The sequence below is a fragment of the Sceloporus occidentalis genome, unplaced genomic scaffold (genome assembly GCF_023333645.1).
Source record: "Sceloporus occidentalis isolate IW3139 unplaced genomic scaffold, rSceOcc1.0.p SCAF_49, whole genome shotgun sequence".
Lineage (NCBI taxonomy): Eukaryota > Metazoa > Chordata > Lepidosauria > Squamata > Phrynosomatidae > Sceloporus > Sceloporus occidentalis.
The window spans coordinates 1,908,709-1,980,797 of record NW_028317029.1 but is presented as its reverse complement, the minus strand read 5'-3'; the positions used below and the strand labels follow the sequence as shown (position 1 = coordinate 1,980,797).

The window sequence follows — 72,089 nt, the reverse complement described above, 5'->3', positions numbered from 1 at the left end:
TTTTTTTTAAAGACAACTAGGACGGTTTGAGTCAACGGAACAGGAAAGTTACAATAATCATACAAATTCTGAGACCAGGAACCTATGGTTTGCGGTCTCGATTAGTATACATGCAAAATGGGTTTGAACACAAGCATACTTCCTATATTCATATGCAAACGTGGTTAATAGTGATTAATCAATAGGTAACTGCTATAGAAACACAAAGCTTCTTAAGAGTTGCTCTTATTGCTAAGCAATTAAACATCCAAAGGCAATAAAAATGATAGACACGCAAATGTTAATTGCACTCTCCAGTATGAAAAGGAAATTCATGTTTTGTCTAAGTGGAACAGCATCTTTAAGTGTAGGAGAGTACATACACGCTAATATAGCTAGAATGGGCCTTCAAATGAAAGGTTTGCTACCCACTAAAGAGGTCATGAATAGTGTCTGTAATAAGAAACCACTTACTAGGTGGGTGCTGTGTTTCACTGTTTTGTATGTCTGAAGCTGAAAGAAGCTAGAATGAAAACACAATAATACATTAGTAATGCCACATGACAAGAAGCAATGTACAGGGGGGGTGTTGAAACATGTATTTTCTTTCTTATTATACCTGATCAAGAAGATGTGGATATTTTTCCTGAATTTCCTGAACAAAACGTTGGCCTTTTATTTGCAGCAAGTATTCACATCTAAATGAAATAAATAAATAATTATGAACACACAAATACTATTTATGTTATAGCTTCCTCTTACACTATGTGCAGCACTTTCAAAAATATTGTAAAACATACAACACTTCACACAAAAAAAAGATGACATCTCCACTATTTGTTTAGATCTTGGTCTCTTACTTTTTTATGCAATTTATTCAATAAACTAATAAAATTGATGATGATACATGATCCGATGACAAACGCAGATTTCCAATGAGTCAAATTCGATTATCCGAGAAAGTTGGATGCTACGGTCTATTCTTTTAAGAACGAGAGATTTGTTTCAGCTCCCTCAATTCACTACTTATTATGAAAGGCCAACAACGGTAGCTTTCTTCGGCAGAAGGGCTGACCTAGCCATGTATAAAACGTATAAATGAAAGGATGAAGATCTTCATTGAACCGTTTACCATCTTCCTGCAGCAGAAGTACACTGGTGTTGGCCCTTCATAACGCATAGCGAGGTGAGATAGTTGAAAGCACAAATCTACTGGAAACTCTCCCTTAAATGAATAGACACAATCATTTAAATAACAGAAGGAAAGATATAAGACACCAATGTTTCAGAGTACAAATGGCATGTTCCTTCTACCGGCTCCTGTTATCTAACTTTGCACCAGGACTGATCTATAGTAACACCCGGTGAGATACAATGAAGATCCCTTGTATACCTTGGAAACCATTTGGCATGCTCAACCCATGGGTCATCTCCAGACTCCCAGCATCTGAGCCCACCATCGCAGCAAAAGCACTTGACATCATCATTTCGACCTAGAAGAAAAGACCACGATATATGGATAAATATATTGACTGATGCAGTATTAGGAAGTGAACTAAAATTAAAAACGGAAAAGAGCATCTCACCAACATAATAAAATCCAGATTCAGCTAGTTTCTTGGGAGGCACTGGAATTCTGGAAGGCCAACTAATAAAGGTTTTGAGACGAGAGGAGCACGTCTGCATGCTGACATTTGAAACACTGTAAGTCGAGGAGGCCTTTGCACTGTTCTTCACAAACTGGCACTCGGGAAAATGCTTGCGATGCTCGGACATGGCATTATCGTTTGGTTCCCAGTTGTTTAGCTTCCCATGACACGAAAAACAAGCAACTTTATCCCCAGGGCCCACAAAGTAAAATCCAGCTTTGGCAAGATCGTATGGTTTCAGATATGTCAGTGGCCAACTGCTGAAGGTGCGGAGCCTCTCTTCTTCTGTTAGCATGCCAGAGTTGACTACTGTATGTTTTAAGTGAGTCAGATCTACCACTGCTCGCGATGTAACTGGATCTTGAGGAATACTTGTGTAGGTCTTGGTAATAACCTCAACATCTCCAAAGCCGGAACAAGTAGCATATCCTTGACTACCCATGGAAGTTGGAGGGGAAAAGGCCGAGTTTAAGGAAGGCCCAAGATTTACTGAAGGTACATTCTGGATGAAACTACAACTTGGATACAGTCTTTTGTGCTTTTCAACTGGGTCGTCCCCCCTTTTCCAATTATCGAGCATGAGGGGACATTTAAAGCATTTTACTTTGTCGCCTGTGCCAGTGTAATAGAAACCTGCTTTAGCAAGGCTGCGTTCAGACACTGGCACGTTAACGGGAAAGGCGGCAAATGTGGATATGCGGTAAAGTTCACATGAAAGTTCATATTCTAAGTGGCCCACGTTTGGGCTTGCTTTAACCAGGTTTGCCAGATACGGACTCCTGTTCAAAACTTCCATAATAGTAGATACAGAAAAATAAATGGAGGGGAAGTGTTTCTCTGGAGTTAGTTATATGCACCCTAATAGAAGTGGCCCCAACTGGCAACTAGAAGAAAAAAAATAAAAATCAATGAAGAGTAGATGTTTTAATAACAGGTTTGTAGTAACATTCCCACCTCTTGTGCACAGAATGCCACTGATCCATACCCATTTATGTTTGAATTCTTGATGAAAAATGTAACATTATAACATTACGCGCCACTGATCTCCATTCTTTTGCCAAGGGTCAGTACTTCTTTTATTCAATGGCTTCACATGCAAAACTTATAAGACATTTTTTTTTAATGAAACAAGTTTTCCCAGATAATAAGCCATTGTTTCATTTTGGACCGTGTCAGTAACACACTGAAGCCCACCACTTTACGGGTTGGTATTATTAGCAGCAGCCATTATACGTCACCTCAACTACCTGATACAAAAGTGCGCCAGCTCTTTGGTACTGCAACAATTGGAACAGTAGCCAATGCCATCTTTTAGATGCCTAATACCGTGCAGGCCCCTTTTGGCCGCCTAAAAATCCCTGACCTGTCAAGGTATGGACTCCACTAGATCTCTGAAGGCATGCTGTGGTATCTGCATGGACACCCTGACTGGTCTGCGCCTACGCAGCCCCATACGCAACAAACTGCGATGCACTGTGTGTTCCGACACCTTTCTATCAGAACCAGCATTCACTTTTTCGGCAATTTGAGCTACAGTATCTCGGCTGTTGGATTCGACCACACGGGCCAGCCTTTGCCTAAAACATGCATCAATGAGGCTTGGCCGCCCATGGCCCTGTCGCCGGTTCACCGCTTGTCCTTCCTTGGACCACTTCTGATAGATACTGACCACCGCAGACCGGGAACATCCCACAAGAGCTGCAGTTTTGGAAATGCTCTGACCTAATCGTCTCGCCATCACAATTTGGCCCTTCTCAAAGTCACTCAGATCCTTACGCTTGCCCATTTTCCCTGTTTCTAACACATCAACTGTGAGGATGAAATGTTCACTCGCTGCCTAATATACCCCACCCGTGCCACGATAAAAAGATTATTTACGTCGCCTGTCAGTGGTCATTGTGATATGGCTGATTGGTGTATAGGGTGCATTTAAGTAACTCCCAGAGAAACACTCCCCCTCCAGTTGCTAGTTTAGCATGCCATGATAACGATTTCTCTACACAGAATGAAAAAACCCCTATTGTACCGGCTGCAGAAACATTGCCTCAAAAAGTGTCCGAATCTGAAAAACAATAGAAAACAAAATGTATGTTAGATCTCCATGTACCGAAGTAATTTGTAACATAATTTTATAGCACACACTACTTCAATTTAATCCAACCAACATAACACAGCAAAGCATTTCAAACATCATTTGTGATTTGGCAATCCTGGTCATTAATGGACACTCCAGCCATCAGATGCAGTCACGTATGATAGCCGAGCCGTTCTGTTCCCATATGCATTCACCCCTTTGTCCGACCACATCTCTATCCACATGATGTACTTGTAGCCAATCAGCTCCGGCTATTCAGACCCCCATGCAAATGTGTGGAAAAAGCACTCCCACTGACTTCATTGGGAGAGTTTTCCTGCCACTAATTGGCTGTTTTAAGCAGCCAATCTGTGACAAGAATTGCTGGACCACAGAGGAGGAGGGCAGCTGCAAACCTGCAGCTGCTACCTCAGGTAAGAACGTATTTTTTTGAAGAATGCATATTTAAATACAGTGTAATAGGGATACTCACAGTGTAATAGGGATACTCACTCACAGTGTAATAGGTAATAGGGATACTCACTCACAGTGTAATAGGGATACTCACTCACAGTGTAATAGGGATACTCACTCACAGTGTAATAGGGATACTCACTCACAGTGTAATAGGGTTACTCACAGTGTAATAGGGTTACAGTATCCCTATAATAGGGTGTGTAATAGGGTTACTCACAGAGTAATAGGGATACTCACAGAGTATTGTAATAGGTATTCTTCTAAAGTAGGGGTGTCGGGGATATTATGCTACAGTCTCTGCGTTCCGTGTATACAGAAACTCAACTACTAAGGCATCGATATGCTAAAGAGGTTTGTTATTACAGCCCGCCACATCCCTGATAAACCTGCACAGCTAGCGCCGCTGCCCCAGGCTGGAATACACCCCCTGGGCAAAAAACGCATATCGTTCCTCGTCACGCTGCAACCCACAGTTTTGGTAATAATCTGCTCTATCTTGTGTTTTCTGTCTCTCTTTCATAACAGGCTCGGCTTCTAATAAATATCACCACGCCCTGAACTCTTTTAATCTACGTGAACATCGGCCGACCAAGCCTTCACCGAAACAGCTGACGCATCACAGCTTGTTTACTTTTAAACACTCCTTTCTTAGAGGAAGCGAAGGCAGGGAGTTCCAGTGTTAGTCACAAGATGTATGAGAGAGAGAAGAGAGAATGACTGAAAGAGAGAGCAATATATATCTATTATGTAATGGCGGGATATAATATAATTGGCATAAACTTGTTCATTGCACATAATTACAAACAATATTTGAATGCCGTTCCACTTCGCGCATGAAACGCCTGATCGGGTAACACATTAAGCCACATGCTTTAAGCATGCATGCACCAATCAGTGTCACGATAGCAGAATCACGTAAAATACTGCAAAAAAAAAAGGGCTATAGGAAACATAGAAATACTATTTAATAAATAACATGCGAGAACTATGCCACCGATCAGCTTCACTTACATCCTAACAAGTCCTCAGCCAATCCCAAGCCAGTATTTATTTACAAAATGTACATCTTAGTACAGAAGTAAAGAAGCATTAACAAAAATACAACATGTACAAATATACATTCTGACAGCAGATAACAACTATTCAGTCCTTCTAGTCTGTCCGTATACCCGGATGGAGAGACACAGAATGAATAAATGTTTAAGTGATTTCACTGTACTAGCCTCTATCACCTGTGCTGGGAGGCTGTTCCACGTATCTACTACCCTACTAGTAAACAAAACATCCTTACATTACATCTAAGCCTTTTGACCCTCTACATTTAGAATATGACCCCGTGTGCCAACACGTGTTTCAATGCCTTATCAAGCTATTTTCTAACTCGTTAGTATACACAATAAATATAACAAATAAAAAAAAAAATCCAGACATACCATAAACTGCCATAAAGGGGAAACAGGACTGGCGTTCGACACCAAGAACGTGTGTGTGTATATATAGACCGACAAAATGCACCGCCCCTTTTCAGTCGTACATGACGTTTCTTTTACAGAATTATCATTGCGCCAAAACGAAGACAACCGTATTAACGTAAAATATTACACAGATGTGTAAACGTATAGACGGGTGATATGTTATTTCCCTGCGAGTCCCAGCCTCACCGCTCCTTACTCTGAGAAGGAATATGTCGCGGGGTATATAACTGGTCCTAAACCCTCCTACCTCCGAGGGAGAAGCGGGGAATTTACGTAGGGAGTTATAATAAATAAATAAATGAATAAATAAATAAAAAGCACCGTAATCTTACATCAGAAAAATACAGGGCGTTAACAGCAAACAGAAACTTACCTACCCGGCCGCCATTTCCTTTCTGTCTTCGAAATCTTGTAACCTACACTGTTATTGGAACAGTCCATTGCACGCTTTTGGGGGGGGATTTTTTTTTTTTTTTTTTTAATGCTGTAAAATCTTGATTTAAACTTTTTTTTATTTATTTTCATTTGTTTATTTATTTTTTTAATCTTCACTTGGGTGCCTGGTGAATGACAGCTGATTGTGGTCCGGAAGTTATTTGTTTATTGCTCTCCGGAAAGTCCCCGTTGGACGGATATATTACCACAGAAAAAAAAGCCCCTGCATTACACACACGAAGGTCACAGACTGCAATGTGCGGGGAAACTCCCTGGCCGTACACAAAGAGCCGGGTCTCGTTATCATTTGTTGTAGCCATAACTTCAATTTAGCAGAAATATATATATACATATACATATATATATATACCCAGTAACTTATTAATGTGAAACTCGTGATGGAAAGTCCGAATAACTACATTTCATTTTGAGTGGTTCATCGAAGTGAACCGATTTAATAAAATTAGGAGTAAAGGGGTGCAGACTAAAGGAAACCAAGTGCTGGGGGCAGTGAAGATTAACCCTGTATTTAGTTCTAAAAGTATTATTTTGTTAGTGTACTGTTCTCATACTTGTGGCGTCGATCATACTTGCGATGTCTATCACTAGATAGTGATGTCTGTCAGTGAGCTGCTCCAGTCGGTTCTTTGAGTCAGGGAACTGATGAGCTAAGGACTCAAGAACTGTTGTAACCCGATCTGTAAAACGCAGATCACTCGCTCTAGGATCATAATACTGGTGCCTTTAATGATTCAAGACTTACCAAAAGTTATGGTGGGGTAAAGGTGATGGGAAAACCCCTCCCCTTATAGCAGAAGGATTATGAAGCACTAATCTACATCCCTCTGAAATCTTGTGGTGATTTCATTTGCTTTCAGGAAGCAGGAAATGGATTTTTACATCATATAGGCTGGCTTCCCTTTATCTCCAATATTTAAGCATTTTTTTATTTGTGTGACACTGCGTGTGCAGGACTCTCGGCGATGAAGTGAAAAGGCTCTTCTGGAAAACGCCATGTCTTGCTTTGCCCCTGTGGAGGCCGTTCAAGTGGGAAAAGTGGGACAGCTCCATCCCTGACAATTGGACTATGCCCTGGTTCTACTCGGACGTGGGCACATTTATAAGAGAGCACTAACCGGAGGGCGTTCAGCCGTGTCTGGAATTGTAATTGTACGCTGCTTTTACTGTTTTGTTTAGTTTTCCGTTTACTGAAGTTGTACTGTATGTGTATTGCCCTGAGCTGGGTTGCAGCACATTTTATAATTTTTCTGTAAACAGTGGCTTACCGATTTAATACAAATTTAAATTAAAACAAAACCAAAACTGAACATTTTTATAAGATGTTTTGAAAATGTATCGTTTTTCTCTTAGAAAAGTCCCTTTTGACCTTACGTTAACGAGGTGCGTCATCTGCTTATCAGGATTAAATGCAGTACCATTTGCTGACGGATCAAAGAAGTTGATGGCAGGGGATAAAGTAATTATATTGCTGATAAATGCCACGGCATTATTGAGTTAATTTTGAGTGCGTTAGCGATAATGCCCCTTGGCCAAATAGGCATATTGAACGCAGGGCCCTGATAGATTATTCATTTTTGAGTTAATTTTTAGTGAGTGAAGGTTTAAAAATTACCACCACAAACTTTAGCAAAAGCTGGTGGTAGAATCTTGTGCATGGAAAGGGTTCAAATACCAGCATTTGAAATACCCTTGGGTGTTTAGGTTTCAAAAATATATGGTTTACTGGAGTAAATTGAATTAGCCAGATTCAAAGATGGCCCACTTACAGGGGAGGGCTGGCAGCCTAAGGCCTGGGGGGCAAGTCAAGTGAAGTGGCTCCGCTCCCTCGCACTCACCTTTCACCCCTCACGCTGCTCCCATCAGTATGCGGCCATCAGACTGCTGGAAAACTTATCTAAACGGCCGCTGGGTGCTGATGCCACCGGCCGGAGCTACTTTAATCCTTTTTTTTTTATTTATTTAATATGCCGGATTGGCTTGCCATATTAAAAATAAAGTATTAAAGTAGCTCCGGCCGGCAGCATCAGCACCCAGCGGCCGTTTAGATTCGATTTCCAACAACCTGATGGCCGCATAGTGATGGGAGCAGCGTGAGGGGTGAAAGGTGAGTGTGAGGGGGCGGAGCTTTTTTTTTTTTATTTAATACCCGATCCGGCTTGCCATATTAAATTTTAAAAAAAAAGTATTAAAGTAGCGCCGGCCGGCGGCATCAGCACCTGTGACTGGGCCAGGCTAGCTGGCTCATATGTCATATGAAGTTTAGCCGGGTCATGGAGCACTTTTGTGTCCGGTTCCGTATACCGTGACCCGGTAATATTTTATAAGACGTTTTATTGTGTATTCGGCCCAGAGACTGATGTGGCTTCAGCTCCAGCCTTCAAAGAGACGATCCGATAATCTGGCTCTTAATCAGCCAACACAGCCCTGTCTGCCCAGTCGGCACCCGCACTACAGGGGGGATAACACAGGTGGGGGAACCCATTGTATTCTGTAATCCCCTCACTTGATACATGCCCTGTATACTGATGGGATTTGTGATGGGGTGTGGCTGATGGGATTGGGGGTTGGGTTCGGTACACATTGCATTGAGATTGTATATAAATTCTGTGTGTTTGTAATAAAGAGAGTTCTTCTTGGTTTACTACGAATGGTGGTCTGGATGATCCATGGATAGCTGAGTGCTATCCGTATGAGGGACTGACTGGTGATTCCTCAGCCCTCAAACAGGGGAACCCAGCCTTGGGTACGGTGACCCTGTAACAGCACCCAGCAGCCTTTTAGATTATATTTCGGGCGGCCTGGGGGGCAATTGCAACTTGAAGGTTGCAACTTGAATAATGCGCACTTCACAATTGTTACCTCCCAAACAACCCGACAAACCCATGCATGCGGATTATCACTGTTCTCTGGAGATGTTGCTGAGCACATATTGGGATGTTGTGTGACAGTGACATTTACCAAAAGCTGTAAATTCACACCTGATGTACAATTTGTGTGATAAAAAAAACACAACATACTAAACACAATAGATACTACCACAAAGTTTGACAAAGGGTGGTAGAAGAATTAGTGCATTGAATGGGTTAAAATGCCAGCATTTAAATACCTTGGGATGTCTAGCTTTCAAAAATATATGGTTTGATGGGGTAAATTCCATTGGCCGGCTTCAAAGATGTCCCAAGTAGCACATGGGGCAGAATGGCAAAACATAGCAAAACACTATTTGTATAGTACTTATTGCCCTATAACTTGCAAAAAAAACCCCATAAAAACATTGGGTATTTCTAAACTCAAGACAAACAGTAGAATCTATTTCGCAGGCTTTTTCATTAGCTTTTGTAGATGAGTAAAAGCTTTTTGAAATAAAAGTGAGAAAAGGTACTTTTTTTCAATTTGTAATTATATTTTATGTTTTTTTTCATAGGAAATTAGATGATATGATCAAGAAATGGTATCTGAAGAAAACCCTTCTTGTCCTAAAACCTCAATATATAACAAACTCAAAAAAACAGCCTGGGCCTTATCGGGTTAAGGCATACTGAATTAGTGAGTCAGAATTTTCCATTGCAGTATGTAGGAATTTTACGTTTATGTCATGCTGCTGTCTGGAATGTGAAAGGGGTAGTGATTATTTTAGGTGGAGAGAGCCCTGCTCCCAAGCTTACATCTCAAGGGACCATATGTACACTAATGCATATGATAGCTGGGAGTTCATAAATTTCAATTGTTTCTGTTTTTGCAATTTTGCAATTTTTCCAGTTATGCAAACAGACACTGACTGCACTCTTAATAGTGAGAAATCCACATGTATTTAACATTCCCCCTAAACAATTCAGATATCCATATCAGGACACCCGTATTGGATTGTGTGGTTAGATGAGAAAGTGGGCAGAGCAGTAGGCTGGAGTGGGTCGGGCCATACATGTGGCCACCTCCCATCTTGTCTAATGAGCTACCTCATAGTGCTCAACTGCAGACAGTTGTGAGGTGACCACCTTGGAACTACAGGCAGAAGCATGGTGTAGATATGGCTGGATGAGAGGGGATGTTGGCAGGCTTGGAGGACCCAAAGAGCTACCTCTTCAACAGCACAGACTGCCATTGATTTTCTAGATTCCTGGGCTGGTCAAGGATGATCAGAGGATCTCCCCAGCTGGCCCTTCATCCCCACTGTCAAAAGTAGGAAACATTCATGGCACATTGGATCGGAGAAAAATGTATATTTTCATTTTCAAAGTTGCTATACCGGATTTTTTTGTTTCCTTATATAATTCCCTTATTGTTCATGATAAAGCACTTCCTTAACATAATTTTGAAAATTACGGTATATTTCTAGTTTTGCACTAGTGATACAGAATAATTTATCTGTTCCTCCCTGTCATGTCATTCAATTACCGTATTTGCTCGACCCCCCAAAATCTGAATATTAATTTAGGAAAAAAAGAAAAAGCCTGAATATAAGACTACACTATAGGAAAATGTAAACTATTTTTTTCATATTTAATAAAAGCTATGAATAAAAACTCTGCCTCCCTGATATGCCTTTTAACCCCCTAAATGCCACTCTGCCTCCAGAAATGCCTTATAACTCTGGCATATAGGGGTTTAAAGGCATATCATGGGAAAGAGTGGCATATAGGGGGGTATAAGGCATTTCTGGAGGCACAGTGGCATATAGGGGGTTAAAAGGCATTTATGGAGGCAGAGTGGCATACAGGGGATTAAAAAGCATATCATGGGGCTCTCTGCCTCCAGAAAAGTCTTATGCCCCCCCTTATAACACTCCACCCCGACTTACCAGTGCTTCTGACTCCATGGTGTCTGGTGGGGGTAGCGGGTGGAGGCTGGGGTTAGTTCCGCCGGAACTTCTATGAGCACCGGAAGGTCATGTGACGCCGGTGGTGCGTCATAGAAGCTACAGCGGAAGTACAAGCAGTAGCGAGGGTTGTCTGCGTTCATCAAGCAGACCTCATTTGAGGTCTGATTAGAAGACGACCTCGATTAGAAGACGAGGGGTATTTTTCAGAGCATTTATGTGTTTACGGTTAACACATTTCCTGTCTTATTACATGTCTTTTACACCAATTTAAGTTTTAAATATGTTGCCAGATCTGGCCATGAATTTGTATTAGTACGTCAAAGGGTTTTTATGGTTAACATTACATTTTTATAGATTATACATAAAAAGGTAGAACGTTGGAGGGATATGATAGGAAGGATATGATACATTTTAGTCTAGCATGTATAAGACCAATGTACTTTCTTTAATAGTTTGATTAAGAAACCCTATGTCAAAGGGAAGTCATAATTTTCACTGGAATGGACAGATCTCAGATACTCTGGTCCTGTAGCGTAAAATAGCCTGAAGGGGTTAACACAAGCTGTCATTTTAATACATTAAAGCAATGAGTTTAGTACATTGTAGGGTATTTGGAAGACATCCAAACATTGCTGGCTAACAGCCTCTTGCTATCTGCTTTTGTCTAGATAAATCTTTATAGCTTATCCTTTATGGTCTATTTGGGGAGATACCCACTAATGCTGTGGAACTGAAATTTTTCATGTTGAAAGTATCTGATTCATTTTGAAAGTAAGGGAGATTACTGGCACCTTTTAAAGTGAAGTACTGGTGATTTTCATGAGTTTTGAAATTATTTTTGTCTGTTTGAACTGACAAAAGAGGTAAAACATTTATAATAACCCCTTAAGGACAGGGCTGTGTTTTTTTTAATTTTGTACCCTTCGTGACTGAGGCTGTGTTAAAAAAATTTCTGTGCTTGTGTTTAGCTGTAATTTTCTTTTTTCTCATTTAGCTTACCCACACAAATTATATATTTTTTTTCAGGACAAGAATGGCTGTCTTTAGATACCATTTTGATCATATCATATCATTTTCTATAAAAAAAAATATGGTGAATTTTTTTTTTAAAGATCTTTTACTCATCTACAATAGTTAATGAAAAAAACCTTCCTTATAGATTCTAATATTTGTGCTAAATTTAGAAATACCCAATCTTTTTAATCTGCTTTTTTGCAAGTTATAGGGCAATAAGTAGGATTTTGCTATTTTACATTTTTTTTTTCAAATCTAGTGATCCTGTCCCCATGTCCTATTCCGGAAATCTTCAAAGCTGGCCAATTCAATTAACCCTCATCAAACCATATATGTCCTCATTCTTCACAAGAGTATAATCACTCCCTTATGTTACCAGTCCTGTTGGATCCCTTTCTCTTGGCCTGGGCCTGACCTGATCTTAGCCGTAATTCTCTGGAACTCTTTGGCGGCTAGGATCTGTAGGAGTGCCCGCAGACTTTAACACTAGTATCTTGGACGTCCATGGCCCCACCAGAAGACTCTTTTCTATATCTGGAGTACTGAGGTACAAGCGAGGGGTGATTGGTTGGATTGCGGAATGTCCAGAAGGGAACTTACAAACTGCTCCCTTTAATGGTCCCGGCCACGGATCACATTGCTTTTAGGACCAAACTATCTAGGGACCACAAGCTATCTATCAACCCGAAAAGAGTGACTTGGGTTATGCGGATATTACTGCGCTTGGTGGTCGGATTGTTGTACCAGGCTGTCTTTACAGGGTATTGTTTGATGTGATTATGCTCCTTATCTGATAAAGCGGTGTATATAAGATTGCGTGTTTCTTCAATAAAGTGTTCTTGTTTTTCACCTCAGCATTGTTTGATGGGTTGGGCTGCTAGGATTACTTATTGTCCTTTTCAGGGCAGTATCAGGGCTGTACAGCACGGCTCCATTAGATTGCTGTCACACTTTGTCTCGCCAGCACTAGTCTCGTCTAGCACCGAAGGGGTAATCTTGGACATGGGGAAGCACGGATTTAACGGTGTATCCAGTGGGGGTACAGTAAGTCCCCTCACACTGGTATTTTAACACTTTCCATGCACTAATTCTACTACCAACCTTTGTTTGTGGTAGTAACCCCCCCCACACAAACATTTTAATTCAGGAATCAATTTACAGCTCCTGGTATAAGTCACTTCTAAACAACACCTCAATATGTGTTCAGCAACATCAACCGAGTACAGTGATACCACCCATGCATGGGTTTGTCAGGTTATTTGGGAGATAAAAGGCCACATTTAACAAGTGCACATTTTTCAACTTTTTGACATCTGGTTATCCTATCCGATGTCCTGTTTAGGACATCTTTGAACCCAGCCAATTCAATTTACAGCATCAAAGCATATGCTTTTGAAAACGACGCCCCAGGGCATTTCAAATGGTGGTACTTTAACCCTTTCCATGCACCAATTCTACCACCAGCTTTCAAAATTATTGGTAGTCATTTTGTGTGTGTTTTCTTTTAACACACATTGTTGCATAGTACGTAAGGTTGCAAAAAGACCTAAGTCCATCAAGTTCAGCCCTTCTACGTAACCTTCCTACTCTTGATCCAAAAAAGGCAAAAAACCCTAATTTGAATTCTGCCATCAGGGGAAAAAATCCTTCTTGACTCCAAAAGGCAATCGGATTTCTCCTTGGATCAAGAAGCTTTAAAATATTAATTCTATTTATAGCTCTGTACTTGAGTTATGCATTTATAGCTTATTGTATATGTCACAGGTAAACAACACCCCAATATATGTTTAGCAACATCTGAGTACAGTGATACTCCCCATGCATGGGTTTGTTGGGTTGTTTGGAGGGTAAAAGGCCACAAATTAAAAAATTTTCATGTGGCCATCTACCCCCATGTGTTATTTGGGACATCTTTGAAGCCAGCCAATTCAATTTACCCCATCAAACCATATATGTTTGAAAATAACATACCCCAGGATATTTTAACTCTTTGCATGCACTAATTTTACCGGCAGCCTTTGTCAAGATGTGCTTTGTTTAAATGCTGTGCAGCACAGTAAAAGTTAGGGATCCATATATTAAGTGGATTTAGAAGCAAGAAAATGATTTGCATATACCTACCCAGAATCCCCTACAGGGTTTCTGCGGGAAAAACAAGTCTGTAAGTCAATGTTTGGCAATGCATCCTTATTTGCTTTTTGTTTCAATACACAAATGAGTGTGGGAAAAAACCTTTAAGGTTTCATGTTTGATAAAGAGGATGTAAATTGGGTACTTTTGCCCTGTATATTGCTAAGCCTTTGTCTTTATGAAGCTTGATGAAGCTCTTCATAGTTTGAAATGTTGCTCTTTCATGGTGGCAAATGGAAGAGTGACATTGGACACAATCCGTGATGATGTTTTGGCTTGAGACTATATTTAACAACAGTCTTCACAACTGCTCAGATAGATATAATGACAGTAAAAGCAAAGTGGCGCACATCTAAGTGGAGAATATAGAGTGTACTTCCCACTAGGGCTGCAACTAACGATTATTTTCATAATCGATTAGTTGGCCGATTATTTTTTCGATTAATCGGATAAAAAAACCAATATGCAAATTCTTTGTTTATTTAAAATAAAAACTTATAATTTACATTAAGATGTGTAATTAACACTGACATAATAATTAAAGGAACCCAAACACTATTTCTCAAACTAAATTTTAATACCAAAAAAGTTTTACTAGTAAATATTAATTCATGTAAACTATTTTTTTCATATTTAATAAAAACTGTGAGAAAAATGCCTCTTGTTTATGTTTTCTTTTATTTGCCAACCTGCCCCCCAGTTATGCACATCTCACACCCAGCTTGCAACTCTGCCCCAGAAATGCCTTATACCTCCTATATGCCACTGTGCCCCCCTGATATGCCTTATAGCCCCCTAAATGCAACTGACATGCCACTCTGCCCCCTAATATGCCACTGTGCCGCGATATGCCTTATAGCCCCCTATATGCCAGTGTGCCCCTTGATATGCCTTATAACCCCCTAATATGCCACTGTGCCCCGATATGCCTTATACCCCCTATATGCTACTGTGCCCCGATATGCCTTATACCCCCCTATATGCCTTATAGCCCCCTATATGCCACTGATATGCCACTCTGTCCCCTGATATGCCTTATACCCCCCTATATGTCACTGATATGCCTTTTACCCTCAATATGCCACTGTGCCCCGATATGCCTTATACCCCCCCTATATGCCACCATGCCCCCCTGATTTAAGAAAAACCGACAGCGCTAAAATAGGTCTAAAAATATATGCTTTAATAAATATAGACAAAAAAGAATAGATAATACATAATACAATATAAATATATATAAATATATGGACAATACAAACAATAAATCATATATTACAGCAATAAAAAAATTAAAAACAAATTAAAAAATGCACATAATTAATAGATGGAAGGTCACGTGACGCCGGGTTCAGTAATAGAAGCCCCAGCAGAAGTGGAGGGGAGAAGCGGAGGGTGTCTGCGCGTTTTGCACAGACCCCCCGCCCCCCCCCTGGGTGGCAGAGAGGATCCAGGTCTCCTGCAGCTCTGCAGGGGATCTGGATTCTAGTTTTATAATCCGATCTCTATTTGAGGTCGGATTATAGAAGGAGGGGAGTTTTTCAGAGCATTTGCTCTGAAAAAACTCATTTTATAAATCGATAAAAATCGATTCAACTAATCGATAATGAAAATAGACTTATAATCGATTATTATCGATTTTATCGATTCGTTGTTGCAGCCCTACTTCCCACTAATAAGAGGTAGTTCACAAACGCTTTTGTTTTCTGGGCTATTCTTTGCTCCAAAGGCAATTACTTAGGAAATCCCTCCTCAACGGGAGCCTGTCCAAGAAATAATGATCTCGGCCGAAGGTGGTAGGTATAGGAAGACAGACAGCAATATGTTATAATAAAACGCTATTATAAAAAGCAGGAAGAAGGCATCGGATTGGTACACATACTTTGTTGCAACATATTTGGTTAAAGTACATGCTGATCTTAGGGTTTCCAGTATTGCACCATAAAAAAACATGATGACTTCAGTCTACAATTAAATGGTGTAACAACATTCAGCATCCAACCTGTCTCATTATTTAGATGTTCTTCAACAACCTTTTGTTGTTACTCAACCTTCATATATAAAATATACTACTGACATTTCTTCTTTAGAATCTATATCCCGGGAACCCACAGCAGATGTCCGTTCCTTATATACATGTATCAATCATGAACATGGCATTAAAGCTCGCTGTCGATTTAATCTGGCATAACATCCTAAACAAATTGATTTTATGTGTGAAGCTGCAAATTTTATTTTAACACACACATTTTTATTTTGATCAACAATTCTATCTCCAGATATGTGGCACTGTCATGGGGACCAAGTTCGCCCCCCAGTTATGCTAACTTATTTATAGGGGCCTGGGAGTCTGATGTTCTGGATCCCAGTTTAGTCCTCTGGCGACGCTACATAGATGATGTGATTTTTTTTGGAAGGGTTTGGAGATGAAATTGGAAAACTTTAAATCATCTTAATTCTAATGACAGAAATATAGTTTGATGTTCCAGTCTCACGTTGATACTATACACTTTTTAGATGTAAAAACCAAAGCATACTTTAAGGATGTAGACAGCAGTAGTTACCGTATTTGCTCGATTATAAGACGACCCTGATTATAAGACGACCCCCCAAAATCAAAATATTAATTTAGGAAAAAAACAAAAAGCCTGAATATAAGACTACCCTATAGGAAAAAAGTTTTACTAGTAAATATAAATTCATGTAAACTAATTTTCATATTTAATAAAAGCTATGATTGAGAAAAATATATATTTTTTTATTTCCTTTTATTTGCCAACCTTCCCCCCCCCAGTTATGCACATCTGCCCCCAGGCTTGCCACTCTGCCCCCGAAATACCTTATACCCCCCTATTTGCCACTCTGCCCCATGATGTGCCTTTTAACCCTCTATATGCCACTCTGCCTCCAGAAATTTTTTATACCCTCCTATATGCCACTGTGCCCCATGATATGCCTTTTAACCCCCTATATGCCCCTCTGCCCCATGATATGCCTCATACCCCTATATGCCACTCTGGCATATAGGGGGTTAAAAGGCATATCATGGGGCTGAGTGGCATATAGGGGGTTAAAATGCATTTCTGGAGGTATATATATATATATAACTGCTAACAGCAATCACACTCCTATCAAGCCAAGGCAGCCAGTACATGCTGGAACCTGGGGATGATAATAGTGTGATTACAGCCTCCCTATGCCATGCTACCACCACCATCCCCCTTACACATCCATGCTATCACACACACACTCATTCACAAACATTTAAATACTCATTCATTCCATTAATCACACATACTTACCCAAAAACCCTCCCCCACCCCCTTACCTGAACTGCAGATCTCCCACTCGCAGACTTCTGCAGGGGCCCCGCCCCCAGAGGAAGGAGGGGGGAGGTAGAGTTATGTGAGGACGCTGCTAGCTTCCTGTTCTCCTGCTGCTAATAGAAGAGACGCTGCTCGTGACCAAAGCCCTGTAAGCAGGCTGGCCCCAGCAGAATGAGGTCTGATTAGAAGACGACCTCGATTATAAGACTAGGGGTATTTTTCAGAGCATTTGCTCTGGAAAAAACCTCGTCTTATAATCGAGCAAATACGGTACATCGATCGTCACAGCTGTCATCTTCCACGTTGGTTGGATAACATCCCTAAAGGACTGTATGAGTCTAGTAATAGAAAGTGAAAGAGTTACCCTTTAAGACCTGGTGCTTGTTGTTCTTTAATAACGGTATATATTTGTGTGGTAATATTCTGCACTGGTCTCCTGAGGACCAATGCCGTACTGAACCCAAAACATTGGGTGGCTGTAATACATTTTCCCCCACGTGCCCCTACAGAGTAGTATAATTATAGCCCTCTGTATCCTCTTAGGGTTTATGTACTGGCACACCTGCCACCATATATTTCAGTTTCTTAGGTAAAAGAATTTGATTCTTATTAATTATTATGCATTTATTTAAATGTTTCTTTTTTTAAAGGCACGTTGGTTAATTCTAATATTCTGTTCTGGCATATCTTATTCTAAGGGATCTTCACAACTCACAAAAAAGACATTTTTCTCTTTAGAATATTATACCCTACTAAGACCTCAATACCCCTGATTCAACATATGCATTTTAAGGATGGCAAATCCCCTTGATTCACTGAATTTAAATTACCTACAGAGTGTGTTTTTTTTGGAGTATGTTGTACATTAGATCCAAAGGTGCTGTAATACTCTTTGAACATTTCGTTCCTTTCATTATCTATGATATTAATGGATATATTTTTATTAAAGGATAACTGGGAAGTTCAAAAAATACAATTGTATGTGTTGATGCTCTTGATCATGATACCGTTACGTGTTTGGTTCAAACACTAAAGATCCTTGATTATTTTGTAGACGGGATGGTGTATATTGGTGGCTCTTTCATTTTGTCATGAATCCTGGGAAGCATTCTATTTCAGGTTGAAGTACTCGATTGGTTACAGTAAAAAACAAAATCTTATGGCGCCCATCCACCAAAGACATATTATGGTCATGCTCATAATTGGTACACACAACTTGACTATTTCTTGCTTAGCAGTGGCTACTTGCATCTTTATAGAATTTGGTCAAACTATATAGACTGATCATGCTCTGGTGTATATTACCATTCAAAGGTGAGTGGCTAATCCTAAAACTTGGTTTTGGTGACTAAACAGAAGCTCACTTAAAGATCTGGTCTTCTTCGGGGATACAATGAAGCTCATAAAAATATTTTGGTGAAAATGACTCATCTGGGATTTAGAAGGCCCACAAAACCATCCTCAGGGATCATTTTATTCATGTAGGGAAGTTTATTAAAATACATTCCCTTCTCTTAGAAGCAGCCACTGTAGAAACGAACTGTCTGGGGATAAAGCCCACCTGGCTGTAATCTCCTTGGTGTTCCCAACACCCCTTTTTCTGGGAATAGATTACAAGAGAGGAATTTATGTTATGTATGAAAGATATGGTACATGGTTACGCTGCCTCCCCCATGTTGAGATTTGTATTGCTGGTTGCTACAGCTTCAAAGATGATGGGAAGCTCTTCTCCTACCCCCCACCAAGTGAAAATTTAGACAGCATACTTTAGACAACACATGAGACATATACAGAAAGCTTCTCATTTGCAATTAACCAGTCACTGTCTGAAGGAAAATGGAAATCGCTGATTGAAACAGATTGAAGCTTCACTCTGAGTAAAACAAAAAAAAAGTATTTGCTCGATTATAAGACAAGGTTTTTTCCCGAGCAAATGCTCTGAAAAATGCCCCTCGTCTTATAATCGGGGTCGTCTTATAATCAGACCTCAAATAGGTCTGACTATGAGACCTGGATCCTCCTGTGTTATGCCCCCCCCCAACTTAACGGTGCTTCCGCGAGTCCCCGGTGCTTAGTCCGGGCAGCGTGTAGAGTGGCATATAGGGGTGTAAGGCAATTCTGGAGGCAGAGTGGCACATAGGGGGTCAGAAGGCATTTCATGGGGCACAGTGGCATATAGAGGGTTAAAAGGCGTATCATGGGGCACAGTGGCATTTAGAGGGTTAAAAGGCATATCATGGGGCACAGTGGCATATAGGGGGTATAAGGCATTTCTGGGGCAGAGTGGCAAGCCTGGGGGCAGATGTGCATAACTGGGGGGGCAGGTTGAAAAAAAAGGAAATAAAAACAAAATATTTTTCTCAATCATAGCTTTTATTAACAAACAATTGTTCACAAAGTTTACATGAATTAACATTTACTGGTAAAACTTTTTTCCTATAGGGTCGTCTTATATTCAGGCTTTTTCTTTTTTTTCATAAATTAATATTCAGATTTTTTATAATCAGGGTCGTCTTATAATTGAGCAAATACGGTAATCCATAAAAAAAGAGGTTTCCTGTCAAATTCCATGTTCCATACTTAAATCCCTGCATGAACTGCACTGTTGAGGGTAGGTAAAAGTTAGCTCATTCCGATATTGAGATGTGGGCCCAACTGAGATGAAGTGGATGTGCCAGGCAATTGTATGCTCTTCTCGTATGCTCTCACTACAGGGTCAAGGTGAGCACTGTGGCTGGGGCATTGTGCTGAAGGGAGGCTGACAGCGATGCGAATTACTCCACTCTGTCCTCGCCGGGATTGATAAATCCAGTAGGGAGGGTTACCAGCTGGTTACCACCTCCAAAGTAAGTTTCTTTTACTTCCCTGGTGTATTTACAAGCATAGTTCTCAATGTAGTCTAAGTGAACCACTCATTATTTAGGGTCAGGGTCTCTCTCAATCCCCTCAGTCTTTCACACTAATGCTTGATGTTATAAATGTAACTGGAGAAGTGTGAGATGTAGTCCTGTGTAAATTTCACCAGCTTTTCTATTAAGGTAAATCTGTTCTTAATTAATACATTCCTCACTTCCTTGTTTTTCCATTTTTGGATTCCTTTGGTACAGATTTAGTGACCCACTCTTCTTATCCTATGCATGCAGGACATGTCGTTGCCACTACACACACTGGCCCGTACACTGCCCCCAGGAGATAATGTTTCTATGGCCCCAAGCTGGCGCAGCTTCAAGGCAAACTTTTCAAGCATATGTTTCTCTGTCTGTGACTCTTAACTGGCCAATCCAAAATGGTGTGAATGGGGAGCAGGTGTGTTAAATTTGGTGTTATCGCTCTCACACTTTCTCATACTGGTCAACATGGCACCTCATGGCAAAGAACTCTGAGGATCTGAAGAAAAAGAATTGCTGCTCTACATAAAGATGGCCTAGGCTATAAGATTACCAAAACCCTGAAATTGAGCTGCAGCACGGTGGGCAAGACCATACAGCGGTTTCACAGGACAGGTTCCACTCAGAACAGGCCTCACCACGCGTTAAGTGGACTTTCTTTTCTGTCAGCTGGTATGTTCTTTTTTGTATTATTTTTTTCTCCTTTTTTTTTAATATTTTTTAACATTTTAATATTGGAACAAGAATCAAAATAAAGAAATTATTATTAGTCACACTGTTTGATTACATCATTCTCATGGGGTGCCAGCGTTTCACCCTTTGATTTCCTTTACGGTTGAGGTTGTTTATGCACATCGCGCAGACACTCACCGGCTGCCCCTACTAGACACCAAGGAGTCTGGAGCATGGGGGATAAGTCTGGGGGGCATATCAAGGGCACTGTGGTATATAGGGGGGGGCAGAGTGGCATATCAGGGGGTTATAATGTATATCAGGGGGGCACAGTGGCATATTTGGGGGCACAGAGGGGCATATCTGGGGGTATAAGGCAAATCTGGAGGCAGAGTGGTATATAGGGTTTATAAGGCATATCACGGGGGCACAGTGGTATATAAGGGGTATGAGGCATATTCAGGGGGGCAGAGTGGCATATTTGGGGGGCCAAGTGGCATATCTGGGGTATAAGTCATATCAGATGGTACTATGGCATATGGGGGTTATAAGGCATATCAGAGGGCACTATGGCATATAGGGTGTATAAGGCATATCGGGGTATAAGGCATATTAGGGTATATAAGGCATATCTGGGGAGGACGGAGTGACATTTGTGAGGGTATAAGGCATACTGGGGTATACGGCATATCAGGGGCACAGTGGCATATCAGGGGGTATAAGGCATATAGGGTATATAAGGGATATGTGGGGAGGGCGGAGTGGCATATCTGGGGGTATGTGGCATATCTGGAGAGGGCAGAGTGGCATATCTGGGGGTATGTGGCAAGCCTGGGCTCAAATGTGCATAACTGGGGGAGCAGGATGGGAAATTAAAAAAGAAATGCATTTTTCTAAAAGTTTTTTATTCTTCTGATTTTAAATTATTTTAAATAAATGAAAAAGTTACATTTATTTTTTTATCCGATTAATCGAAAAAATTATTGGCCAACTAATCGATTATGAAAATAATCATTAGTTGTAGCCCTAGATTAATTATTCCTGGTTTATGTTTTCTTCTCCCACTTATTTATTTAACCCCTTAACGACAAAGCCCGTGCATGTACGGGCTCAAAATGCATTGTCTTTAAGGGGTTAAAAATGTTTTATCACCTTTTTTGTTAACCTGGCAATTTTCTCCTCCAGTTTTGCCGCATCTAATAACGTACTTTGCTTTTTTTTTAAGCATAGCTGTTACGTACCTGGCTGCCGGTTCCTCCGGGCAAGCGGATCTTCAGCCGCTGCGGAGAGGAGGGAGACCGCCGGCTTCACCGCAGCGGCATCAGCCGCCACGGAGGAGGGGGAGACCCCCCACCTTGCCGCAGCAGCCTCTACCGCCGCGGAGAAGGGGGAGACCCCCCGCCTTACCACAACAGCCACAGCCGCGGATGAGAGGAAGACCTCCCTCCTCCGCAAGACAGCTTCTGCCGCCGCGAGGACGGGGAAGACCCCGCAGCTCCACACGGCGGCCGCCGTCTACTGGAACCCGGTCCGGACCTGCCGCGTGTACTCGTTCTGCATGCCACCTAGTGGCGCCAGCCGGTACTACCGGTCTTTTTAAGAATTTGAGACCTCGCCAATCCCAAGATGGCCGCGGACCGGAAGTGACGTAACGGCTTTTTGAAATTATGGCGGGAGAACACTTTGATGTCTGGACTTCCTCTTCCTATTTAAGAGCCTCAGTAACCTTCCAGCTTTGCCTTCTGATGGTTGTACCTATCTTGCATAGTGTCTTCTCAGTACGCGTTCCTGTTGATTTCCCGTTACCGACCCGGCTTGTTCCTGTTACCGATTTCCTGGCGTTTGACTCTGGCTTTCCTCACGACGATTCTGACCTCTGGCTTCCTGACCTCGGCTTACCCTGCAACGATCCTGACTTCTGGCTTCCTGACCTTGGCTTGCTCATTGGCTATTCTATACTGGACTCTGGTGTTCTGTCTATTGGACTTGCACACGCTGTTCTACCTGATTACAGGTTCTACCATACGCTGTGCGTGACAATAGCTTTATATTTGCTTCCACCTTCCTCACTTTGAATCTATTGATACTTCCTAAAGGTTGCTTCTTCTTAAATATATATATATATATATGTGTGCCACATCTGCAGAGTGCCACATTGCTTTCCTTTTTCTTTTAGTCTTACTAATAAAAGCACTGTTCTGCTGCCTTTAGCAGAATACCTCCTAAATAAATCAATTTTTTTCTTGAATCCCATCTAAAGAATAAAAAGTGGGTATGAGTGTTTCTATAAGAGCCAGGAACTGAACTTATTGTCAGTAATAAAAATCTATCATTTAATGTAATTTTAAAAAAAAACAACTTGTAACCTGTAAGGTATATGCAAATCTTTATGTATTATAAAAAAGTTACCAAAGTAAATGATCCCAATTATTTTGATCATTGTACCAAAGTCTCAGTAACCAATGCAGTAAGTGCAGGGATCTTATTCCATAAACTGGAGGCATTTGTACACATTACTACCAAACTGTTATTTCTCAACCTATGTGGCACAAGTTATGGTAACCCATAAAGGTAACTGAAACTTTATTAAAATATGAATAAGAATTGTAGGTTTCATTTCTTCAATTACCCAATGATAAAGTGAAACTCTGTGAGTAAGCGACCAAGGAAAAAAGAATGTCTACTTAAAGCTAAGAGTTTTGGTCATAAATGTTTAACAAGACCAAATATAGTTTTGTGGTTTAGATTACGGTCAGGGATGGGAAAGCACTTGGCTTTTTAGTCTTTTTTGGAAACGTTTGACATTTCAAATAAACTAAGAAAAGAACGAAAGGGAAAGTTGGAGGCAGAACAAATTTATCTGAGTGGGTATTGTAACAATACTCGTCACTAGTCTTCTTTCTATTTCATGTTCCGTTTTAATTTATTTTTCTCTGCATGTTAACATTCGGTGAGTTTTTTATATTTGAAGACTGCTGTCAAGCTCTGAGATTATTTCCTATGGTTTGTTTGAAGCCGATGCTATGGCTGCTTGTGGCAAACAATTCCTAGATTCTTTGCGGTAGATAAACATACGGTGGATACCGTATCCAGCGCCTTACATATCAACATTAACATATAGACCAACAGGGCGTTAAGTCAATATGTCATCAACCAACACACTACAAAAGGACATTGGAGGCAATTTTTCTGACTTTGTTTTTGTTGATTCTTTGTATAATAATGGCTACTACTTTCAAACAAAAGTTGTATTTTCTGCACAGTTACTGTATATATATATATATATATATATATATATATATATATATGTATATATGGTATTGGCCCGATTATAGGCCGCACCTGATTATAGGCCACACCCTTATAGTTTGGTGCCATTTTAAAGAAAAACTTATTTTTAAAGAAAAAATACACGTTAGTGGAATGGTAAAACAGTATTTTATCGAATGAACAGAAATACATGCATTTTAACATTTTTGGTATCTATTGTGCAGTTAGTCAGCATATGTTATATATAAACAGAAATTTGGAAAACCAATAAGACATTTTAAGATCCCCCTCCCTGAATTCATAATGCACCTTACTTATAGATATGCCCCTCTGCCCCCAGATATACCACTGTGCTCCCCAGATATGCTTTATACTCCACAGATATGCCACTCTGCCCTCCTCAGACTTACCAATGCATTCCCAGACCGCCTGGTGTCTAGCGGGGGGGAGCAGGTTGACGTCTGCGTAACTGGCTGGTACTTCCGCTGGGGCTTCTACGGTGGAGCAGCGGAAGGTCATGTCACGGCGTCCCTCCATTATAGAAGCCCCGGCGGAAGTGCCGGCAGCAGCGAGGGTTGCCTGTGTGGATTGCGCAGACATCCATAGTCTGCCAGAGAGGACGATCCAGGTCCTCTTTAAAGACATATAGTGGGGGAAAAAAGTGCAGCCTATAATCGGGCCAATACGGTATGTGTGCATTTTGACAGTCTATGCATACTGTCTTTGACGTAAAGGGTATAGAATGATGTAGCACATTTTTAACCCAGGTAGACTATTTAGTATTGTTTTAACTAGAAAAAACTGTGCAAACGTCCTCAATGAACCATGACCAGGCCTATAATGAGTGTGTGTGCGTCAAAGTACAGGGTTTTAAATAATTGTGTGTGGGATGACAGTGTAAAAGTTAAACTATGTACAGTAAATGTCAGTGTACAATGTACGACCTTATCAGTGTATGCTCTTTGTGTGAGTGAGGGGAGTGCACGGTGCTCCATTGAGTGCATATAAGTTTGTGTGCAACTCTAGACTGTGGGGAGTTAAAATTAATGTGTCAGTGTACAGTGTTAAGCTGTGTGTGTGGGTCAGTGTGCAGTTTTTGAGTGTGTGTTTTTGAGGTGTGTCAATGTACAGAGTTAAACTGTGTTGTGTGCTAGTGTATGGTGTAAGAGTGAGTGTAAGTGCACAGTGTTGAGTGTCAGTTTAGGTTAGAGTGAGTGTGTGTGTGCCTTCCAGTATACATTATAGTAGTATACATTATAGTATTGTTTTTATTTTAACATAACATAATGACATTTGGTATGTGATATTATATATTGTAAGTTGATCATTTCTTTTTGGAATTGATTACCTATTCATGAATTCTTTTGTCTTTACTACTGTTTCTCATGAGGAATTGATTGTTTTTTATTATTATTATGATTATTATTGATTCTATCTTTTTTTAATAAATTAATCATGGTTATTTATTGGAATTATATATGAACTTGTTTTCTTAAAGAGCTAGAGCATTTAACCCCTTAATGACAAAGCCCGTACATGTCGCAATGCATTGTTTTTGATGGGTTTAAGGACAACCCATTTTTATTGGGTATTATAAGGAAATATTATTATTAGTGTCATTGATTACCAGTTTTTAATTTCCATCATGTCATCTACTAATGAGGAATAACAGTAATCACTTCTTTAAGTGAGCACTGACACTTTAAACGCGGGGTTATTTAAATAACATTGGGACACACCTCATACCCTGAGCAAGCCTGATAGGCCAATTGCATTGGATGGGCGGAGCAACACAGGAGTTGATAGTCAGGACTCGTAGCTGTGTAATATTTATTTATTATACTTACACATATAGTTAATACTTAAAGATCATTTCTTTATTTATTGATAAATGCCTAGCGATAGGGGTGCTGAAGAAATCCTGCACCCAGACCAGGGATAGGCAAAGTGTCCGTACAAGTAAACTCGTGTTTGTGAAGGTCCATAGAACATCATTAAATTGTCCACCACAGACCCCAGTAAATGTCCACCACGGGCAATGTTGGTGCCGATGTCTGGACCAGATGCCACTGACCCTTGGCTTACTGGAGCTGACTGGCAGTAAGTATATCACGCGGCAGGGTGTTCTGTGAAACAATTTATATTACTGGGTCTCCTGAAGACATGATTAACAGTAAACTAAAAAAAAACCATTGCATTTAAATGGGCTGACACTGTATAAAGCTTAACCTTGTAGCGCCCCCTGGTGACATTTTGTGATTAATGTAATACATTATATTTTTAAAAACCTGTCCCATATTTTTAACCTATCTACATCAACCTTCTGGCAGAAGTAAAGATTAATACAATAAGCGATTTATTTAATAGGTTGAAGAATGCATATTAAAGTACTTGGGTGGGTTTCTATTTCTATAACTAGAATATTGTGGTCTGATAACTTATCTAATGACCAATCTTTTTTTAATTATGATGTCATTTGTTCCACTTGCACACTGATCAATATTAAAATCTTATTACAGTATACAGCACAGATAATTTATTCTTTGTGCTGTCACAGCATGGCGTAACTGCAAAGGCATGCACAGATCCCTGATCTCCAGGTCATCAAACATCATTGGGATGAATTGGAAATCTAGTTTAATCGCAAAAAAAAAATCTAACCTCACTCATGCTTCTGGTGGGGAGCCTTCTAAGAGGAGTGCAGGCTGCTACAGCATCAAATAGGGTACCGACACCATAGTAAGGGATATTACAATACCCCCCCGAAAGACCAGTATGATTAACCTGCTTGCATGCCTTATCGACCCCCACCATTGAATTAGCACCGACCCAGGACAATGTGGCAACTATCTCAGACAAAACTACCGCTAAGCTCAGATATTTGGCCTGTAACCACAATAAATCCACCTTCATGGCCAGTATATATATATATATATATATGGGAACCTGGCATACGTCATTACCTCCAAGGTACACTACCAACCTTAGACGCCACCACGTCTCAGTAGTGCCACCTATCCAAATGGAGTGAGCCCTGAGCCATAGGCTAACCTTTCGCAAAAAGAAGAATTTATATCTTGACAATGCTGCCTGATCTTCATGAGAGACTAAACCTCGGAGAGACTAAAACTCGGGCAGACTTCACTGCCAAGTAGTTCTCGCAAAATGGAATACCTCCCCCTCCAAATGCATCTTGGATTGCCGTATTTGTATTAACACAAGATCCTCCGCAACCTGTACATAATTCAGCAAAACCCCTAACTGCGTGTCCTTGATCGTGCTGACCAGTTCTCTTTTACGAAAAACCGCTAAAAAAAGGGCACAACAAAAGCAGCTCAGAACAACTGAAATTTAACAGAGGACACATCGATGGATGCAAGACCCCCACTAACGTAACAACAGTGACAATGAAACGATATACCCCACAACCGCACCCCTCATTAATAACCCCATTATGCCTGCCTCACCAGCAGCACTTTTAGCATCCTTCATACTCAATAGATTACACCGCAACATCCGTTGGTTAACTCCTACCACCTTCACCCCGATAGAGTAGACATTAACAACGTACCACAGCAACAACTCCACATAGCCGGCACCAAGACTGCCTCAGCAGCTATTTAACGGCATACCTCCCAGCCAAAGCACTTCTGGGCAAGGAACTTCGGCCTGGTCCACTTGATGAGCCAACCCGTAAAAAGGATCCCATTGCTGACAAGAAAGCATATCTGCCACCCTGTTATTGACACCTGGCACATGTGCTGCGCTAAAACAAACATTCATCAGCAGACACGGCAAAAACGAAGTGCATACGCAACAAAATGACTGGGGAGGACCGCTCTTAAACAGTCGCACGGAAACCTCTTTTGTTGGAAACCCAAATCTCCACCTCTGCAACAAACCTGTACACCGTCTACCATTAACATATGCGCCAAAATGAACCCACTACATCGGCCCACAATTCTATGTCCCTATTAGTAACTGAAAGCTCAATCAAAAACTACCTGCCATTGTACTTCTGGAGAAACATCGTCCATACCTGAAGATCGGCCCTCATCTCCCTTGTTATTCCAACAAAATGGTGGAGGGGCGTGTATGCCAGCCGTATGCCACATTCGCCTGAGGAATACCTGTCCCAGGCATCACCCTGCACACAGACTTAAACTCCCCCACCAGCAATTGAGGCTGTTTTAGACTTGAAACTAAGTACCGTATTTGCTCGATTATAAGACGAGGTTTTTTCCGAGCAAATGCTCTGAAAAATACCCCTCGTCTTATAATCGAGGTCGTCTTCTAATCAGACCTCAAAATGTCCACTGGGGCCATGCTGCTTACCGGGCTTTGGTCGAGCAGCAGGAGAACAGGAAGCTAGCAGAGTGTCACATAACTCTGCCTCCCCCTCCTTCCTCTGGGGGCGGGGCCAGCAGAGAAGTTGCTCGCACAGCCTGGCCCCTGCAGAAGTCTTCAAGTGAGAGATCTGCAGTTCAGGTAAGGGGGTGGGGGAGGTTTTTTGTGATTAATGTGTGAAGTATGTGTGATTAATGGAATGAATGAGTATTTAAATGTTTGTGAATGAGTGTGTGTTAGTATGGATGTGTAAGGGGGGGTGGTGGTAGCATGGCATAGGGAGGCTGTACTCAGACTCCTATCATCCCCAGGTTCCAGCATGTACTGGCTGCCTTGGCTTGATAGGAGTATGATTGCTGTTAGCAGTTATATATATATACCTCCAGAAATGCCTTTTAACCCCCTATATGCCACTCTGCCCCATGATATGCCTTTTAACCCCCTATATGCCAGATTAAAAGGCATATCATGGGGCAGAGTGGCATATAGGAGGGTATAAGACATTTCTGGAGGCAGAGTGGCATATAGAGGGTTAAAAGGCACATCATTGGGCAGAATGGCAAATAGGGGGTATAAGGCATTTCTGGGGGCAGAGTGGCAACCCTGGGGGCAGATGTGCATAACTGGGGGGGGGGCAGGTTGGCAAATAAAAGGAAATAAAAAAATATATATTTTTCTCAATCATAGCTTTTATTAAATATGAAAATATTGTTTACATGAATTCATATTTACTAGTAAAACTTTTTTTCTTTAGGGTCGTCTTATATTCAGGCTTTTTGTTTTTTTCCTAAATTAATATTTAGATTTTGGGGGGATTTCGGGGGGTCGTCTTATAATCAGGGTCGTCTTATAATCGAGTAAATACGGTAAATATGTAACTTTGTCCATAGGAAAGTGACAAACCATGGCCTCCATGTCTATTTCAATCCCCAGACGTACACAGACCAACCTTTTTATCAGGGGTTAAGGGGACCACAAAATCCCAGAAAACCTGCCTCACCGCCACCAAAATTGCTGCAAATTGACCCGCACAAAAGAACTCCCATTTCTCTGATACGGCTTTATCCATTTCTTATCAATAAAATACTGAAAAAGAGAAATTATATTGCTTCAGTTACGAGGGCAGGTCTATATGTTAAATTAATATGATGCAATGAAGTGAACTTTTTTTTATTATAGAAATAATATTTTAGGCATAATAATATATTTCCATATACTGTATATAATATGTAACCATGATATACAGTCCATACTATGCCTTTGAAGCCAGTTATTAGATCCAGAACGGCTGTTAAGTTACAGATATTAAAGTGGGATGTAACAAAAAAAACAACTGTTAGCGTGATGTCAGATTTGACACATATGTGGTAGGAGGTGAGAGTCACGGAAATCTATACGTTCTGTATCGGAACTTTTCATGACCCCTGTTAAGTGCGTGTTAACGGTGTCATCACTACAAACAATCACAGACCACCGTCCTGCGAGCAAATGATGCTAGTTAAATGCGGACGGGGCAGCTAACAGTGGCTGGTTTTGTCTGCTGTTAACGGTACCTGTGTTTATTTAGTCTGGACTCCCGTCACCAAAATTTGTATGGTCTGCAAAAATCTCACAATTCACGCACAGTTCTTCCTCAAATAAACAGGAGGCAGATGGGACAGAGGGGGGGGTACGGAGACCTTGATGTGGAAAAAAACTCAGCGTGTGGGAAAGTTTTTATAAAACTGATAAATCAAAACTGATGTCACAGATGCAAAAAATAGACAAAAATGTGCAAAACTGCATTTAGGACGATTTATAAAAATGATTTCCAGAATATGATAGACTCACCAAAAACATAGATCTCACATGAAAACACGTACAAACAAGCCTTATCAAGAGGCGCATCTCATACATACATGTCTATACATAGATACAAAAATCAGACGGCCCGGCAGTTTAAGGCCAGCGGGCACCCGATGGAATGGGTCCGGCCGACGTCTGGACACACACTTTATTTTAATGCTCACTTTTATGCACATTCGCCGGGTGTGCCAGACGGCCAGCCTGGGCCTGGATACCGAGGGAGTCTTACTGTACGGCCGGACGTGACACAACTATATAAGCTGAATCAGCCAAATTAAACGGTTTAGTAAACTCAATAAATCTATGAACTCACATTAAATAATATTTTTATTAGAAACTCCTCAGCATCTATAGTCAGATACTCTGTACCATCCTCTATAAGTGATAACGGCATGTGGCACCTTTATTGGCATTAGCGATGGAGAATGGCCTCCTTGCACATGATTTCAGGGAACTTCTTTCAGAAAACATGAAACCATATGAATATAAAGCCGTTAGTGTAGGACTCCATGGGGCTCCTGGCAGGGTTCCAGTATAGGTCTCCCATTTCTCAAGAACGCGTCCATTTGCCGGTCATTCCAAGACAGGCGTCTTTCCAGGTGGTGTGGTTAAGAAGCGTGAGTTCTGTGCTGCAGGTAGCAAACATCTCTCAAACACATAGGCTGACAGATAAACTTCATTTATACATATATACATGTATACAATATACATAGAACTGGTGAGAGAGGTCTTCGCTGGTGGAGGCACCTCCTGGTCCTTTGCTCTATCCAACATGATAGCCCGGTTTGGTGAGATTCTCTGATCTACCAACCAGCAAAACTGATTTTCACCTTCTTAATTTTACATTAAATCTGGCAAGGGTTTAAATTTAAGCACAGCAAAACCAACCGTACAACCCATATAAAGAGTAACGTGCTCCTCAGCATACATCAGACCTAGCAATGTCCCAAAACTGAGACTTGCAAGTTAGCTGTCATGTTCCACCCATACAGCAGTATCTCTATTTCTGTCTGGAAGTTTTACTTTTACCGATAGGGGGGTAGATAAATGGAACAGTCTACCAGCAGAACTGGTAATTTAAACATGCACATACTAGGCATAAAGCTATCATTGATGCAAGACGAGACCAAGGACTGATTAAGGTCTGTGTCTCTCCATCAGGAAAAAATGGGCCGACCAGACGGGCCAAGTGGTCCTTATCTGCCGTCAAATAATATGGTTCTACGTCTGTGAGCCCCAACTACTTCACTGCAAATCAGGGAAAGAGAAGTGGAAATATATTAAATATATCCAGTCGTATGTTTAATAAACGACCTCTGTCTTCAAATTACTATTTACCCAAACTTTAGACCGGCAGCGATGCAACTTTCAACAGTCGGGAAGGTGTTGGGACAGGTAGCCGGAGTGTTTGGAACCATTGTATTTCAAGTCAGGAAAATCCCCGTCATATTTTCCAGTCAAGTTTAGCTGGAAGCCGACTCCAAGCCCCCATCCCATCCACTACCTCCTGTTTTCATGCACTTGAGGAATGTTTAAGCTTCACTTGAAGTGATAAAAGCAAATCTGTCCAACTATTCTCCAAAAAAAAAAAAAGCCTTTTTATTCGCGTTGAGTCTGCTATTTACTATGAGCTAACATTTTACTGAACCTCTAAGTATTATTCGATGACCTGATAAACATATAAAGTCATCTATCAGTGACGTTCACTGGACTTAAATCAGACAGGAAAATAAATCATCATCAAATAAAATCCCAAGATGAATTCAGATAAATGAAATATATATTTATGCAGCGGTGTAACCAACGTGATGATGCCATTAGGTTCCGTGATGACATCACTTTTGATTGACAATAAATTGATTTATTCACAAAAGGGTGTCTTGCGGGGCCGGCGGGGGACACCTCCGCAATACGCGTATACAACTTCCGGTGCCGGCACATCCGCTGAGTCCCGGCACCGGAAGTTGTATACGCGTATTGCGTAGATGTCCCCCCCTGGCCCCCAAGACACCCGGGAGTCTGCTCTGGTAAGTCGGGGGGGCAGAGTGGCAGCATATCTCGGGGGGAGGAGGAGGACGACAGTGGCAGCATATCTCAGGGGGGAGGACAGTGGCAGCATATCTTGGGGGGGGACAGTGGCAGCATATCTCGGGGGGAGGAGGAGGAGGACAGTGGCAGCATATCTTGGGGGGGGACAGTGGCAGCATATCTCGGGGGGGACAGAGTGGCAGCATATCTCGGGTGGGGGAGACTGGCAGCATATCACGGGGGGGGGGAGACAGAGTGGCAGCATGTCTATTAAAAAAAAAAATTCTTTAAAAAAGCACCAAACTTTCAGGGTGCGGCCTATATACGGGGGCGGCCTATATCCAAGCCAATACGGTATATAGGTTGAACTTGATGGACTTTGGTCTTTTTTCAACCTTATGAACTATGTTACTATGTTACATTATAAAGGTCCAACTCATGGGAGCTTCTACCCCATGAAGAGTTTGCTTGGCCCTGTATAATGTATGTTTCAATCAGGGAGATTTCTCCTCGCCTGCTGCATTATGCCCTTTTTGTTGGAGAAACCTGCAAGTATTTCTTAATGAATAATGAAGTGAGGAAGTTACAATGGGGAAGTTACTTTGTTAGGATTAATTATGGGTCTTTATAGTTAATTAGGGGTGGTTTTTTATCTTTCTTGTGGATCAAAAGTATGAATGACAGGTAGAAGGCATGAACTTGATGGACTCGGGTCTTTTTTTCAAGCTAAATTACTACTACTAAGAATGGATTGTTCATCCCAGTTGGGTTGGTCCCAGTTTCTCAGAAACAAGCCGAGTTGGAGAAAGCGAAAACTGTCAGATGAGATATTCACCTAATCCCTTACCAAACCATACATGTAATATAAATAAGGTTTGCGTAATAATTTTCTTAAGAGAAAAGAAAACCGCCACTTTGAGCTTGCTGTTTTACTCATACTGTGTAGGACACTGTGTTTTATGCCCCGGGTGAAATGGAAATTACATTAATGGGGCAATACACAAGTAGGGCAGTTCTCATACCCTGCTGTGTGCATGTTTCCAGTAAGTCTCGCTACTGCAAGACATTGAAATTTGGAGACAGGACTGTAACCTCTATTAGGCAGATCGTAAGGTAAGGGCTGCACTTCAGCTGTTTAGCTGCACCTTTCTGCTTCCATCCGCTTCCAGGGGCAGATGTGTGGCCCTGCTTGAAAGCCCCAGGTACCAGCTGCCCAAGCGGCACTTCTACGGCACTTATGTCAGCCTCCAATCAGGTGTCCGATAAATGACTCTGGGCACATGCTCAGGAACTGGTATTATGTATACAGTCTCTCAGTGCTCCCCGACAGCCGAATTCAACCCCCAATCTGCCCGCACCCCACCCATCATATCATCACCAGGCCTCTCAGACAGGTTTGGGTGCTCAGCAAAATGCAGGCGATGAGTCTTTTGGTCTCCTTAGTTTGGTGTTTCCCAAAAGTTTGGTGTTTCTCAGTAGGCAAACTTCGACAAATTATAAAATAGATGGCACGTTTAAGTAAGCGTAGGAATTAATCGTAGGAGATAATGTGTGGAGATGAAGAAGGAATAAAAGTGGAGGAAAGAAAAGAATTAGACTTTACCACTCTCTGGACCGGTTATTTTGGACACCCATCTTGGCTCAAACAGAAAGTATCTGGAAGAAATGTTTGATGGGTGTGAAAACGACTCAACTCTAGACAGCAGCCTGATGGGAAAAACAGAACTAAAATGTATTTACCATATGAGGCTCGATTGAAGTCTGTTTAGTTGTTATAATAAAGCAAAACAGTGAGAACGCAGAGAGGGGGGAGAGGGATTAGACCGTCTGTACACTTTTCTCCAGGTCACTCAAGGTCAAGGCTCTGTGCCCATTAGGTTTTCTCATACCCTTCAACATTCAGCTCATATCAGTCTGAGGCCAAAATAATCCCGCACGAAGCGCTGATACAGAACGTTCCGTTTTGCATAAAGCCCTGTGTTTTGTCTTCCCTCCTTAACATTTATTTTTGCTTCCAATATTTTTCCCCTTTTTTTTTTTTCGATTTAGAAGAAAACTGACCTTTTTTTTTTTTATTCTTCTCTACCAAAGGAAAATCTGGGAAACTCATCTGTGCTGTGAGCTCATAAAGCCGCTCGCGTGTCTGCGAGTCTTTACGATGGAAATTCAAGAGAAACCCAAAGGCACACATAAGACATTTGGTACGGTTTGCAGAAAAAAAAAAATAGAAACGTACTTGTTATAACTGGTATACCAAAAAGTGTTAAATAAACAGTAGGTAGCTAGGGGGATCTGGATTAGAATGTGCGACTCCAATGCGTATCTGTGTTTTGTAGGATACAGGCGGATTTTAGTTAATTACATATTAGGAGATATTATGTCTGGGTGAGTCAAATTTAGCATTCCATTATAAGCCTGATATAAACAGAGAAAGGGATCATTTAGTGCGGATACACAGAAATTATACATTTGTGTTTTCAGAAGCTCTTTAGAGTGGGAAATAATTCATCTAAAAAATGGGACTTAATAACCATTGACAACATCTCTCTCTCTTTCTTTCTTTCTTTCTCATAATCTTATTTTCTTACATAAATTTACGGCCGCCTTTTGTCTTGTGTTGTCCCAGAATACCACCAAGGAAGAAGATTTTTATGATAACTATTTTTGAAGTGATGGATAACCTGACCATCAATATCACCAAGACTCCTGTTTGTAGAACACGTTACATGTATTACCACAAAAAAAGAATCGCAGCTTTCTTTATACCGTACGACAATAGAGCTTTGGCTAATTTAGTTGTATGGATTTAAAGAGGATGCTACCCAAAGCCTGATCTTGGACAGCAAGCCCAGCTGTCCTAGCATCACCTTCGCGTTGTGAGCCTCCTCTCCTACAGTGGTATATAAATGGAACAGCCTCCCAGTTGAAGTGATAGAGGCTAATACAGTGAGGGAATTTAACCATGCAGACAAGACAAAGGACTAATTAAGGTCATCACGGAGAAATCGGTAGACTTCATGGACTGGATGGTTCTTATCTGCTGTCAAACTCTATGTTTCTTTGTTATAGTGATGGTGCCGTTTTAATACTCCCCTACTCGATCTCTACGCTCTTCCCTTGGGTTAAGGCGTCTCTCCTCACTCATCTCCTCTTTCTTTTCACGCTTATTCACTCGGGCTGCCCCAAACCTCTTGAACTCACTGCCACCGAAACTCCAGCTTTCACCCTCCCTGAATCTTTGCAGCTTGAACTTTTCGCCACACCTTACGTTTCTCCTCACCCCATTCCCTCTACAATGTAATCTTGCGGTTTGTCAGTTAAAGCCTTGCCCCTTGAATATAGGTATTGTCAGAAGCACTATATAAATAAAAGATGATGATAATAATAATAATAATAATAAAGCTCTAAGCATATTAGCATGTAATTGTTATCGGTTGCCTGTAGGTGGCGCACAGCCATCAGTTCATACAAGAGACACATCACCCTGCCGGTGGGGGGAAGGGCTGGGAGCAAAAGTTTAAAGGGGGTAGGCCTTGGAGTTTCATGTTACAATGTTTTCAACAGATTTTACAAAATCGGTATATTGTGTGCCTTGTGAGGGCTCTTTGCGGCGTTTGCTATTTATAAACATAGGCTTAAAATAAATAAAATTTAAAAAAGTGCCTTCGAATTCACCCAACCCCAGGTTATTACTCTGGATTCAAAATCAGCAACGATGTCATAGATCGCAGTCTGTTTCCTTTCATATACTTGGCGTCTCTCCAAGTGGGAGCTTTGTTCTGTTTGGGAATGTTAATATTGGCAGAACGAGCACTAGAGGAAAATCTTACTAAAAGTCCTCCTTTGTTGAAGTGATTTCTGCGGTGGCCGAAGGGTTAACGGATGTTCCTTTCAATTCCGAGTACAGAAATCTGTTTTGTTTTTTTTTGTTTCTTTCATAGAAATAGATGCTGTTTAAAAAGGTTCTTTTGATTGTAAAGAGGAAACCAATCAAGGGTTATGTTTTCAATTAACGTCTGCAGCAAACTACGAAAGGGTTTTTATGGGGGCCGGAAAGAGAGCGGACGGGAGCGTGCAGACAAAAAAAAAACCAAAACTGCAAGAAACCATCCCAAAACAATGGGCCTCCAATTTCCATAGTTATCAAGTGACCCACGTACGTTAGTATAGTCCCGTTATTTATTCGTTTCCCCTATGTTTCTCCTGACGCCTAGACTTGTTGTTGGGTAAAAGCAGCGACCATCTTCAAAGAGCTTCTAAAAGGTATCGTGTCGGATGTTTAGAATTTGCCCCGTGCGAGGTGGGGCCGGCTGTTTACAGTCTGGCCTCTCTAATGAGTGCGGCAGGTGAAGCGTTTACCGTGGGCCTTGGCTGAGGGTATTTACAACGAGCCCTGTGGGAGGTCTGGACAGGGGTGCGAGCGTTCCCAATGCCCACACAGGGCCCGTATATCCCCTTCATGGCGTCACAAGTGGGATTTAAATCCTGTTGTAATAGCAGGGAACATTATTGGCAGCCAGCAGTTATCGCTCCGGGGTTCACCACTCTGCTCCGCTTCCCGGTGTAGACGGTGTGGTTTGCAGTTATGGTTTTTACTTCTCTATACATTATGAAGAGCCAACCCTCAGTGAGCTTCTATCGCAGAAAGATCGGCTGGCCCTGTAAAATGTCTAATTAAATCAAGGAGATTTCTAAACCAGCAACTATCCATTGAATTATACATTATACAGGGCCAGATCAAACCTGGCGAGAAGGGGTTCAGGTGTAGGAAAGGGGTTTGTAGTGCCCATTGTTTGATTTTGGGCCGGGTGTTGGTCCTGGTGCTAGGGCTGCAGGTCAAAGAGGCAGCAGCCCCCTGTCATAAAACTGGGGGACAGATCGCCCTCTTGGATGATCTTCCCAACTGGCCCATTTATGCTCCGCAGGCTGTGTTGAGGCGGCACAGCTTCCATGGGATGCATTACAAAGCACAGAGCTCTGGGATATGCTGTAGGCAGGCCCAAGGTAAATATGTTACCTGGGCCAGTCCGATTTTGGAAGCAAGAGCACAGTGGGGTCAAGTAACGATGGGAGCCAGAAGGTACCAGCTCTCCCCTGTATGAGAGAGTGAGATGTGAGAAAGTTTTAGTGTACACGTGTGTGAGAGGAGGTGTGTATGTTATAGTAAGCGTGTATGTGTATACATGTGTGAGAATGTTAGTGTACATGTAACCAGCAGGCCGTTGGTTACTTTAAGGGACACTCCAACCATCATGTTCTGTAATGCATATGATAGTTGAGTCTCACGTAACATGTTTGCCTCTTACCAACGCGTGGAAAGATTCAGCAAATCCCTCATATGCACTTGCCTCCTGACTTGCTCATCAGCTCCCGGGCTATCAGGAGACACCTTGGGCCAAATGGATTTTCCTGTAGTCAGCACCAGCACTGGTTTTTACAACAATTCCAGAAGGTCTAATGAAACATATACAGAAAGCTCTCAAACTGATTTAATGGGTGTGAAAACCATGGAGGAGATGGTGCCTACTGCAAACAAACCAATGCACATTAAAGTACTATAATATGCATTCTTAATTGGTGGGGGGGGCATTTGAAAGCCCCCCTTACGAAAAATTACTGCAGTTTTTCTGAAGTAATACTGCAGTTTTTTGGACATGAAAAAACTGCAATACTGCACTTTTACTGCAGTATTACTGCACTTTTTTTTTTATATTGCAAACCTGCAGTTGTACTTCAATGTACTGCAGCTTTATTGCATTTGTACTTCCGTACAAAAATAACTGCAGTAAAACTGCAGTACAGTGAAGTACAAATGCAGTAAAACTGCAGTAAAAGTGCAGTATTGCAGTTTTTTCATGTCCAAAAAACTGCAGTATTACTTCAGAAAAACTGCAGTAATTTTTTCGTAAGGGCCCTTTAATACGTATGTTTTTCTGTGGCCGGGGTGTTCTCAGTGATAGCGCAGTCTGTCAGGTGGTGTGTGCAGGTTGTCTTAACAGGTTTGGACTTGGAAGACACAGAACCATTATAGATGCAGCTCCTTCCTCAAGGCACTTTTCTTGATATGAAGAAAAATGGTTTTGTGCCTGTTCTTCCAGGTGTGCAGTAAATTAACTCTTTTCAATATAGCTGACAACAGTAAAAAATGCACACTTGTAAAATAGGAAGGAGATAAAGAAATGAAACGATTCCCCTACAAGTTGTGACATTCACATCTGTTGCACGTATGTGGGTAAAAAAGTGAAAATGTGTTACCGTATGTCACGCACAGGTGCCGGATAGGACAGTGTCCCCACGGTAGAACGACCATCGGAACCGCTTCCTCCTCGGGTTCAGCCTTTTGGGTTCGAGCGGCCGTGGGACTTTGTGATGATCTTCCCAGACCAGGGACTAACTCCAAGGGTGAACTCACGGGTAGATCAAAGTCTGTGCCCAGGGAAGCCATGCGACAAGCCCTGGTCAGAGAGCCGGAGTTCAGAATAGTTGATAAAGAAGGAAGGTCAGGAAGCCAGAATTTAGGAAAGTCCGGGTCAAACACAGGAGCAAAGCAGAAAAAGAGCGCATTAAGACAGGATACATTATGGCGAACACAGGTACGACCATCAGAGGGGAAGGTGTAGTGGTTCAGACCTTCCAATTATAACTTACATTTTATTAGTCTTTCCAGTAATGTCTTCATTACAATCTAGATCGGTTCCCTTCAGCTTATAAACAAAACACAACCACGCTGACCTGGGGCATGCCGCGTCCACCACCATTGTGCCGTTTCCTGAAGACCCCTCTTCTACCGCGTTCTCGGTTGTACAGTCCTTAAAGGGGACCTCCCACCTAACCTTTTGTATTGCAAGTATCACATTAAAAAGTTTCCACATTTTTTTTCCGCTATTTTCTGTTGTAAAACTGTTGTAGTTTTATATATGGTAGAGGTTAATATATGGTAGAGGTTAATATAGAGAGGGAACGGAGGCAGGCACGGAACAGACATACGGCTATCCTGAAGCTAAGACGAGACCAACAACGGATTACGGTCTGAGTGTTTCCATCACAAAAACCGGATGGGTCAAATGGGTCTTATCTGCCGTCAAATTCTATTTTTCTATTTTATCCATCCTTTTTTTTTTGTAATATCTTTTGTATTTCTTTCATCTTGCCAGCTGTCTGGATAAGTTATAAGGAGTCTACTTCCGTAGACAAAGTTTTTCTATGTTGTCATCGTTTTTTTGGCATGATGATTAGTAAGAGCTTCAGGGCATGGAATTCCATCTTGCAATATTTATGTTTCCGCGCGATGTTCTTTACAATCAATGGTGTTTGCAGTCTTATAAAATGCAGGGATAGACAAAGGAAGAAGCCCATTAATCATTCGCTTGACAGGTCCCCTCCTGTGGCCGTCACCGGAGCTTTGCGAATGTATAATGATGTGCCCGAGTGTGGGCTTCGTACCGAGCTGGGTTACCCCATGGCTTACTTCCGATATAAAAGGGGATATTTTGCCTGTTGACATCCGTTCAATATCAGAAGTAATACGGTTCTAAAACAATCTGGAAGCTTGCAAGAGTGTGGCCCCCATCTCCTTTTATACCAAGTTCACATTATTGATCACGATAGCTATATAAATAAAAGATAATAATATAACAGTGCTACAAAATCCACTGATACTATATAAATCAATGTGTGTGTATGTATATATATATATATATATATATATATATATATATATATATATGTGTGTGTGTATGTATGTATGTATGTATGTATATACGCGTATATATATATATATATATACATACACACATATATATTGTAATAAAACAACACCAAGGGTTTACTGCTGGATAAAGTACTGCATGTAATCACACAGGAGAAATAAATGCTGCCATTTATTATCATTTATTGTTTTATATAATGCCATCATATTCCGCAGCGCTGTACATATGACATCATGTTTGCTTTCTGATTGGCTGAACACACAAGAGGCAAAACACAGCAAAAATTCTAATCATGGCCACTGACAAAACTATAAACTGTTTTTTATAGGAAGCATCATCTTCTAAAAAAATGAATCATAATTAGATGAGGTGAATTCTAAGATAACACAATGGCGGCACAACAGCATATACGTCCAAACGCGTATACATCACGTAAAGGTGTACATACATCTGAAAGGAAGAAAATATTTTTTTTTTTTTATTAGCACCTGTCGCCAAGGTAAGGAGTCTGGAGGGGAAACAAATCTGGAGTTGTGCAGAACCAGGAGAATTAGGGAAATTCCACAACAAGGTGGTGTATCTACTAAGCGGAGAGTTTCCATGGAAGCTCATTGATCCAGTGTTAAACGAGATACTGAAGCCATGTGAACAGGAGGGAGTTCAAGGCTTCTTGGTGAAGGAGTAGGTCCTAATCTGACAGCTGTACTTTTTAATTATATATATATATATATGGACCTCTTGGGGATCACTCTTGTAAACAGACAGTACCCCTAATGCCATGGTGACATCTCACCTTGTGGCTTTGGCTACCCAGAGCCCCCCTTGCGGGATGCAGGGAGGTCCCTCTGACATCAGTAGGTGGTCCCAACGCATGGTTGGGGTGGGGCACGCTGGAACGCCGCTCCCTGGAGTTTCCCCGGAGTAAGCCAAAGAAGCTGCTCATAACCCATAGCGTTCCCAGGGAGGTTATTCACAGTTTTTATTTCTGCTTTCCTGTCTGCAGCTCCCCGCGGTTGACCCTTAAAATGCACAGTAAGATCAGGAAGCTGAAACGTTCTACTCACTCCCAAACCTCCGCTTTAGCGACGGTACCTGAATATTTTATTAGGCCATAGGTCAGATGTAAGATGTCTCGAGGACACCCTTACGAACGACAAGAATCCTCAACAAGTCAAGGAAGAGGCTGATGCTGTACAGTAAAGCAACGCAGCCTAAAGAGCATGAAGTCACTCGCAGCTGCGGAAAGATTGCTTCATACGGCTCATGCTGCAGCATGTCCACCGAGCACGATCCCCGCAGACGCGACTGCAAACAAAAAGCCACAAACCAGGTTTTCTGCACACAGGAGGACCCCCCCCATGCCTTTTTTTCATTAAAGCCAGTTCTAATAACGTTGATAATGACTTACAGATTTGTCTTAGAATATATTTTGATTTTAATTAAAACTAGTAGCATTGGAATGTACCTTCTAGTTTCTAGAGTTAAGCTAATTGAAACCACTCCAACTTCTGGAGACTGCAGATACCAGCACATGTCGGCCAGGTGACCAGAGGAGCAGTCCGTCGGCTAACCCTGATTAAAGGGGCGATTATGAGAAATGCTGCTCACTTACGCAACAGCCACTGCTGACACCAGGCAGGAGAGGCAGGTTAAGGCTTGCGTACGGGTTACCCGTGTATCGGTTCAATGGAAAAGGGATCAAAACAGAAACCCTTTGCTTTGTGATTGAGAATAGGGGCTCCAATAAAGTAAACGTCGACCACCTTCTCCTCACCGTAGAAATTGTTGGGGTAACCAGACTCTCAGGGAAGCAGGTTGGACACCCCTGGCCTAGACCTACCGCTTCATCTCTTTTCAGGAAATAGTTTCAATGAGCGACGTAATTTCTCTAAGAGTTTGCATAAAGCAAGGCAATGCGCAAGCAGGCAATATATACACCTTGTTTTATTAAGTGGGAAACAATATATTCGACATCGATCAGTGTGAAGTGAACGGCTCACGGGGAACCAACGTATCAAGTACAAAAAAAATAAAACAGATTGTCAAAAACTTGAATCATACAGAACGCTATAAGAGTTTAAAAAGGATGAAATAAGTTTTTGGTCTGCACATTTTGTAGGGAAAAAGACAGCATTATGAATTTTGTATTTAACAAAACATTAATACCTACAACATTTTGTCTAAGCACAAAAAATAGATGTGTATATATATCATGAGAGAGGGACATTATTACACAAAGAAAGCAATGTAACAGAGAGTGTATGTACCTAATATACTGGCATGCCTTTAAATCAGAGTAAACAACCATACTACATATATTCAATAATGTGCATTTTCTACAATAAAACAATGTATGCTGAGAAGAGGGTGATTTGAAATAAAAGCAGTAAAATTCTAGATCCAATCCATCATGATTCACGTCTATCTAATCACATCATATGTGCAAAAGCATAAGTGTCATTTTGCATTGCTTACGTTCAACACTGATTGGTATACAATGTGTGTGTTCCAACATTCATTCACAAAGAATGAATGAATGAATGAATGAAACGCTTTCTGCATTGGTTTCCACCGTAGAACACATACAAGAAAAGGAAGACAAAGTCCAACACTGGTAACATATACCGGGGCTATGGATAGCATCCCAAAAAAACAGAATACAATGTAAAGAAAGTATTAAACTTAAGTATAAGTAAGTATATAAGTAAGTTAAGGTAAGTATATAGTTCATCGCTTTTGATCGTCACGTAATTACTTTCAATATCAGGTGCCCAACGGTTTTACCATTTTCACAAGAACAATTCCTCAATACTTAATATTTAACAAAAATCAAAGATCTTATTTTATTCTTTTTGGAATAAATGAAAAAAAAATTTTTTATTTGTATGAAAGAGAAATATTTAAATACAAATTCCAATGGCTTTTACATTTTTTTCAACAATGTTTTCCTTTAAGTTTAGCATATAAAACTTGCTTCATTCTATCATGGGCTCGTCGAAACGAGTTAAATAAACGACAGATTGGCTTAAAGAAGCTGGAGCTTTAATGAGAGGTATGTGAAAAGCAATATAATATCCTTATTGGCTTATATGTACACAATTTATGGTCGTCTCCTAAAGTTCATTAGACCTCAACTAACAAAACATCTAAAAGTATGCATTTCACAATACAATCATCGAAAGCCCCCGGTACTCACATCTAGGACCATTAGGTAGAATAACGGACTCGAACGTTTAACTGTTGCCTATCTGCACCGATTGTGTTCTATACCTTGGCCTATGCCTATATAAATGTATATCTTCCTTTAAGTGCCTTGCCTCGGTAAAGGAAGTTTTTCTGAAGATTTACAAGGCAAAGGAGCAGCCGCTTGATCATTTGGGATATTTCAGATAACTTAAGGTGAGACTTATTGCTGATTGGGGTAGAAGTTGAAAATTGAAGAAGAGTAATAAAAAATAGTAAACACCTGCCAAAAAACAAACCGTGGGTTTCCATTTATTGAGCTGCCGCCATGGGGGAAAATGAGCAAGCTATACAGATTTATTTTAAAGGCAATATTTTATATTCACAATCTGGATGTATATTTGCCTCCCAAAATATTAGATTTCATAGTAATATTGACTCCTAAATGCATGTCTGAGCATCAGGGACGTCCTGCGTGCGCAATTATTCAACAATGGAGTAAAATAAGAAAGCGCCAGCCGCCAGGTACAAAAGCAAACATCGTACTAAGCGGTTTGGGAATGCAGAGTACAATTTGATATTTTAAAAGATGGAAATTAGGATCTGTTTCTGCGGAATCTGTATAAAATAACCATTTAAGGGTCTAGCAGGAAAAGCCCTAAAATCATTGTTCAGCTGCGTTAGAGACAACTTACCGTAGGGAGGACCACTGATCAATTCACTTAATGCAGAATTTGGGGCAAACTATAGAAAGTTCATGTTCTGAGTGATATCTGATAGAAAGCCCTATATTATATAGCATGAATAGGTATTTATAAGGCCTTTCCCCCCCCTTTACTGGAACATTTAAACTGCCTTTCGTAAATATAGAACATGCTGCATTGCCAGTGGAAACCGAGAATTTCCAGAACTTTAGTGTTTTATGCAATTTCATTTTGTATCCAGTATTCGGCAATGTTTTGTAATTGTGTGGCTGTTCTATAGAGGTAGAAACGTAGTGTGTGGAGACATTAAAGTGCATTCGGAGGTCTTTGAAGCAGCACGATGTTTTTACTACAGGGATGTAAAGCATCAAAGGCAATAATTAAACTGGTATAGTGATCGTTATGGTCCCAAGTATCTTCCAGTAACCATGACAACTATCATCCTCCTGATCCTTACAGCTTATACAAAAAAAAAAACAAAACAAAACAAAAAAAAAAAAGGTGCCGCAGTATTCCAATAGCTGCAAGCTATCTCGTGGTGAAGTGCAGTAGGGCAGATTATATATAGCTCAAATAGTCAACCAAAAATAGCAAAGCCAAGTATAAAAAAAAAAAAAGGTGACTCCTAATTTCTTGGCATAAAGCTTAGATGCAGCTCGGAATTGAAAAATAGTCAAGAGAGTCTGTCAACAGTCTTTTACGGCTTATTTTGTCAAGAGAAGACATTATTCAGCAATAATTCTCAATATGTTCCCCACTTCAGCTTAATTTATGTCCCAATATGTTTTCCTCCACGGACAATTAAAATAACCACTGTGTGCAAATGATGTTCCCACTTTACCAAGATATTAGTTTGATCGACGCATTTGCTGGCACGCGTGTACCCTCAATGTACTGGGTGCAGATTGGCTTAACAGCGCGCAAAGCACACGCGTGTGTAGTGACTCTCTAAACATGAATATGCGAACATAAAAAATAAAAAGTGGTTGGGAAAAATCCATACATCAAAAAGCTTTGTGAAATAGGAACGCCATTTTTATGTCAGACGGCCTTTAATTCTGAGCACATTCAGACTAAAAGTGATGAAACGGCCGGAAAGAATTACTAAAGATGGTAAAATAATGGCAAACGCTAAAGATAATGCTACCTGTATAAATATGAAGTTATACTACATAAAAATATATCTAAAGTTACAAAAAATATATAGAATTACCTTAAAACCCTCATGTTCCCAATGTATACAATATAATGAGAATAATGACATTACACTGGCTGTGAAAGGTATAGAGCTGTACACGGAACAGTTTAATAAAAGTGACGATTACAAAACGCATCAAAAGCTACACAAAAAAGAATGGTTCCAAGTTTGGTCTTTTTGGTTAAAAATCGATGGGTACACATTATTCAGCTTCGTGCATTAAAATGATCTATTGACCTTTGTGACAGCTGCAGCATTAGAATCCCAGAACTTACATTAATTTATCCAAAACACGGGTAGGTAAATGTCACCTTTTTAATAAATCATTAAAAAAAGCAGAACGCGGCCCATCGGAGCTAAATTATCCGAGCTCTAGGCGCGGATGGTCGAAGAAATCCACGGGGTCTTAACCTAGGACCCCTCGGCTGCTTTACAAACCATGCGTTCCAAAGCACTGCCTCTGACACAAGGTCGTAGAATATTTTTTACCAAATGAGATAGATATATATATATATATATATATATATATATATATATATATATATATATATATATATATATATATATATATCCCTCCGAGGTTTAGGATTCTTTAAAAAAAAAAAAAAAAAAAAAATAATGTTAAAAATTATTGAGAACACATCATGTGATTTGAAACTCTGGTAAAACACATTGAGTGATTTTACTTAAAACCCAAATATGTTGCCCGTTCATATTTTGAAAAGGAAACCAATGCAGACTTCCGAAACCATTCAATACGTTGAGACGAATAATAAAACGTTAAAGTCTTCAGGCTGAGGATATGTAATACATCTAAGTATACGAAAAGGATTTATAGAAAAATACATTTTAAAAGTCACGTTATTACATCACGTTAAAGCATAAAGAAATGCGGGGTTTTACCTTCTTGGATAAAGAACAAATCATTTAGTAACGGCATGGAGAGTGATGGTTAAAGTCGGGGGAGGGGGTCAGACAGGATTGCAAATTAACTTCCCTGGTTTCCAAAAGACCTTAGAAATCAGGACCCTCGCTGACTTAAATCCAATTTTGTTTTCTCCATTTTCTTTAAAAAAATGCATTGTGCAGATTATTGTGGATCAATATATTATACAAAGAGAAGGTTCATAAAAAAAAACACACAAAAAAAACATCCTATAGTAAAGCATACTATTTTTTTTATAAAACCACTTAAAATTCATTGTTTATATGCACAGGTTTGGCAATTTCATTTAAAAGTATTGCTTTGCAATGAAAACGCAGAGGTAGGTGGGAAAATTTGTTCGGTCTCATCAAAGCTACAATTCTACGGACCAACTCGGCACGTTCCACGCTAAAAAAAAAAATCACTCTAAAAGCTGTTTCCTATAATCCTCACATCCATGAGAAAATTCCAGCATGTGGCTCACTCCAAAAAACACTCATTTTCAGTAACCAACCGTATACTTGCAAAATCCTTTCAACAGACCACTTTGCACTGACCCAGTAACACATTGTAGAACATCTCGTAACCGACAAGGGCATCCCACAAATATTGTTCTCAATAAGCATCCGAGAGGACAAGGAAATTGGTCTACTAAACGAGGAAGCTCCACCGGGTGACACTAGCGCCGGGACAAAGACCCTAACAAATAATAAGGAAAAATAAGGAAAAAATAGCAGTTAAGATTGGGATTAGTCATGATTTCTTAGTCTCTGGTGGTGGGGGGGCTGGCTGGTTGGCAATGGTCTCCCCATTATGTTAGCCGTTTTGGATCATCGCCGTTAGCCAGTCACCCCACCATAAGTCCACTGCTGGTACACAAAACTAAAAACAGGCAGCTGAAAACAAAAATTGTTGTTGATTCTTCAGGCTCTCAAGTGTGAAAATAATGTCAGCGATAACGAAGCAGCAAAAAGGGGTGAGCAAATGTTTACAAAAACAAAAAGTAAAATGGAAAAAGTCTTTGAATGCTCGCTGATCCGGTTCATCGTAGTGTAAGAACAGCAGTCTGCAACGCAGCTTATTTCTGAACTCAAGATGCAGGCCCCCCGAGGATCTTTAGATCCCGTTGAATCTCTGCAAGCAGTTTTTAGGCGCCTCTATAACCACGTGAGAAAGCTCTCTTTATCTAGCTTGGTGGCCGCCAGGACAGACTCCATATCGTTCAGGATCTCAGAACTCAAAGCCTCCTGAAGACTCGGCATCAGTTCCTCTCCTTCCACGTTCATCGCTTCTCCTTCTAGAGTACCAAGGTCCACATTAGTTCCGGGGAGTGCTTCCAAATATTCTGGGAACCGGTTTGGCTGAGAGGGCATAGTACTTTGGCTGATTGCATCGCCTAGAAATCAAAGGAGGAGAAGACTTTAGATGTGGATCTCCACTCCCAACAAACCATCTAGTAGCAGCGCATAATCCCAAACGCTCGGCTGACTTTAGCGGCTTTACAAAACGACTCGCGTCGCCGGCTTTTAGAGCAGGTGATAATCCCTAGTAACGCGAGCACACGCAAAACAACGAGGAACCAAAACTCACCTGTGTCCATTTCATCAACACTGTTAAGGAAATCGTCTGGAGTTCTGGGCACGCTGTAGCTACTCATGCTTAACCCGCTATCCGTGCTCTCATCTCTGGAGTGATACGTGCCGCTGGAAAGACAGAAAGGGTTTATTGCTAAATATGCTCTTGGATCCGGAACGTTCCCCTTGTTTCAAAGACAGGACGAAGGACCACGTGACGTTGACCAGTTTAGACTAAGAGCAGGCGGCCGATCGCTTGGGTGTCTGGTCTTGCCGCGTCAGTTCAGCCGTGTGGTTTGCGTGTGTCCCGTGCCTCACGTGCAATGTGTTGCTTTATCGCATGCACATTGTTGAGGATATCTTTTCACACATTAAACCTGACACTTTTGTTCAAATAAAGCAATACAAAGTAGAACTAAAAGCAATTTGCAGGTAGTTTCTCCTACTTAAAGGTGCTGTTCCACTCAGGCACCAAAAACAGAGCCCATTAACACGTTAAAGCCGCAAACCCTTAACGTGTCTTTTACTCCTCTAAAGGTTCCATTTCTACTGTGATGTCCTATCAGTGCTTGTTTGACAAACGTGACAATGCATGCAAAGCTTACTTCTGGAAGTATGAATGGAGCGGGTGAAACTCGTTTTAAACATTCAAGAAAAGCATGACTGCCCCTTATATTTTACGTGAGAATTAGAAAGAAAATTGTGAGATTACGACGTCTGAAATCTTTGGCTCGGGCGCAGGATTCGCCACACACCTGTTGAGGAAGGGGTCGGAGCTGTTCATGGTCATTGTCCTCAGCTCTTGGGTGATTCCAGTTGAACACACTGGGTTTTGGGTCCCGCCATCCTGCTCCATGGTGGGTATTTGGCTACGAAGGGCTAGCTCCTGCAAAACAAATAATCCTGTGTACTATTAAATTCATTTGAGACGAGGGTCACATATAAAGTATAACCAGATTTCACCAATAATTCACATATGGTGTGAATACGGCCAACTAGTTGCGATGAGCATTTCTTACATGCAATAATAACCATTGCATTTTCCAAAATATACCAGCTTACATCCTAGCAGACAAGTAAACATGGCCCAGACACCCTATCCTATGGTATCAACCAGTGCTGGGGCATCTACCACAGCTGTTTGGTTAAAAAAAGACATGATCCAGTGCGGCTCACTTCTTGAAATCCTTTACTGGAGGCATCAATGATATTAAGAGTCAGACCCCCCCCCCCCCCCCAACCGTCATGCCAATACCTATAATATTCCTATCAAACCCCTGAAGTATGTGTTTCGGAAACTGAAAGCTATAATGCTGAAGTTTATAGTGACGAGTAATGAACGACAAACAAATTTGATGCGCAAATGAAAACATTGAAACACACACTAACACCCCAAGAAAACGCAAACGTGCAAACAGTAGAAGGTACGGGCGTCAGAGGCGGACGTGTAACGAAGACAGGTTCGTCAACTTTCTAGTTGAAAAACCAGAATTTTATTTCTGGGGGCCAGATAAACATTCCAGCTCTAGACTTGTCTTGCAGTGCATTCAATCTGTTGTAAAACGCCGTTCCAAGTAGCCGACCCTCAGTGAAATGCCGCCTCTTCCCGTAATGTGATACAAACACAGGGGCCGAGGGGTCTCACCATAGTGTTTTAAAAGGCTTCTGAATAGTTTGAGGTTTTTTGAGATTAGATTTTGAGGAAAGAATAAAAAAAATGACCGAACTTCTAACGTATATCTGTTTAACTTAAATGGCGGGGAACCACAAGTCCGGGTTAAGAGGCTTCAGCAACACCCGGCACAGGCTTGAGGGAACATTTCTAGAAGGAACTGGCCTTCCATCTAACCCCTACTCATCGTAGACTTCCCAAGCAAATGTCACCCACATAGAACACAGACATTCATAAGAGACACGAGACAAACACAAAGAAAAAATAAAGGCTGTTTCTAACCTGTGGCCTCACCTGCCGGAGCAGTTCTTGATGCTTGAGCCGAAGACGTTCCTTCTCCATCTGAAGTTGCTGAAGCCTCATCTGCTGCTGGTTGCCGCCACCTCCCATCACCCCGGTCTGGGGACTCTGCGGAGCGAGCGGCGGCGGGGATTTCACCGGGGCGCTCTGGCTCAGCCTTTGTTGATTCATAGCTGGGGTTAAACAGAACAATGCCGACATGTGATACGGATTCGGTATACAACATGAACGCGCTCCATCACGGAACGGTAATATAAGAGGCCAATGCCCAATACAGCCTACAATCCATGTTGTATAAATAAAAGTTAAACAATAAATAATGTACACTAGATGAAAAAAGAAAAAAAAAAAACTTTCCAAAATGATTACATTATTTAAGTACATTCTCTGTGCCGACGGCCGCTTCGGTTTCCCCCAAAGCAAACACACCAAGGAGAGGACTTTCTGTAACCGATCTGCTCCTAAATAGCATCTGATTCAGAACCATAGCACCGAGTAACAGTCATGCAATAAACGGGCCTCGTACCCCCCCGTTTATAAACGTTACATGGAATAAGAAATCCGTCCATGTAAAACAATGCGCTGTTTGTTTAGGAGGGTCGGCCAGCCACGTATTTACAGCCGGTCACACCGGTGACATCAGAAACCGGACTGCCTGCCAGGAAAGAAAAGGCCTCCTCCACGCCGTGATCTCCGCGTTCACAAACCAAGAGGGCTTAGAGGTTTTTTGTTTTTTTATTGGGGAAATTAGTAGAGTTTATTAGCCACGGCTCATTCCACTCAAATCTTCTACGCACAACAGCAAGCTATAGCCCACGAGCAACGCAACACGCCCGTGTATGACATTCTTAAATTACATATATGTGTTTAACTACTTGATGACCGAGGTGGATTCCTCATTCCTCTGATGCTCACAAGTTAACTAGCAAGTTGGGCTGGCGAGACCGAGACCCGTCTACCACCACGCGACCACCAACACGGCCAAGAAGCTTCCAGCAACGCTACACGGGGGTACAAAGTGGGTTAAACGAGTCCATAGTGCTTTGATAAAGGCAGAGACCGCGAGTAAAGCTGGTGGATGTCTCTCACTTCTCTGGTAGTGGAAAGAGCCAAGTGTAACTCAAGCTCCTCATCGGATCGCCATGATTTATTTAAGCGACACCGTTGGCGAGGTGGGTGGGTATCAGACAGGGGGTGGGTCGGGGCAGTAATACGCGGCTACCGGTCAACACAGACAAACAAAGACCTCTGCACTTCCATAGAGGTAGCCAAGGTTATTTTGGTAATGTCAGAGGCTATTTGGGGGATCACGGGGGGGGGGGGGGGTGTAGTTTTAAGAACGATTATACAAACTGAGCCGTCAGCTCCCTGTTCCCAGGGTTTGGATCCTTATTTCTAACCATCACACTATATGCCTCCTTGTGTTGGTTGCCCTCCTAAAGGGACACTCCATTTTTAGTGCAATGTTGGAGCAGATTTTGCATGCACTCCAATGCATCTCACTGCATGCATTCTTTAGCTCCTCCCCTTACTTCCTCGATTGACAGCAGGAAGTGTACACAGATTGCATACTTCCTGCTCATGCTTAATAGCCCTCATTTACTGCCAGGGAGGGGCAAGTGCAATTTAAAGGGAGGTTACTATAGTGCGTTTGCATTGACGCCAGCAGCTGCGTTCAGGGTCAGGAGGCAGAAAGTTACGCATCAAAGAGGAACTGTCAGTTACCCCGAGTGCTGTATTTTATAGATCAGCACACATAATAAACCGAAGTAATGCTGTTTGCAGGTTATAAAAAGCAATATATAGGTGTATTAGAAATAAATGGTATATGTACAGCATGGGAACCTCCGGTTACGAAACGTGTGGTTATTTCTCCCCTCGTGTAAAGGTATCTCCGCCACCCTTTGTAGAGAATGTCACGGGTGAGAACTCCAGGACGGGGAATAATTGTTAAACTAGTATTGCCACATTCTGGTTTCTATTGCAGTCATTAAAAAGCAAAGGACAAACTACAGTTTTACCTTATACAGTCAGTTCCCTGCTCGGAAAACTCAGTTATTCCTCCCCATACGTAAACATGTATCCCTACCCCACTTTGGTGGGTTCTAGCAGCCATTGCAAGGGTGACTGAATTTACATTCAGTGTAATGTAAATATTTTATTATCTCTTTTCATGTGACGACACTGAAGAAATGACTCTGCTACAATGTAAAGTAGCGCGTGTACAGCCTGAGTAACTTTACCGTCCCCTCAAATATAACGCAACGCACAGCCATTAATGTCTAAACACTGGCAACAAAAGAGAGTGCACCACTAAGCGGAAATGCCCAAATTGGGCCCAAAGTGTGAATATTTTGTGTGGCCATCATTATTTCCCAGCACTGCCTTAACCCTCTTGGGCATGGAGTTCACCAAAGTTCCACTGGTTGCCACTGGAGTTCCCTTCCACTCCTCCACGACGACAAATTTACAGCGTTATGCAGACTGAGCGATTTATCAGTTCCGAGCGGCGATGGTCAGTTTCGGGCCCCATCCTCGTCCTCCCCGGCATGCGCAGCCGAACCCAGCAGCAAGACCTCCCAGACAGACAAACAAAAAGCGGCTTTGTCCTGGGGAAGTGGGGGGAGGGGCAGATTACATTTTGTTAAACCGAATTTCCAAAATAAAGAGCAGCTTCCAATAAAAACTTCCCACAACTCCTGCTGAGCGATCCGTGGCATGAAACGGACAACGCGATACCGGACGCCGACGGTACAGAATCTAACGGTTGCTGGCATGGTTGGTGATGTGCGGTAACCTGCCTTAGCAGGACGGGGGGGCGGACGGGGTTAGCCTGGCAAGGGGCACATTTTCAACACATCGGTATATTTTGCTGCGACCCAGCTAGACAGACGCTCCTTCAATACGGGTCAGACCATCACCAAGCAAACAAGGGGTGCCAACGACAGAAACAACCCGCCCCAGCCGGACAACCTGGTAGCTGTTATTTAGATATCTGGCCCCAGCGGTCTCCTTTCCAAATCATTAATACCTACAAGCCCGGGATTAACAATGGTCGTTAAAGGGACTGTCCAGCCATGACAGGCGCTACGGAATGCATCCGATTAACGGTCCCTTTAAACCCATTTAAACCCCCCCCCCCCACCAATAAGCATCTTCCGTTTTGCCAGCCCACCGCGCACGTTTGCAGAAAACGCTCCCACTGATTGTTTCAAGGAGAGGGAAGCAACGGATCATGGCGGAAACATTCTGCTGCAGCTCTGGAGCTGCAGCTTCTCCCTGAGGTTTTTTTTTAAATAAATGTTATGTTGCCTTAAGAGTATAAGGCCTGGGATTTAAATAGATCTCGCCTAGAGGATAAGCGTTGAGATGTCTGATCACAAACGGCACGGTAAGATTTGTTAATAAACGCGCTGCCGTCCATATACGCTCCGCGGCCGTTGTTCACGCTATACAGAGCTTGTTTTAGATAGAGCCTTGGCGGGGATTACAGGAGAAAGCTGGAAAGGCGGCGTGTATGACGCAGTTACAGATTCTCCCCAGACTGGAGCCATTATTCAGACTCGGATCATCCAAACGTTAAATTAGAAAGGTATGGCATTTGCCAGAAAGGGCTTCCTTCATCGCACAGCAAATACCTTTCATATTTACAGCCGCCGGAGACAGTCCCTCTACAGACCGGGAAACAATCCTCCTTTCACACCATGCAGATTATATCACAGAAAAATGCAGGTCCACATCGCCCTGGACCATGTATTCAGAAAAAACAACAACAACAACAACAACGCTGCCCCTTGCAGACTGGTTAGACGTGGTGCCTGCGAGAAAGCCCACAAAGGGCCCAGTCCCAAACTCATAACCCCCCCCCCCAGTACCCTATATGAAGCCGGACATATAGGGTACTTGCTTTGAGATTGCAGGGTAGTTCTCAGCCCAAACTTAAACCGCCATGTAATGTGTACCTGACAGAAGCTGCAGCTCCTCTGTGGTCTAACACGTGTAGCGACTTATTGGCTGTTTGAAGCAGCCAATCAGCATCAAGAAAAGCACATACAATTCAAATGCATCCCCCGTACCCATTTATCTCCTGCAGCAGAGCGCACAGAGGGGGCGTCCCTTAAAAAGTGCATCTTATCGAAAGATGTGAGAAATGCCGCCGGGGGCCTCGTTCCTAAAGAGTAATCTGATCAACGCGTCACAGAAAAACAAAGCCAGGAATCCAGCTCCAAGAACAGACAAAAAGACACCTGAAAGAAGAACAGCGACCGCGGATCGCACAGGAGGAGAACGGTCTGCTTTATAGTGTGACGGAGAATAGTGCGAGAGAAACGGCACAACGCGGCAACGCGAAGCATTCGCAGAACAGGAAGTGCGAGGCAGCCGGGGAGACGGCCGAACGGTGCGGCGGTGGGACCAACATCGGACTACGGTCACAAGGACTATTATCATTTTACCAGAAAGATACGTTATAAACATTATTTACATAAGAGGAGAACGGAGTATACCGACATCGCTGCTATATTACATATTACACAAAAAGACGATACGGTCTTCCCATTGAGTATTATGAGGAATTCATCGCGCTGCCAGCCGATTGTTCCCCTCTTGCGTGTCCTCGCACACAAATATAACAATTACCGAAACACACAAACATACAATCACAGAATAAAAAGGAAAAAAAGCGGAACCCCGTCTACTCGCGCGCCTCTTCCCCACCGCCAGGCTCCAGGAGATCCATGCGGTCGGATATATCGCTGCCTAGCAGTTGCGCAGTATACTCACCGCCAGCCAGCTCCGGGTGGTCTGAGCCCCCCCCAGCGTACATGCACAGAACCTGCTCCCATTAACCTCAAGCCAAAACCGTGGCTGTGAACTGCAGCTTCTCCTAAGGCGAGCATATTAAAGAACTTGTGCATACGCTGCATGCGCACTGGACCGTCCATTTAATCAAAAATAATAGTTGCTCATACAGGATTTTCCATCATTTTTCAATACCGTTTGTTACAAAATGCAGTTTACGACCCAATTTGTCTCCAAATAACTGAACTGTGTGTTATCAGCCGGCTGTTACAGAGCGGAAACATGGTGTGTTAGCGTATACACATGCAAAACAAGCACGCAGCATCTCATGATAGCGGAGCGCCGCGTTCATATAACACGCGTGAACCTGGGACAGACGCTTGCGGAAGGAGCAGTAAAGCGAGAGCGGGCGGAATACGTAGCAATTCAAAGAGCTCTTACCAAAACGTGGATCTAACCGCGGGTCTAGCCAAGATGTGGTTTTGTTCTTATGGTTTATGTAGTATATCTCCCCTTCAGGAGTCAGTGCCTGCTCCCACCCATCTGGCAATGGACCTACAATATAAATCAGAGAAACTCTTGAGAGGCATGCAAAGGTTCTAGGCAGCAGACAGTCTAGAACAACGGCTGTCATTCTTCGCTTCTAGCCACGTTTGTTTAGAACTTGACCATGCACTAGGAAGACTACATGCCGATAACCCTCCAGCCCGGTGCTTCCTGGTGGGAACGGGGTTAGTAGCGGGGTCTAGCATGCTTAGGTGGTTAGAGTGAAAAGTCGTAAGATTATGCTTGGCAGCCAGCCTAGAACTCAAGGTTATTGCCTTCAATTTACAGACACGGATTATAAATACAAATTGTATCGTCACAAGACCGCCATCCTATCTGGGCTTCTCCCACAGCGGTCCAACGATGGAATCATTGACCACGTTCTAGAACGGGTTCTTCAAACCTGGGGTTGGGATAACACCAATTCCGGCACGAGGGTTTAGACCGCCGATGGAACGGTAAGGTCCAGTCATTCTACCGGAGACTAAAAACACATAAGCCGTAGTCATAGTCGTGACTAGGTGGGCCACGGGTGGAAAGTGAAGCTAAGCAGTAAGCCCGCTCGCCCATACAAAGAACAGATGAGCCAAGAGTGCCCGCCGCCAACAGGGCGCGGCGCGCAGGCAAGAAAACCCATCCAGAAAAATCTCGGAGTTTCCACACCTCAGGTACTGCTCGTTCCGTCAAGAGTTACTCAAGATATGGAGGAGAAGTTAGCACTTCAATAACGATTGAGAAAAGTAAACATGACTCATGTAAACATGACAATGGCAAATCTCGGCCTCTTTAAAGGCTAAAACAGCTTGGGAAAAGGTTTAGGAAACAACAAACGCTCTAATCCCAATGGGATGAAACCATCAAAGCTTCTCCTCTTCCTAAACCATCACTAAAACGTCTGCAGGAAGTTTATTTACAAAGTTTATCTCCCACGATATTACATGGGAAATAAGAGAACCCCCCCCCAAACACAAAGCTAAAGCCGATGTTATCAAACCCCCATAAGAAACATGTGAAGAGGTAAAGCGTGTTTGCCCCTAGCAGCCCCATGTGATAACGTATCTTAGTGAACCCATCCCACCTTAATTGCAGGTAATAAATGGTATTTTAAGTGGTGATCCCCACCAGCCCAAGCCTCCTCGTGCCCCAGAGTTCTCCTCTCAGAAGCCGCGAGAGGAACGCGATAGTAGGTGGAACGTGCGCTCCCAAAGCCTGCGAACACGCGGCCATCACCCAGCGACTGGCAGACACCGGCAAAAGGGCAGAGTAACGATCAAGGAGCTTCGATGGCAAAAAGCAACGTGCTTGGACTGCAGCGAAACGAGGAGCAGTAAAGCAACGCCAGCTTTATAACCAAGCTTCCCCAGCTTCAGAGATGCAGTAAAAGCAGAACACGAGCCCAACGGGCTTTTATTACATACTGAACACATCTACTACCGAGGCCCCGCTTCACATTCACCGGTTTATGATCCACGTTCCTTAATGAGTTTACTTGCCCAATGACAAGTTAACAGGTTTGCTGCTGAAAAGCCCCTTAAATGTAGCCAATATATGTAGCTGCGCATACATGTAGATTGCACATAAAGCCCATGAAGGCGGCAGCTCACAACATACTGCAGTCACACACAGTGCTTGTGGACCCCAACTCCCATGACACTCAATATCATTAAGGACACAAAAAAGGGGAGCTCTGACAGGTGTGTGTGTGGGGGGGGGGGCATAATATCACAATATCCAATTCCCTTGATAGTCAGGATGAGAGATCGAGCAGATCAGAATTCTCTCTCTTATGCGCATGTACATGGCAGCTTTAGCTGTCCCTAAAACGAGAGAGAAGACCTCCGTCCACAACAGAACATTTAAAAAAAAAAAAAAGCAGCAATATTTTATAAAAAGGTGGGGGAATGGAACTAAACTTTTTTCACGGCCGTCATCTAACGGGACCAACGCAGCATTAAAAAAAGAAAGTGAAACCACCGGACTCTTATAGCGAGATTTCTGCCAACGATGGTGACCAAAATCCCCAGACTCTCAGATCCCCCCCGCATCGTTTCCCTCGGACATTATTACATTGGGGGGGGGGCAGGATACCTCATTTAAAAAGACAGACTCCTAGCAGCCACGTCTTTGCCGATTCGTACGAAGCACAGGGCAGATCCATACCTGTCGGATTCATTAAGTTTTGCTGAACTGCGGGGCTGGTTGGCGGCGCGACGTTCATCTGCGAGAGCAACGCCTTCCGCGGGTCCTGCCAGGTGGTGGTTTGATCGATGTGACTGGAAAGAGAAACAAAAGCATTAAATAAACTTCACCCTAAGCACGAAAATAATATTCATTCTAACGAACGCCGTAAAACCATCAGGCTGGATAACCGCCAATATCTATGACATCATCTCTATACATTTTATTTGATTATAAATTTATATTCACTAATCTCCAAACCCTTAGTTGAAGATCCAAACCAGTTAACAATAAAAAGCAGTAAAGAACCCCCACGGAGTACACTGTCAGAATGAACGAAGGAGTGAAAGTTTTTATGAGGCCGACCGAGTTAAAGCATAACTATTTGTAATCGGGCGCACGCTTTAACCATCGCTATCTTCCGTGGGTATGCAGGACGCCCGCACTCTATAATCCTTTAAATGGCTGGCGTGCAACCTTTGAATGCTGCTCCTAACCGGGGAGTACACAATAGTGCAGCCTTCTTATTTATTAGACTACACAGGCGGTCATTTATCTTGTGTGTTTCCCGGTGAGTTACCACGCCAACGATTAGTGCGAGTGTGAGCGAATTAGTGTGTGTGTGTGTGTGTGTGTATGAATGTGTATATTACCTGTTCCTAGAATAAAGCCTTGTGAGACGCTCACAATGCTGCGCATTGTTTTCTTAATAAAGCGATAAATTCATTTATGAAAAACACCAGGTTTATAATGTAGCTCCCTTGCCCGACGACCAGATTTAGGGTATGCAGCACTGTTAGACGTGATGGGGTTACAACACGCGCACACTTCAGTGTTCAATAGACTATGAAAATTTAATATATAGACCTCTCTTCCCTCCTACGATCAGGTTTACAACACCATTAAAATGTATTACAGATGGGAAAACTTCTTAAAATTATATTGTGGAATGGTTAAGTTCACAGCTTTTAACACCTGAAAGGGACAATAATTTAATATGGGATATGCAGCTATGGGGAGGAATAATCCTGCACACTATCAGATTAGGAAATTAGCATGGCAGCTCCAGTACACACAGGAAGGGGTTCTAATCATTTTAACGGGTGAAATACCATTACATGAGTATTGAAATGTGCGACTTCAGTAGAGCGTCAGTAGATGGGGAAAGGCTAATCTGAGCGGCCCCCGGGGTTACGTGGCGGGAGGCGCTGGCGATGCCACAACCTGCAGGACGGTTCAGCACAAGCTGTATATTTGGCGAGAGGTCCTGACTCCGCGATCACAAACACAAGCTGGCCATTTGCTTCTCGTTGTTTCTTTCGGCCGTGTTGAACAAAAGGCTCTGCTGCGGCGACTGGAGCTCAAGAGGAGCCGGGCCTCCCTCTGAGAAGGTCACGCGGGGCAGGTTTAAAGGCCTTGAAGTCTGATTTCCTCGTGACGCCACATAGCAGAATCCCTGCCGTTCACCAGAACTCCCACTCAGCTTCCCTGCCAATAGTGGAACTAAACATGGAAACCAAACTCAAAGGAGGCTTTGGAGAGGGGAGGAAAAACCGGGCTGAGATAATCTGCTGGCTGCCTGCTGGTGACAAGGTTTCTCTTACAGAGGACAACGTGTGCTCATCACAGTTACATCGGCAGAAAGCGCTTCAGCGAGAGAGAACAGCCTAATTAATCAACTCGCCCAAGCGAATGAATGAGAACGGATCATCGCTTTGCGGCAACCAATTTAAAAAAAAACAAAAAAACAAAAAAAAAAAAGCATTAAGCATGTGGGTGAAAGTGTGTGTTGGTGGGCTCTCCCCAGTTGCCCTTATGGTTTGGCCCCGGCGGGCAGCAGTTTCCGGGCATTTCCACACCTGCCGATCGACAAATACTCGGAAACCAGAGAAACGACAGCGTCGCATTCTGTTACCAAGAAATTCCACAGAAAGGGTTTGAAAACGGGAAGGATCCGGTATTTTCCAAAACAGACTGGAAAAGTGATGCAGAACACCAAACTAGGATTTTTTAAAATTTATTTTAGGTTGTCCCAGCCCGACGGAATCACCTAGAAACGGATAAGAACCATTTGGCCCATTTAGTCACCTTTTTCTTCTGCTGCGAAGACTCAGACCTCAATTAGTCGTTACAGGTGGCATTAAATCTATCCTACACAGGTTTAAATTCCCTCGGCTTTAGCCTTTACCACTTCTGCTGGTAAAAACTTCTTTGCATCTAAGCCTCTGACCTTCTGATTCCAGATTCTGACCTCTTGTTCCAACATTTCTCCTGCATTAAAGTAAACGTCCCTCCTCTACCTGGTCAAATCCCTTTAAGTATTTAAACGTTTCCATCACATCCCCCCCCCCCCCCCCCCGAGACGTACATTCTGGGATCCCTTCTTCTCTCTCTTCGTAGAACACAGAGTTTGAGGATAAAAGCTCTCCTGGTTAGAGGACAGACGGAGAGAAGCGACGTGGATAAATTCTAACCGTAGGAAATCGCCAAGTTTTATTTATCCAGAAGAGCGACGCCGCAGAGATCCAGCTTTCGCGTGTTTCGCGTGCAGCTGTATGTTTTAGACGTTCTTGCTTGTATGGACAGGCTTCCCTTATAAAAGGAGAGGCTTCTCTATAAGCCGGCCTTGGGGCACGTGTTCTGGGAATTGCTTAGAAAATAAGAATTCCGAGCGCTGGTTTTTAGTAATTACTGACTGGGACGGGCCAGCAGGCACTTAATTATGACAACCAGGGAGGTCCCGGATGGCAGCCCACCATCTGAATACCGGCACACTTAATAACCATCCTGGACCGGAAAGGCGGGAAAACACACAAACAGCAGAAGTATGTGAACGCACACGCTTACTACTAACGTGTCCGGGGAAATCCTCTCGCTGCACTCGCTCAGTCAGAGAACTAAAACGCTGGGGCAGCGGGGCTGGGAACGAAACGCATTGAAGCGGCCGGTATTTACGCCACATTTATAAATCCCCAGTTATCGTGCCGGGGATATTGGGAGCGTCGCGTGCCGCCGGCTTCTCAGAACAGGCAAACGGGCAAAGCCGCACACGGGCTTTAAAGGGCCCCTAGGTTAATAACGGAGGGATGTTTGTGTTATACAATCAGGGCTGGGCCAGGGATGTTGAGGCGGCCCCTGGTACTTTAAGGTCCGCGGTCACCTAAGGCATAGGCGTGGCAAACGGCTGGATACAAGAGGCTGCGTGATTGCTTTTTATGCCCACGGGTGCCGGGCATATCCATGCTACGGCTGATGTTGGCCAGCGGAGCATTTGCCAGTCCAGGCCTGTATACAATAAGAACGATATATCGCTAGCGCAGCGATACTATATGTTTGCTGTGAATCTTGTGAATAAACCCAAACGCTGTCCGCAGACAAACCATTTCCATGAAATCACTCCGCTAAAAACGAACACAAATCCCGTGTGACCGGCGGGGCGAGGGGGCTCCGGAGTTATGAGAATTTCTCGCGGACGAGAAGAACAAAAGCAAACGCAACCTCGAAAGTTAACACGAAGAGTCCGGCGTGACCGCCATACAGAGGGGGCCGCCATCATTACAGCCTATTTAGGAAGAACGACAAATGACTGGTGCACTACATTATCAAACCAGATTAGGGTTCACCCCCCTGACCTCCCGGCGGACTAAGCCTCCCTTTGAGGGGGACGCTTCTGTTACGGTTGTTTACAATTTGGCCGCGACTCAGATGGCCCAGAGGAGGCCGTTTTCTTTCCTACTCGGAACAAAAGGGAAGCGTAAAGTGGAGGAAGAGGTCGGCCGGTTTCCAGATCCTTGCCAAAGACAGCGGACTACAACCCCGAGCGAAGCCGGCCACGCGATCCAAGTGTTATACATATACAGCCAAAAACATGAACACGCCGCCATCGCCACCGGGACACGCCGCCATTCCCGTTTGCGTCAGCTTGGCGGTGGATTCACTGCAACCTTTCAACCTAAAGAGCCGCTCCACCTCCTCGGCGGGATTTTAACGAAGTGTTGGAGACGTCTTTCCCGGGACTGCTAAAACCCCAGAAATATTCATCTAATCCTGTAAGGGTTATCCTCGTTTAACCACTTTTGCTGGGAAGCCTCGTCATGTGACATAAAAGCCGGCATCGATTGGCTGCTGCTAAAGGAACTAGAAGCAAATATTCTTTAGAAGTGTTGCGATCACACAAAAAAAAAAGGGCAATAATAAAAGCACAGATCTGCGCAAGTTCATCCTAAGCGGAGGAAAAAAAAGAACCATCTTTCACCCCATGCTGGAGCGCATCGCGCATGGACACCAAGCCAATTTACTACTTGCACATTGGTGACTCCATTCTTCCCAATCCCATAATGCCGCTACTTAATCCAGGAATTATTAGTATGTGCAATGAAGAGTGCTAGCAGCGGTAACGAGTCACATGTAAACCAGCAACATTCAGACTGCATGTATGTGATTCGCTGCTGCTTCCACTCACTAGAAGTAATGGCAGGGCTTGTGATGTCACATTCTAGGGACTCCGGCAGATCCCGACGCTCATCCCGTATTCCACATACATGTTGGAGACACGCCTCGCTGGTTTATGGGATACATGTGCTGCCGTGCTTTCCTTATTTCCGCGAAAGCAGGCAGGGGATTTTTATCTGTCCGGTAATGAAAACGCTCAGAGAACCAGCATTTATTTTTTAATTTAGCATTAGCAGCAGGACTTCTGGGCACTGGGATAACAAGAGTTCCCAACCCCCAGCAGAGGTGGTATCTCCACTCACCTCACATCTCTGTGAAATTGGTCAAATGTTTGAAATACACCAAACCATTACAATGTACAACGGTAACCTGGAGCCTACAAAGCCAGGAATCAGGGAACACACGATGATTTGGTATATTTACCAACATACAGATATTATATTCTTTATAACACGGAGAATTAGATCGCTGCACCTTGCAATTTATTATATATATATACATATATACATACACACATATATACACACACACACTCCAACTAAAGCCAGAGCTGCTAAACGTAAAGTTATTGGAATTCATCTCGGGCCAACAATTTAAGTATAAATTTTATGTATATTAGCTCTTATTTATATTCACACCGCGCTTCTTACAATCCATATATTCCAAGGGTATGGCAAAAAAAAAGTAATAAAAAAATGCCTATTTTACTCAGTGACCGCTTAAGTCCCCCGTCGTTGATGAAAGGACTGTTTTCCACTGAACGGAGCGGCATAATAAAGTAAGATTGACGAGCAATGGCAGGTTTTATATCCCTGAAATCAGGACGGTTTGCTTTAAGGTCGCTGCCGGGAAGGTGAGGGGTTAAGCGGGGTCAGCATGTGACCCGGCAGTCTATTTTCCTGCCGAACCACCTCGTTTAGCTCCATGCGTTTTCTCCATCAGGACTGATCGTTCCCAGCTAGCAGCCCTTTCAATCATTTACTTCGCATGTCTCCTGGAGAACAAATAAAACACAGGTCCGGGTGTCCTCCGACGGTCTTAAGCGCTCCATTGTTCTCGGCGGAACCCGAGCCCTTAATATGGAAACCAGGGCACCGTGAAAAGATCAATACGGGCACTTCGGGGGTCTTAGTTTATTCAACGTAAAAAAAGACCAGGTTTCACTTGAAGGAAACGTCCCGTACATATAATTGAGATTTTAGCGAGTGCGTTCTTTAGAAACAATTTCAAAGCACGAGACTGTTCAGAGATAAACTATTTTTTTTTTTTAATTTTAATTTGCTTCAGCCGGCTTGATACAAATCAGATAAGACTTCACAAATAGCATAAGCACATTTATAACAAAAATTGACGTTGCCACGACATATTTATCTGAAAAATTACCAAAACCGGTCAAAACTAACCAGTGGCTGATATGGAGAACACGGCACATAATGCCAACAAACACCCGTACATACGCACACTACCCTCACTGCGCAAAACACGCCACGCAAACAACATCCAAAGTATAACCATTTAAAAGAATGAAGAGGAAAGATACGCAACAGGTAAAGCAAAAATAAGATATCGCCTGCGTATTAAAAAGTGCAACTATAGTCACATTTAAAGATTTTGCAAGACCCGGCAACATCCATGGTTTAAAACAAGCGCCACCGATCATGGCGATCGGGCTTCCTCTGCAGTGATTTACAGAGAGAGCGATCTCTTCAATGATATATAAAATTAAATGTAAAAAAAAAAAAAGCCACATATTTAAAAGGAAGGCCCCCATTAATGTTACCAACAGATCATGGGGAACCCAATAGCTACAAGCGAAATCTCTGGGGTCTACAACGACCTAAAGGGGATCCGTGGTCACATCTCATATAGCAGTCTATGAAGAGGTTACAGCTATTCCACCCCGTTTTTAAATAGCGCGTAAATATTGCGTCATATCTATAAATATGGTTATTACGGCTTTAGATTGTTTTGGATAATATAGCGTAAAACGGGCGGCCATGCCCTTTCCTTTACTCAGCGGTCACTGAAACAAAGCCTGTCCAGGCATCGAGACGCGAGTCCTCCAGGCTCTGCCCCGAGCCGTAAGACGTACAGGTATATGGAACATTAAACAAGCACCGGAATAGTTATGCGAAAAGCAGAACATAATACACAAAGAAACTCGTTTCAATACGACGCTAGAGACATTTTTGGCGGGAGTTTAAAAGTAACTCACTTCAGAAAATATCTTTGCCCAGACGGTGTTTTTGCCATCTCCCATCCCGGCGGCAGAGGGACGTCATCGGGAATGTCGAAGGAAGGTTGCCGGAGGTGCTGATTGGCCGACGCGGGGCCGGGGCCGGTGACCACCCCTTGTGGGGAGAGCGCAGCCGGCGAAACGGCTCCCAGCTGCAAGGAAGCCGGGGAGGAATGGGCGCGCACGTGCTGAGGAGTCAGGGCTCCGGCGGATCCGCCGTCCGTGCTGGCCTGCAGAGAGGGAAAAGCGAGAGAGATAAGAGTTTGCACCCAAAAAAGGTAGTCTTTAATTAAAGTGAAACGGTCGTTAAGATTAGGTATGGCTTGTGTTGGTAGAGGCAGCGTTATCTAGTCAGGTCCTCACCCAACCAAATGTTGTACAACCCCATTAACAATCACGCGTAAACGATGGGCAGGACGCAGACCCCCTCCCAAGAAAAGGAAACGTAGTTTTCCCCCCATGGTAGACACCATGCCGCACATACATATACATACATATATATATATATATATATATACATATATAACACCATTACATGGGTTTTACTCATTAGATATTTCCTCAGCGTGGCGGAAGACCCCAATCAGACCCGAATAATTTCCCGCCATGGCACCTTATTTCCAACGCCCTTTTCCGTTCATCAATGGAAATCGTACAGCAAAGACGACGTGCAATTTATAAGCCAAAGAGCCACCAGCGCGTTTTGGGACCTCGAGAGACTTTCCGGCAGTAATTTTATGAGCGGTGGCTCCCGGCTCCTCTCTTGTTGTGGTAGTCATAGGGTTCAGTCCACCAAATGAAACAAAAGGCGGTGCCTGCAAATGATTTACTGGGCTTAACAAAACACCACAAAAACACTGAAGTCAATCCATTAATCATTACGACTGCCCCCAATAAAAGGGCCATATCTGTCAAAATGGGAGGTTTAAAGGAAGAATGCAGACTAGCGACCGTGTCAAAGGAAGACGGCTCTTCCAAGGGTACAGTAGAAGCACAAAGAGCCACCATGACCAATTCAGTGGCAACAAGGAAACACCTTGGGGGCATAATACATGCCCCCCCCGCACAGCTAAAGGAGTCTACTTCTGGCCAACTTTCGCTAAAAGTATGGCTCAATTTATAGCAAAGTGCTTTAAAACATTTTGGTGCCTTTTGTAGAACAAAGGAAATTATTCAAAGGTCTGCTACCCAACCACCATGCTCCAGAGCTTCTGTAGGTGCGACAGTCCACAGACTTCTATCACATGGGCATTCACTAAAAGCCTCCCAGGAGCAATGTCCCACATTCTGTAGCGATATAATTATAGAGTACGCCTAGGATGGACGATGAAGGAACTTTGCAGAACACAATCCAAAGTCCCATGCGAGTAGAGGAGCTTCAACTTGGTCAAGTGGAAGCAACCAAGTTCTAGAGACCACTAAAACCATCACGTGTCACGCTGGCGTTAACATTTTAGGACTGCTTTTTCATGGAGAACATGCGGCTTTACAAGGAAAGACTATGGCCAAAGTGCAAATGTGTAACCCAGCTCCAAACGGACCTTTAGGGCAACTTCTCTTAGAGGACTCAGGGAAGTCAGAGAAAAGCATTATAAAAAAAAAAAAAAAAAAAAAAAAAAGCGTTATTATACCCGACGTTTTTGTCACGGCGTCTGGTGTAAAGTACTTTCTGAAACCAGTTCAGTAGCCGGTAATTGAAAAAGATGCATTAAGAAAATCTTTTCAGAAAAGGTTGGATTGTTAATCGTCATTTACACAGAGGGCCAGGTTTGGCGACACGCAGCCCCATGCATAGGAACACGGGTCTTAAACCGTACACAAAAATCAAGAAGGGGGGATGTTTTGTAGCAGTAGTAATGTTTGTCAACAATCACGTCTACGACAGGCCACAATATTGCATCAGATTCATTCAGATGTTTGCTATGATGTCAGATCTCGGAGCCGCGGAATGATTTAGAAATCCCGGGCAGAAAGCTGGAACACCAGCGCTTTTAGGTAATCGGCTTAAAATAAACACACAGGCAATGGTAACGTAGATTTACACTATATGTACATGACAAACACTCACACTTACCGACACCCACTCATAATGACATAGGGCATAAAGACCATTTTAACCCCCCCCCCCCTTTAAATAAAACCCTTCACTTGCCCCTGGCACAGAAGACCCTCTCTTTCCCTGTGTGAAGTTTTTTCAGACTTGTGCAGAGATCTCCGACGCGCTCCTCTTACGACAACCGATCCGTTAGGACTAAATGGCTACAGCCTGGACTCCGCAAACCCATACAGAATTACGAAGCCAAATCCGGTACCTGCCCCGCTCCCCACCAGTCTCGCTAGGTATGCTATAATAAAACCTAGAGGGCTCACATTTATTCGGAATGAGATGTCTTCAGAGATCAACACAAGTCGTAAATCAGTAGCCACCTCTCCTCACCAAAAGGGTCTCAGCATTGAAGAGTAGGAGAGGTAAGGGAAGGCTGCCCACCAACACTTGGTGTTTTTATGAATGGTATTCGCTGGGATTTGTCAAGCCTGTCAGGTGACTCCGGGCCGGCAATATCCAGGTATAAACAGGGGACGTGGAACCTAGGGGTTGATACATTTATATTTTATGTATCAATAGAGCAGAAGACTGTCCTCAATAAAATTTACTTGGGTGGTTTAGGTAACCGGTAAACGAGGAGAAAGGACTGCCGAGGCGCCACAACGGACTATACATTTCAGACGGGACCTAAGGAGATGAGGTTTGTCTGCGGACACCAGCACGGCAGCATCCACCGTCAGCAGATAGCGGGATTATCACACACACACACATAACACACGTCGGGTAGCTATAGATGAAAATACATTCTTAGGAGGACTTGGTTTATTTGTATGCAGGCGACAAGCTACGGAGATGGCAGCCACTCGGCTCACTACAGAAGAGTTCCCGTGGCTCTCTGTGCTCGGGCTAACACGGCCCACCTAGCAACTTCATGTAAGTATACAAAACTCTCTCCTATACACACGTACAGCCAAACTCGCACATCGTACAGGTAACTAATTACACCCCAGCAAATATCACATGTAGATATATAGATGACAAACGAGAGACTTTCATACATCGGGACTATGATGAAGAATTGAGACTTTATCCTCCTTGTGGCTGCTGCCATAAAAGTTTATGGCTTCTATGTTTTCTAGAAGCGGTTAGAGCGCCACGACGTACATCGCAGGTTCCCCCTCTAACCAACGGAAGCCCGATCAGCAGAAGAGCATCAAAGCCAGTTCTAAACCCAACGGGAACGCAGGAGGCGAAGGACCGGGGGAAACGAGTCCAGGGACAGCCGGCAAACCCAGCGGCCGTTCAAACTTTAGGTTCGGGACCATTGCCAAGTATTTATCACAATACACCACCCACCCCAACATACGGAACCGGCTCTTTGCGATATGGTTTGTTAGGTATATTACTTTGGTGCGTCCGAGGGCCAGAGGTTTGTGTGTAGACGGCCCGCTCGGCACCAGTGACTGTCTGCTCCTTCTCCAGACATCCAATGACGAGGACTCCGCAGGGTAGCAGACAGAGTTTAAACGCCAGCATGGGGTACTCACGGCCCAGACTAACTTGGTCTATTCACTAGAGATTGAGTTGTGGCTTCAACTCTCTCACTTCGCTATTCATTATGAAGGACCAAGTCTGGAGAAACCCGCAAGGAATGGTCCTTAATTACTGAAGCCACATCTCTCTCTTTAGTGAATAGAGCCAATAGTGCCATAAAGTTACAGGAAAAAAGTTACTCTTCCTGCGAGACGCTTTCCTAAGTCTATTATAGTTTTTACATTTAAAATACATCGTTGACATATTTACACAATAATGTCATTTTACTAAAAAACCCATCCGCATACGGGAGAAGATCAGCAAAGCGCTAGTAGCGGCACTGGGGCCGGATTATTTAGAAACGCTGCACCCCCGGGATGGGCACACCATGCCCCCCCCCCCCAAAAAAAACTCTCAAAGGCCAGAACGGATATTTCTCTAAAAATCCAGCAACCTCCAGAAATCTTACCGAGAAGGACTTTGTTGGCTTTATATACTTACTAGAAATCCCACTACATGTTAATAGGCTACATCATACGTGAGCACGAGCCTTTCTAAACACATCGAAGGGCATACGGTAACCGAGCGGTTACCACGTAAACACGCAGCATCACAGATTAGAGCAATTACCCCCTTCGTTATATATATATATATATATATATATATATATAATATATATATATTATATAACGTAAATGAGATGCTAGCGACATTACAGAAGAATGGAGATACATTAAGTTTCAAAACTCTGCAAAGGCGATGCCAACGGTTCATTCACAGCGGCCCCCCGAGAAAAGAAAAGGGCTGACAGATCACAGAACCGCCTCAAATGGACAGCCTGGGTGGCCATGCTGGGGAAAGTTAATAGGGGGGGGGAGCCTGCCCTCCTCCTCAGGCCCTGCCTGCATGAACACAGGTCCAGGTTCGCCATGTACCAGGAGAGCGCATGGGAAACAAACAATGCAACAGCGGGGCTATTAAAGCGAGTCACGGACAGTCACCGGCCCTCCAACGGCGAAAGTGTTACGAGAAACGAATAAAACAGAACACAAAGTTTCAGCGGATCCCCCTCTCTCCCAACCCCCCCCCTCTCTAATCCTGGAAACATTCCTGCACTTCCATGTTCTTTTAAATGACCGCCCCTCCCCCCATCCCTCCCGCGTTCCTCCCTGGGGCCAACAACGGGAAAACCAGCGAGGAGCGAGCCCGAGCGAAACAATGGAGGACTTTACTCTCCGAGTTATCGCCCCCCTCCCTTTAAATCACAAAATACAGAGAGAGCAAAACAGACCGGAGCGGCCAGCGGAGAAGCGGTCCCTTACTATAGAAGCCAGACGCTCCGTATTAACCCTATCGCTGCCGCCAGCTTCCCCGGCCAGAGGATCCTAAAAGTCCCTCCATTAGCACTGTGTGTGCCGGTTATCGCAAAACTCGAGGAAATTCAACCCGAAACACACACACAACACACGTACTCCGGTCCCCGACAAAACGGCACCGTTAATATTTTAAGATTTATTTAATATCCAGTCGTAATACACCCCCCCCCCCATGTGAGCACCGACAGAGCCCTGCACTCCTCAGCCTTCTTTAAAAGAACACAAAAAAGAAATCGCACAGGCTGATTGACAGCACCGAGGTATTTAAATTACCGGGCATTCCACCCGCACACGATCAGCGGAGACGGAAAATAATCCTCCATAAACTGAATTGTAACGGTGCTACGGAATCTACCGGCGCTATATAAATAAACGGGAAATCACGCGGATGCCGGACTCCACTATTGAAGCTAAAAGCTGCCAGCGCCGCCTCCATCTCCAGTCCCGAGACTAGAGCCTGAAACGCCGCCAGATCGCCAGCTCCATCCGAACCTTGTAACACACGGGAGAGCTACGGCCGGTCGGCCGGGGAGAAGTGCAGGGCACCGACGGAACTCATACAGGGAAGCCTCCATATGTGCTCCTCGGGAGAGAGAAGAGACAGGGGATATGATCTACAGATCAAGGGTTAAATAATGATACAGAAAGACTAGAAGGCATGATTCCAAGTTAGAAAACAAATGGACATTGTGAGCAAATTCTACTTTTCAAGAAAGGGTAGTAGATATGCGGAACAGCCTTCCAGTGGAAGTACTACAAACAGTGAAGGAATTCAGCAACAAAAAGGTTGTGGAGGTGCACGGGCCTTATAGAATAAATAGTCCTTCTATAAGGGTCTTTTTTATATATATTGATTTCTGGGTTCCTAATTGCAGTACTGAATAAAACGGGTTTATCCAGGTGCTTCCGCTAACAAAAGGTGGTAGCCGCAGGGCTTGGCTGAAGCGACCGGCACGCAGAGTGTTAACTGGCAAACAACCATTCAAGGCTGAGCTTAAAGATCTGAGGCGACGAGGAACAGCCATATAAAGCTATTAATAAATGACTTCCAGAGCACCATTATTCCCCCCCCCCCCCCCCCCGTGCCAGGGAGTCACTCCTCCACCCCCACTAAACTGCCTATGGCCAGAAGTAACTGGGCCCAGGGGAGGGCTAATAGCCTGCGAGCCCCGATAGCCCGAAAAGATACAGACAATCCAAACATTAAACATCACAGGAAAAGCAAACATTTGGAACATTCCCAAACAAACTCCTCTGCTTTAACACAGGTGGTTACGCCAGTGTTTGCAGGCAGGCCGTTACGGAGAATGCGCAGGAGTCGGCTTGGAATGGGCAGCCCAGTGAATGCGTAACAGATCGCTTTACACTCAGACGATCAAAAGGAAGAGCCGCAAATCAACATAAACCTCAAGACCCGCCGAGTGAATCAGAGCCCTTTAACGCCAAACATACTTCATTACAAAGTTACAGCCACCGAGCAAAGAGCGGACCCCCTCCCAAAAAAGGCACATCGCATATGGATGTGAATGCGATGAAGGTCTAACACAGACTTATTTACTAAGTTACTCCGGCCTCTCTCCCCGGGGCATTTATTATACAAACTAGGGGGCAATCCACTAAAGGGGGAGCTGTGGTTTTCACCCCCTGCAGACAGAGCTGGTCCTCTTACATATAGATCTATAGGTATGGGGGGGGGGTCACCGATTTATCCATACAGTATACAGGGCCAACACTGGAGATGGTCCTTCATAACATATAGTTAAGATCACAAATCTTCTGCAGCCTCTCCCCTTAGTAAATAGAGCCCGTTTTCTGACTCCCCACTTCCATCCAAGGCTGTCAATCCGGATTAGGAGACTTCGCCCATCCCCAGATCCCATCCAGCACCAATCGGGTAGAACTGTCATCGTGGGGTAAAAAAGGCACCCAATTACCCCGAGCAGGGTGACCCATAGCTGGGCCCCGTCAAGGTATAACCAAAGCCTGGAGTGGATGTTGATCGAATCCCACCGCACAACGCTACTGAGTATGATGGCGATATACAATCCAATAGTTCTATGCGTTTAACCCTTAATTAACACCTGGACCGCGGGTACATGTCCGTGCAAATCAATTTCGTTCTAAAGAGCCTTATCCCCCCCCGCATTAAGGTGCTGAGAGTGATAGGAGTGCACTTTAGGTTGGGGCAAAGTTATGCAAGTCTAGAAGACAAGCACTCGTGTTAGTTTGGGAGCCACGTACGGGAAACATTAAAAGGCTTAGGCGGCACCGATTTCAAAGCAGTGAAAGCACTAGATCCCGGGCCCCGACCCCTCACTATACCACCCCCTACAGGGGACCCATGTCGCCCCCACCCCCGGCACTCTCGTACCTGGCGGGAATGGGATTTGGGCTCGGGCTGCTTGAAGAAGGAGTCCGGCAGTTTCCTCATCCTCATGGGCAGAGTTTGGGGCACGTTGGCCGTTTTGGGGTTCATGACGGCATTGAAGAGGGCCTCCAGGTCCGTCTCCGAGTCCCCCCGGACGTGCACGATCTGGTTGCCCTGGGGATGGGACTGAAGGTCCGCGATGGAGGAAGGCTGCTGGGACACGGGATCCATGACTGGGCCGGTAATCACAAAACACACACGGGGGGAAGCCTAGGAGCGATACCCGGCCAGTACCGGGGTTCGGGAGCGGAGAGGGGGGTGAGTGTCTGAAAAATAGGTGGCCCAAGAAATCCTGGCGATCAGTGCGGGTTCTCTATGCCTCACAGGCCGGCAGTACACTGCCCACGGCTCCCACTCATGTCCCCAGGGGGTTTCGGCGAGGGTCCCGGCACACGGTAGTCACCGGCCGCAGCTCGCGCTCTCCGACTCGGAGCGACAACAACGAGAAAAAGTTTCTTCACATCCCGCAGGGAGCGCAAAAACTTTTCCCTGGACACGTGATCAGCCTCAGGCCACGCCCACCATGTGGAAAAGTTCAACTGGATGGGAGGAACTGATCCCAACTTTATAACCACGCCCCCTAAAATCTGCTTCCACGAGCTGGGAGGGTCAGCGGCTGGGACGGCGGCCCGGCGGGAGGCTCGGAGAGCGGAAGTGACCCTCTTACTGGGATTCGGAGTACCTGAACAGCTGGGCCGGGGGGACACGCTGCTACCACCTACCTACCTACCTACCTCATTCTACATATTAAAGGGACCGTTTAATGTCACTGACAGCCCTTC

At 43.2% G+C, this 72,089-nt stretch overlaps 2 protein-coding genes across 4 annotated transcripts in view; both read right to left on the bottom strand.

Moving 5' to 3' along the window:
- Window positions 1-2,424, bottom strand: part of LOC149288816 (putative inhibitor of apoptosis) — a 4,192-nt gene extending 1,768 nt beyond the window's left edge. Inside the window, exons 1-4 of the mRNA XM_089491250.1 lie at window positions 1,566-2,424; window positions 1,373-1,472; window positions 599-677; window positions 454-502 (exon numbers count right to left, since the gene is read on the bottom strand). Of these exons, the coding sequence (XP_089347376.1) occupies window positions 454-502; window positions 599-677; window positions 1,373-1,472; window positions 1,566-2,424 (1,087 nt within the window). The remainder of the gene's footprint in view (window positions 1-453; window positions 503-598; window positions 678-1,372; window positions 1,473-1,565) is intronic.
- A 44,898-nt stretch (window positions 2,425-47,322) lies between these two features.
- LOC149288815 (transcriptional coactivator YAP1-A) lies at window positions 47,323-71,478 on the bottom strand. 3 transcript variants are annotated; one of them, XM_089491240.1, is made up of 8 exons: window positions 71,251-71,478; window positions 63,903-64,153; window positions 57,218-57,330; window positions 54,953-55,066; window positions 49,694-49,884; window positions 48,495-48,625; window positions 47,756-47,868; window positions 47,323-47,561 (listed from the first exon to the last, which is right to left on the bottom strand). In XM_089491240.1, exons 1-8 carry the CDS (start codon window positions 71,476-71,478, stop codon window positions 47,323-47,325), a joined length of 1,380 nt encoding a protein of 459 aa, XP_089347366.1. The 3 variants fall into 3 exon arrangements, with proteins under 3 accessions (XP_089347366.1, XP_089347368.1, XP_089347369.1); XM_089491242.1 differs by having other exon boundaries at window positions 48,495-48,649; window positions 71,251-71,415; XM_089491243.1 differs by having other exon boundaries at window positions 49,706-49,884; window positions 71,251-71,415.
- Between the last annotated feature and the right edge of the window lie 611 nt (window positions 71,479-72,089).

What these genes read in the sequence shown, in the direction of transcription:
- LOC149288815 (XM_089491240.1), bottom strand. Translation starts at nt 71,478, where the DNA reads ATGGATCCCGTGTCCCAGCAGCCTTCCTCCATCGCGGACCTTCAGTCC. An exon ending in GCGGTTAGATCCACGTTTTG is followed by an intron (nt 49,885 to 54,952) that starts GTAAGAGCTCTT and finishes GTTTAACCCCAG; the next exon opens with CTATGAATCAACAAAGGCTG. An exon ending in TCCGACCCCTTCCTCAACAG is followed by an intron (nt 47,869 to 48,494) that starts GTGTGTGGCGAA and finishes CTGTCTTTCCAG; the next exon opens with CGGCACGTATCACTCCAGAG.